Source organism: Pinus tabuliformis, chromosome 4_2 (genome assembly GCF_031772625.1).
Source record: "Pinus tabuliformis cultivar Carrire ecotype Pingquan chromosome 4_2, CPIR1, whole genome shotgun sequence".
Taxonomy (NCBI): domain Eukaryota; kingdom Viridiplantae; phylum Streptophyta; class Pinopsida; order Pinales; family Pinaceae; genus Pinus; species Pinus tabuliformis.
In genome coordinates, this window is record NC_142304.1 from 356,998,772 (window position 1) to 357,070,860 (window position 72,089).

Consider the following 72,089-nt stretch of genomic DNA (forward strand, 5'->3'; position numbering starts at 1 on the left):
GTCGATCCTAGTTTTCCCAAATTAGAAGAAGGAATTTCATGTGCATGTGGAGGCATCATGTATTGCGCTAGGGTAAGTACTAACAAAGGCCAGTGAGGGAGATTTGGATCTCCCTATAGCGTTTGCAAGTAGAAAGTTGTCTAAAGCTGAGAAGAACTATTCAACGACAAAGTGCGAAGGGTTGGCTATGGTGTACGCACTCCAGAAGCTCAGACATTACTTGTTAGGTGGACACTTCAAGATGTATACATACCATTCTGCATTGAAGTACCTGGTTAACAAGCCTATGTTGGGGGGAAGATACGCAGATGGTTGTTTTTGTTTCAAGAATATGATTTTGAAGTCATTGTGAAGCCAGGATGATTGAATGTAGGGCTAGATCATCTGTCGGGCATTGTAATAGGAGAGAAGCCTACTAATTTGGAGGAAGGACTGCATGACGTGTAGCTCTTTACAGTATGTGTCACGGACAATCACTTTGCAGATATCATACACTTCCTGACAACAGGAATGGCTCCAGAGGGATATACTAGTCAACAAAATGAGTTGGTGGTGCACGCGGAAGACTTTTCTGTCATTGCAGGACATTTATATAAAATGGGATCAGATGAAATAATGCAGCGTTATGTACCTGAGTTTGAACAAAACAGCATCCTCATTGAACCTCATGGAGAAGCTGCGGGAGGAAATTATGTAGGAAAAGCAACAGCCCAGAAGATTTTACGCATTGGGCTGTGGTGGCCGACGCTTCATAAGGATTCCAAGGCTTATTGTAAGGCATCTGATGCATGTCATAGGATGAGCAGGCCATCACGGAGGGATGAGCTACCTCTGAATCAGCATCTGTCATTATATCCATTTGAGAAGTAGGCGATTGATTTTGTAGGACCAATTCAGCCTCCAGGAAAGAAAACAGGTGCGTGATAAATCATCACCGCGACTGATTATTTAACCAAATGGTGGAGGTGCACCAGCTTATGAAGGACTGTACAGGCCAGCAACAACAAAATTCCTCTTTGAGTATGTGCTGACAAGGTTCAGCTGCCCGAAGATTCTGATGAGCGACCATGGTAGACATTTCCTTAATGAAATGATCAGCGCATTGACAGAAGAATTCCAGGTTTGTCATTAGAAGAGTATGCCATACCACCCACAGGCTAATGGGACAGTGGAAGCATTTAATAAGATATTGTAAAATGTGCTAACAAAGGTTTGCAATACACAAAGGAATGATTGGGATGTGCGCGTACTCGCGATGTTATGGGCTTATAGAACGACTTGCAAAAAGTTGACTGGACAAACGCCTTTTAGGCTAGTTTATGGCATAGAAGTTGTGATTCCGATGGAGTAAATTGTACCTAGTCTGTGCATAGCGGCATTCACAGGAATGGCAGATCGCGGAGCCCTAGAAGAGAGGCTCGCATAGCTGACAGAGTTGGAAGAGGATAGATTTTTGGTTGGATTCCATTTGCAAGTTCAAAAGGAGCGCGAAAATGCATGGCACGATCAGCACATCAAACTGCACACCTTCAAGGTAAATGATTTAGTATTATTATATGATAGTAAGTTTGATAAATTTCCAGGAAAATTTTAGATGCATTGGCTGGGGCCCTATGTCATCAAGGAGATTACCGATGGTGGAGCAATTCAGTTGGTGAAATTGAATAGAGATCCATTTCCAAGGAAGGTAAATGGCAGCCGATTGAAGCCATACACTAGGGATCCGGCCAGATGACTATATGGTAGAATCATAATCTTAGCGCTCCAGGCAGCTAAAAGGAAGCGCGGGACTATAAACTACACTACCCAGGTTGTAAAGTTGTGCGACTGGGGAACTGCATGCACTGGAGGAATGTCACAGCGTCAGCAAAAGTGCAAGGGGAGCCGCGCTATCAAAGGAGAGACCACGCAAGGCAGCCAAAAAGTGACTGTTACAATCATTGTTCATGATTTGACAGTGAAAAAATGGCTAAGAGGAGCGGGGTGGCAACATTTAAGGCTGAATTTAAGAGTGAGACCTTTGAAAATCTGCCACCAATCTAGAATTTATGAGCAGATTTTGGGGGGAAGGGTTGGATTTGAATTCAAATTTGCCTATAAATTATAGATGGGTGCCCAACAAAAAACACTTTGCATTTTGAGAATAGAGGTGTCAAGCTATCAGTTGTGCATGAACCCTAAGAGTTTTGAGGCTTTGGTGGCCAGTTCAGTGTTTAACAAGTTGCCTAAGGAAACCCAAAAGCTCCTTACTAGCCTCATGTCGGCACCCATGGAAACCACAAGTGCTAGAGGATCGATGGCCTCTGAGGGAGTTGCCCCTGAGGTCGTAAGTGTAGAGGTTCCTGCAGACGTGCCCATGTCGGCGAGGTTGCCCAGGCCGAGGCCTATGCTGACAAAAGAGGGGCCTAAGACAAAGAAAGACAAGTAGAAAGGGACACAGCCAATGTGCGAGTCGCCAATGAAGCACTAGAAGAAAGAGAAGCCCACCGCGTAGGTGAAAGGCAACGTGGTAGACCTATAATTCGATGAGGGCATAGAATAAACTGGTATGGGTGCATAGGATATCAATATTGAGGGGGGTAGAACCTATTTCCAAGTTACCAGAATACATCCCTCCATGCCAAGGCAAGGTGAAGGTCCCGAAGGACCTAGATGAGGGAAAAGTTTTACTTAACACACCATTACTGCCAAACTAGATCACATTCGAAGGTTCACGCTTGGCACGTGTCCCACATCTAAAGTTAGAGGATTGGGACTTGGCAGATACTGAGCGGTTCCCCCACTTGGCGACTGATACATTTATGACCCGCATCTTCTTTAAAGATTCTGGTGTCACCGCGCTGGAGCCGAGGAAGTGGATTGGAGGGGTGGACAAGGCAGGACTATTGAACCTACTATGGGTGCCGCATTACAACCGTGCGCCCATAAATTTGATGGTGATCAAACAATTGTTATGCGTGGTGCACGACAAGTGTCTATGGTTAGGAGAACTGATACCAATCACTGATATGTTGATCCATAGGATCACATTGCTACCGCACTCAGGGTTGAATCTGGCCAAGGCATTTGGTGGAAAGGTGGGTGAACGCGACCTTGCCAAAATAATGAAGGACAAGTTTAAGCTTGTTAAGAAGCTGTGTGGATACTCAATTTACAGCATAACCGACCCAGCGGTTAAGGTAGCCAACCAGATCTTGGCTAGCAAAATCATGAGGAAGTGTCGTGCAAATGAAGTGTCGGCATCAATGGTGTCATTAGCGGCCCATTGCGTGGAGGGCGTACAATTCAATTAGGTGTGCTACCTCTACATTGAGCTCCTCGTGAACTACAGATAAGCACAAGACTAGGGTAAGACCTTCCATTACGCATGGCTTTTGCTATCAATCATACTGGTCATGTGAGAATTACCGAAGGATAGTCAGTTTCCTCTGATTGCATCAGATCTTCTAGAAGCAGCAAAGTTTGCTTCACTCTGGGCCATAAAGGACACCAAGAGGGTCAAGGACAATAAGATATTTTGGGTGCATGTCGTCGCCATCACATAGAGGTTGGCCAAGCTTCAGGTAGCAAAGGGTCTCAAGGAACAGGTGGATGCAGCATAGTGAAGAGAGGCGGTACTGAAGGCTAGATTGGGGCCTTGGCTAGATGAAGCCTATGTGCTCACTACCACCATTGAGGGAAAATTGGCTAGCCTGCAGGCAACACAACAGAAAATCAAGGCAAATAGCATAGGACCAGCAACAGAGTAGTTGGTGGAGCAGGTTAAGCAGGCGGCGACGCAGTGTACCGTCGAAGTTGTAGTGGTGCAAGTGGAGTTGGGAGGTCTTCATGACAAGATCTCCATGCTAGTAGAGTGACTCGGGGGTGAGTCACCATATTTATGTTGGGGGCCTATTGGGAATGGGTCCCCTAGGGTCAATTTTGGGGTTAAAAGCCCAAGTTTTGTGGCAGAAAGCCCAAGCTTTTGTATAAGAAGTCTAAAGTCTCTGCATTTTGTGTTCACGGAGTGCGAAGATGTAAAAGTGTCAAAAAGGGTTTTCGCCCTTCTTTTATGTAACTTGTGTCAGCTTTAGGAGATCTACCCATGGTCTGTGGACCATGGGATTGTATAAAAAGGAGAGTCTTAGAAGAGTCTAAGGTAGTTCTTGGTATGTTTTGAGTCATTGATGAATGTAATGGGTCTGTGAGAGCTAAGAGTGAAGAGTCTTAGCGTAGGAAAGAGGCTCTGCAGCTGTGTGCGCAAAGGCCTAGGGTAGAAGTCTATAGCTGAGTGCGCGGACCCCTGTAGTTTTGTGCGTAGGGCAATTAGAGTCTGTAAAGAAGATCTGAAGCATTAATAAAGATAATTATTCTGGAATTATCTGTGTTTAATCTATTTTACTTCTGTTATAAATGCATGTGATTATGTTATGATGAATACTGGGTTTATGTTTTAATGTTGTATTGATGCGTGAATCCATATGTTTTACTTTGTTATATGAACACAAGTAAGAATATATATTTACGCGAAGATCATCTTAATGCATGTTGAAGTTATCATATACTTAAGATAATTCGGGTAAATACAGAAGTAAGAGTAATTACAGAGGCATTTAAGTGTTTGATTCGCCTATTTAGGGTATGCGAAGAACAGTCATATACATTTGCGAAGATCCAGAGGACAACTAAGAGAAGTATATCAATAAACCCTAAAATGCTTATCGATCTGCGCGAAGGAAGGTTTAGGGTATAAAACGACATCAATACCATCTTTGGGTGCAGAAACTTGGTTCCTGCGTCCCCCCATATTGCTTCGGGTGAGACTTCAGTCTACGAATTGATGTTGAAAGGGCCAGTAGTGTAGGGATTTGCTTGGCTAATTAATGTTGAACCTGGGTTAGGGCCCATCAAGCCAACACTAACCAATTAACCAACCCAAATCCTCTCAACCTCCACCTATTTATAAATGATTATGTGGTCCTGAGTCAACCTCATTACCATGGAAAATATTTACAATGGGAATTTACCATGGGTTACTAGGTAAACTACAAGTAGTATGCTTGACCTAATTAAAATTGGTCCAAAAGACTCAATCAAACTTAACTGCTTTTACATTTGACCACCTTGTGCATCGATTCTTTTTATGTGTTCCTTCCTTTTGCATCATTTTTGTGCACTGATCCTTTTGCCAAATTTCTACGCGTTCATTCTATTGTGACATTTCTATGCACAAATCCACAAAAATTGTCAAAATATCATCAAATTTTCTCCAAGTATTTTTACCCAAAACTGACCCCACTTAGTCAGCCTGTAGCAAGTCAATTTTCTCCTTCACCATCTTCATCAATTCTTTGAGTGCATTTTCACAATGCCAACCTTACAATGCATTTGAGTAGCATGCATAACTAATCTTGTGGATAGCAATGGCAATCCACTACTCCCCTTCTTCTACTACGATCTTGACTTCCTATTGTACTTACCCAACTTTTTTGGTAATATGTAGCACTTCCTCATGATATTTTTTGATTTCCTTGTTCAACTTCATCTTTTCTTCTATGGCAATTTTCTTCTCAACCACAAGCATGCCACTCAACCTAGTGACGATTTTCTGCACCTTCTCTTAAGCAATATGGATTTTTTTAGTAATGTCCTACAACTCATGGTTCTATAATAGGTTGGTCCATAAGTTCAACCCTTTCTCATATGTATTCTAACACTATTTCTCCAAAATATTCATCTGCGCAAAATGGGAAATATCCCTCTCTTCTTCTTTTAAGCACTACTTCTCTTCAAGTGGGGTGGATATCTTTTGTTGCACTTTGAGCTCCTCAACCTATGCTTTCAACCCCTTAAAAACCTCTTTCATCTTGATAACTTGACCTTGTATTAGGGTATCAGCCTCCATAGGCTCCTCAGTAATCAACTATACACTAGCTCAATTGTTGTGTGCAAGCCCATTTTTCTATTTAAGACCTATTGTTTCTCTTATTCTAACTACATCATTTCATGTTGCAATACCTCTTACATTGTATTTACCTATACTAATTCCAATGTTATAGTTGTTGCGCGTGACTGCAACTCCATGGTGACACTATTCTACAATTGATGCAAACTATCCAATGAGAGATGAGAAAAATTAAATCAATATGCATCAAACCTCGAGTGCATTGTTGCCTCTATAGTAGGGAACTCTATAGCTTCTGGCAAGTGAGGGCTACGAAATTTTTCTTTACTATGAAACTACCTTGATTTAATTTTTACCAATCCACCTTTTTTCACCTTAAGTCATCTCCATAACCTTATAAATATATTGTGGCAACCTCAAGCTATGAATTTATATTTGCTAGTTCTCTTACTATTGTTTTTGGATTAGAACTAAGAATATTTAAGAGTAGATTTAATATATATTATGTATGGACTAAAAAGAGGTGCTAACTCAAGTAAGTCTAGGAGTGCAGTCCTTTACCAACAAGTCTCATGTGATTATCAGCATGTTGGAAGTCGTGAGGAAGGAACATATGGCATCTAAATAATTCACTCACATGTCATAAAAAGGGAAACTATCAGAAACAATCCAGAAGCAAGCATCTGTGAGGAATATAGTACATATGGGTGCAACCACCCGTATTTTTTTATAAGGATGTTGCGCACAAAGCCAATTCCAACTATTATGTTATGGGGATTCAATTCGATTCCGAGAAAATCATTCATGTCTGATGATTTATTATGTTTCCAACTGAAGACTATCGAAGATGCCTTAGCACCTAATAGTTATTACAATGTCGAGGCCTAAATAGATATTATTAACTAGGAATCAAATTGTTATGTCCCCTCTCTATTTAAATATTTGATGTTTCATGTGACAAATTGTTTAGTTAGCGACCTCAAGTTGTGAGCAGTCTCTTGCACCATTTTCGAGACTAATATTCCCCTTCATTTGTATAAATATATGCTTTGATATATAGTAGATATAGTAGATTATGTGTGGACTTGTGTTGCAATTTTGATTCTTAATATAAATCTCCTACCCATGGGTGTTTTGGCTTGCTCATTGAAGTTGTGTTGGTGAATTTATAAGCTTTTAGGGGTAGGCCAAACCCCAATTTGGGCCCTCTTGAGGTAACACCTTATGTTGTCTTTATTTCTTGTTCCTTTATCTACTATAATTTTTTATTTCATTTAATTACATAATAGATAGGGTCGACTAAGTTTAATTTATGCAAGTGTGTGTTTGTGTGTGTGTGTGTGTGTGTGTGTGTTAATTTTATTTCTTGCAATGTGTTGAATTTTGTTAAATCTCATTTCATGTATTTATTTAGTTCATATTTTAATTTCGATTTTGAAAGGTAATTATTTCGTAGTAGTGCTACAAAATCCAATGTTGTGAAATCAACAGCAGCCGCTATGAAACCGTAGCCCTGTAGAATTGCTTATCCTTAGTAGGGATGTTGACATTGAGGTAAGTATCGAGATGAGATATTGATACATGAGGCACTATGTAGTTGGACCGAAGTAGAGAGTTGGGCCTTTAAAGGACTTACATTTCATATCACCAACAAGTTTTCCTTGAATCGAGTTTTCCTCATATAGAAGTGGTGGGAAATATAATTCTTGTTTATACAGCACCAAGATCCTGCAAATTTAATAGACACTTAGCTAAAAAATTAAAGGATCGATGAATGCTAACACTACCTTATTTAGAGATTAAGTATTCACACCAGTAGTGAGATTTGGAGTGTGCGGTGATCTATAGATGTAGTGGATGTATCCACTTGTGGTTTTAGTATTCCAAGCACACTTTGAAACTCCTTTTGTACTATCTACTTGGTTATGGTTGGTTTTGTAGCTTCTAACTTACTAGCCTCTATCAATTTTTTCAAATGCTCTAGTGTTCTAGTGTGCATTGTTGATCCTGCTACACCTTGTCAAGTGCCTCTTTTGTCTTCCCATCCACCTACACCACAATCTGCTCAATGTCATCTTCAGATAGTAAGGTAACTTGGGTGTTAGTTACACATGTTTCCTTTTGCTTCTTCCCAACTTGGGATGTGCCCTCTTATGTGCCTTTTGTTTTGGTTCTCTTTATTCGTACGTGCATTGTGTAATCAACCTCCTTTGACTCTATCTCTATGGATTAGGTCTTGTATTTCTCTTGTTCCAACTCCTCTTTTTCATATTCTTGGGTAGTTTTCACTATTTCTCCCTACTGCTGCGACCACGGTTCCTCTTCTTGAATTTGGCTACTTTCTACATTTTCCACATCTGGTTCTCCCTCAACTTATTCCTTCCAACTAGCTTCCCACACATCGACATGTGCCTAAATGTATTTAGTATTCAATTTGAAAGGGAACTTCTCCCATTTTTGGTAGGGATCCTTCTTAGCCTAAATGTATAGAAAGAGAGGATCTTCCTTGAAGCATGCAATCCTCCCATACTTGGAAATAACTTCAACTAGAATGTGTGGTGTCTTCTTTATCACCAGCCTAATAATTTCCCTATAAATATGAAAGGTGATGTTGATGTCTATTTTGTGGTGAGTAATTTTGGATGCCCGTAAGGGTTAAAATCACGCAGCTGCAATAGGCGTGTGTGTCCTCCACTAGTTGTATATCTTTGGGTATTTCCCATTAGATGAATGAAAATATGATAATTAACTAGGCATAGTGGAATTATGCATGGTTATCTTGTGCCTCCAAACAATCCAAAAAACCTAGTTGAGCAAAAATGGTTCCCAAGTCATCTTTATGCCATGTGCGAATTTTTTTGTTGCCACAATTACACCTATGAGCACTTCATCAATCTGACACTTTCTAAATAATTTTCAGGCTATCATCTACATCACAAAGTGAGTGGATTTATCATTTATGTGCGAGACTAAAAATATGTTCCCTCCTCTTCGTGTCCCATATTATGCTTGCACTTGTTCTCTCAAGGCTTTCGCCTACATCTTATCGGTGAATATGGACTTTGGATATTCTCCTACAATTGAAAGGAATGTTATGCATGCTATTTCATGTGGATTAATCTCAATTGCATAGTCCAACCATAGGTAACTATTGTGCACACAATTTAGAAATAATTTTGTCACAATATTATTTTCAGGACTATGCCTGAAATGAGGGATCTCTAATAAATTCAAAATACCATATCACTTTAATCCCAATTCACACCCCTATGACGCGAAATCTAAAACATTTGGCTCCATATTTGGCACACATTGTAGATATGTTAGCTGCGAGAATTTCTTTTTTTGTGATGTCATGATCCATACGCTTGAGCTTCTCCACGTGGCCCAACATGCTACCCTACATTAGAAAACTTAGTGGGATAAATGGAAAGGTCATTATGTACTTATGGTCTTTTGTTAACTTGACCTATCAAGTTGTGGGTTTCTTAAGTGAGATATATTTCCTTCCTGGCCCAAATGTCGTGGACTATAAAAATCCAGCAACCTCTATTGCTTCTGTTTCTTCTGTTACTTCTACCTCCTCTGGTGGTGGCTAGGGTTGTGCAGCAATTGAATGTTTCTTTGTGTGAGGTCTACATGTTTTCGCGGTCTTGGAACCCTCACCATTCTAATGATCTACTGCTCCATGTATGAATACTACAATCAACAGCAATAATTCCTCAAAATTATGTGCAACAACTCCTTAAGAACTTACTCTGCTTCTTACAATTAGCTGGAAATATCTAAGTACAAAATGAACAAATGCTTTCCCTCCATTGCACATTTATATGACTTTATTTCTATGTGTGGTATCCATAGTTATTTTATGGCACAACCTACTGTCATAACTCCTACATGGCATATCTTGCTTTGGTGTGTGTTCCATCCCTATAAATGTATAATTGGTGATCATTTCTGACATATTCTAACACTCTAATAGGATTTTTAAGCTATAAAATATTATATGGTAGTTAATGAAGCATCCTTTCACATCTTATTCAACTAACTACGCTACCAACGTGGTCAAATGTCACCTTTTTCCCAATGCATTCCATCTTTTTGTCACTTTATGCTTCAAAATGGTTTTCCACTTAGCAGTGTTTTCCCCCAACATTATGCATTTCACACATATGTGATAGATATGTATGATACATCTCTTTGTGCATAATATTTCCCAATGTGTAGTGTATTTATTTTTTAGTGACAAACTCTACGACTATTTTTTCTACAACACAAAAAAAAATAGTTAGAGCACACTTCCTCAGTTGTGCGCACAAAAAGAACATTAGTTAGAGCACACTTCATCAATTGTGTGCGCAAGATCGACTATCCTTATACAGTTTTAGTCAACTTCCATTCACAAATCCTTCCATAGGTTCACCATTAAGATTTTCCATTTTTACTTCTCTTGTAGCCATTACACTTATAATCACATATGGTCCAAGCTAATGTATCTAAAACATGCCTAGAAGCTTCAAGAATTCTCTTTCATATAGCAGGACTAAGTCCCCTCATTGAAACTTCTTATATTTTATGCACTTATCATGCCAAGATTTTTCACGCGCTTTCTGAACATTTTGATGAAAACCTACAAGTAACAGTTATGTTCTTCTAAATGCAACAATTATTGAAGTATTTTTTACATTGTACCAGATTCAGTCATTTTTTTGAATGCAACAATGAACAAACTTGGTACAAAAAATTTTATAGGCATTATCGCTTCCTATCCACACACCAGCGTTAAAGTGGTATGTCCTGTCAGCCTCTTGCAAGTGGTTTCATATGCCCATATTATTGTCAGTATCCTCAAATACCAGTCATCCCTATCCACATTGCAAACTTTAGTCAAGGCATTCTCCAAGATCTTATTAAATGCTTCGACAGTTCCATTATCTTGGGGATGATAAGGAGTGCTTGTGAGGATATATTCTAAACTCCTTAGTCAAAGAAGCAATTGTTTTATTTAAAAAGTGGGTACCTTTATCACTCATTAAAATCCTAGAACATATAAACCTATTCAACACATTATCAAATAGAAACTTCGTAGTAGTATTTGCATTGCAATATTTCATGGTTTTTTATTCTACCCACCTTGTTAAGTAGTTTGTTGCAGTGATAGTATACACTTGGCTCCTGATCTTTTTGTTGATGGGTTAATGGGTTAATGGTGCCCACAAAATCTATTGCTCATTTAACGAAGGCCTAAAGTGTAATTTTAGGAACTAAGATCATTTCATCTCATCCGGAAGGTCTTCCTACTCGCTAACAAACATCACAACTCTTGAAAAATTATTTAGCATCATTATGTAAGGTAGGCCACCATAATCTCATGTGCAAAATCTTTTGCATTGTACCCTTTCCTGCATAGTTCCTACATACATTTCCTTCATAAGCTTCAACTAAAATCATTGACCTTCCATGTTGTGATATGCACCTATGCAATATGTCATCAACTCCCAACTTATATAAGTATCTTATATCAACTAGTAATTTACATATTTTTCCACCAACGGTTTTTTCTATGCGATAGCGTACTCTGTTGGAGAAATTTATTTTCTCACAAACTATGTAATCTTAGCAAAATAATCATCCACCATTGTGAATACAAACAAGTGTGCATCTAGAAAATTATCTTCTAGATTCCTAACTTCCTTTCCTGTGGTGATCCTTGACAAATAATATAAACCTACATTCAACTTTCGAGGCTTGACAACTACTTCAAAGTCATACTCTTGAAATAACATCAAACATTTGCATATGTTCCCTCCCAATATTGGATTATTAACTAAATACCTTAACGTGAAATGATACATACATACATATATATATATATATATATATATATATATATATATATATATATAAATTAAACTTGTTTCCCAAAAGATAGTGTCAAAACTTCTGCAGAGCATATACCATTATGATCCCTTCCCTCTCTATGGTTGTGTAGTTATATTCAGCTGTAGAAAAAATTATAGTATCAAAATAAATCATGTGGTCCAAGTCTCCCTCTCATGGATGTGCTAGAAACGCTCCCAAGGCTATGGATGAGGGATCTACATGCACATGGAACTCCTTCGTCCAATCTAGAAAAATTAGAAAGGCGTAATGACCATCTTCTCTTTCAGCATATCTAATTCTTGTTAACATTCTTCTATCCATTGGAATTGTGCATCCTTATTTAATAGCCTCCCCATGGTCATTGTAATGTGTGCATATCCTTTAATGAATTTTCTTTAATATTCAGTGCGGCCCAATATCACGCGTAATTGTCTGATACAGGTGGGGGGAGGCAAGTCTAATATCACTGCAATATTGGCATGTTCCACCAACAAGCTTTGCTTACAAATAATGTTTCCCAAGAAAATACCAAATGGAGAGTAAAATATACATTCCTTTAACCTCAAATATAGTTGTAATTATCTACACTCCAGCATTAGGCACAATACCTCTATATGTTCCTTTAACAAAATGAAAACAATCCAATCATCGAGATATACTTCCAAAACTTGTGTATGAACTCCTTAAATACTGCTATAATAATCCTGCTGAAAATTGTAAGTGCATTTTTTAACCCAAATGGCATTACTATATATTGGAAATAAACCCACTCTATAGAAAAAGCAGTCTTATGTTTGTCTGTCTTTGACTATTTTTATCTTATGGTAACTTGAAAACCCATCAATGAATGAATAAGCTTCTGCACCTCCAAAATTTTCTAAAACCTCATCTATAAAAGGGGTGGGGAAAGGATCATGCACACATGCATCATTAAGCTTCCTCATGTCTACAAAAATTTTGATTTCCCGTGTCTTTTTATTTCGAACTGAAATAGGACTAATCCACTATGATTCCTCCATTGGCTCAATTATTCCTACCTCTAGAATTTTCTCTATATTAGGTTCAACATGTAAGGTCTCTGCTTAACAATTTTGGCATTCTCGTTTTAAGGGGACTTTCATCTCTCCTATTTCTCCTATTGTCCCTGTTATCACTCCAGGAAACTCTCCTATGGTTGCAGCTCGGAGATGCCTGGTAACATATAATCTTCAATATTGTTCTCTGAACTATTGGAATAAATGATGGTTTGGATCAAGTTAGATAACCATTTCATCTCTATTCTCACTCATGACATGCATGAACACCCCCAATAACAAAAGGCTTTAGACCACAAATGCCCAATAGTTTGTAGATTTAATGGATAGATGGAGAATACCGACAGTACCAGAACATTGCATACATGAACATATATGAATGGCTAGCTACAAACAGCAAATGAACTTACTGACTATACTGGCAGATGCATATATAATAACACATATAAATGGCTAGCTACAGGCAGCAAATAGGCTTGCAAATCTAATATATCAAAGCAAAGATAAGATGACAGTTATCTAGCCTTAAACACAAAGAAAACCTGAAAAAATTGTTCAAGTGCAAGCATAGAACAAAAGAGGAATGGACATTGAACATATAACAGCAAAAGAAGCTTGTATTACTAAAGAATGCATATGAGAAGCTTGAAGGAACAGAGGAGGAATAATCTCCAAAAGTTGAACCCTTGTTACATCAAGTTTTCTGTCTTATATAAGCCCTTTACAATGGTCCTGAGCCTTTTGAGGCTTCAGGTCTCTTAATCTATCCCTCTGTCTTGTTTAACCATTTGATTCCCTCAACGGGTAGCATGACTGAGTGGCTTTTCTCTTCTGACAGAGGAATAACCATATTCAGATATTTTGGGCAGCCTGCTGTGATGCCTGGGAGCTCTCTCGTGCCAGAGATGCCCCATCATATTTGTTATGACGGCTGTTATGCTGGCAGGACCATTGATGCTCCATGATCTCGTTTGATTCGGGTTGCAATGTGTTGTAGCCCCTCTCTTTCCCTTTCCGGGATCTGTCCGCCGGCCTTTGTATCCCGGCCGAATCCCTCTTCTGGCATGTAAACATTTCTGCACAACACTTTTAAGGATGGTTGGCCACCTAATATTGCAAATGGAGTGGCTATCAGGCCTATGAAATCCCTGTAACAGTCCCTCTCAAATGATAACCATAAATTTTTTCTATTTCATACATAAAATGTTGCAACTGTATAAATCCCTCCCTCTAGGTCACTGTCGTCTATCACAACCAGCCTGGTCCCTTTGTTCCCCTTGTATTTTGAAATACTTAAAAACCCAGGAAATACGTGAAAATTGGCCTTCCTCCATACTTCAAATCTTATGGATTTCATTCCCGAACCCTTGCGGGTTCGGGACACATTGCAATCGGCTTTACCACCTATATAGAGGCCCTGCTCCTTCGCAATATTCCGATGTGATATTGCGATGCGATCTGATCGCAATCGCATATCACTCCAGCCAATGGTCTTCATATAACATGGTGTATGTTCCTGCCGATTTCGAACCTGCGATGTGATGTGGGCCCCCCAACCCTTGGTAATGTTCTGTTGCGATGTAGCGATGCAATCCGATCGCAATCGCTAATCGGTCAACGTCGGGGCTTTATAGATTATGCTCTCCACCGTTGCGACTGCCGATGTGACTTGTTGATTAACTGTCCCTTCAGCTTGGCCAATCGCAATTCAGCCAATTAGATCTGGGTCATCGATCAGCCAGATCTAACAGTAGTTGTGCATTGCTCTTTTTGCGCTTGCAATATTCTGTTTTTTCACTGTTTTAGAGTATTTTAGCCTCCCGATAGCGTATTTTCGCCCTTCTAAGGGATTTTGGAATATGATTGTTTCAATCTTGGGAGGATCTTAATTAACTCTTGAAGACTTCGGGAGTGTTTTGGATCCATTTTTTGGGCCAAATGCCAACAAGGCTAACATTGGCTCCTTCTGGGGATGAAAATCCTCCCTGTGAGGTTTCAAGAATCACAGAGCAATGCCTTTCCTGTAAAACAAAATTAAATCTTCCCCCTAGTATTCCATTGGGCATGGAGACTTTTTAGAATAAACATATAAACTGAAAGAAAAACATATGTACAATAATAAGGTTTTAAGGCCTTAAATGAAATAGAGCTTCAGGAACCGCCCATTTACCAAGCTACCAAAAGTGTCTCCTCCTTCTAGATTGTGCAGGATGAATGTATTGTTGTGTTGAACTTGAGCGATGACAAAAGGACCTGTCCATAAGGAGTCAAACTTGCCATGATTACCTTTCTTTTCCTTCAATGCATCCCATTTGAGCACCCAATCACCAACTTGGAAATTGTCCACTTTTGCCTTCCTATCAAAGGTTTCTTTGATTTTCTTCTGATGGACTTGTGACTTCTCAACTAGCTGCTCTCTGATCTACTGTAATTCAACTAGGTTATTCATTCTTCTTACCATGTCATTTTCTTCATCTTGTTCTTCTTGCAAGAACTTAGCCACAGGGAGGATCAGCTGGATAGGGAAAACAACATCAATGCCATAAACCAGTTTAAATGGAGAGTTCCCTATGGACTTTTTTATGGAAACTCTGTCAGCCCATAGTGAAAACTTCAACTTGGAATCCCATCTCTTTTTATTGTCTTCTAACAGTTTTTTGATTATCCTTACCAAACTCTTGTTAGATGATTCTGCCAGGCCATTGTCTTGAGGATAATATGAGGGAGAATGCACCACTTGAATGCCCATGGACTCAGCCATATCCATCAATTCTTTTGCCTTGAACGCTGCTGCATTATCAATGACTAGTTTGGTTGGGCAACCAAATCTAGTGAAAACATTCTCATTCAAGAACCTTATGACAACTTGATGATTGGCATTCTTAGTGGGTATAGCCTCAATCCACTTGGTAAAATAATCAGTGGCTACTAAGATCCATTTGTGTTGGCCACTGGAATGTGGTTGATCTCACCTATAGAGTCCAAGCCCCACTGTTGGAAGGGACCATTGACATGTATTGGTTTTAAGGGCAAAGATTTTAGCTGTTGTCTTCCTGCAAATCTCTGACAATAGTCACATGCTTTTACAAGAGAAAACACATCAAAGAACAAACTAGGCCAATAATATCCCACCCTCAAGATTTTGTGAGTTGTGGTTTTCCAATAATGATGCCCACCACAGATGCTAGAATGGAACTGGTCTATGACCTCTACAGATTGTTCTTTATCTAGACACCTCAAGGGATCCTTGATGGATCTTTCCAGTAAAGTAGATTTTTGTCAATGTAGAATTTGGTTGATCTGAGTCTAGTGGTACGAGCTTGACTTGAACTAAGCCCTAGAGGAACTTCCAAATTCTGCAAGAAATGAACTATGCTGGAATACCATTCGCATGTGGCTAGATTTTCAGCCAAGGATTGATTCTGCTTTTGCTCTTCTGATGCTCCCTCTGCCTGCTCATAATCTGAATTTAGACCCATGGAATTTATATCTAACAAGCTGCAATTTTCTTCAGCCATAAGCATAGCCAATCCCTGGCCTTTGACAAGCTTAGTGGGCTTCACCTCTATCTCGAACTCTATGAATTTTGCAATCCATTCTGCCCTCTTTCCATCAATATCTGGCTGAGTTAAGACATCTTTCACTAAGGCTGAGGGCACATATGCAATTACTTTGGAATGCAGAATATAAATCATGAATGCTTTCAAAGATTTTATGAGAGCATAAGCTTGCTTCTCAATAAGGTCATACCTTAGTTCAGCATCCCTTAGAGTTTTGCTAAAAAAGGCCACGGGGTGCTCTATGCCTTCATCATTTTTCTACAATAAAACTACTGCCAGAGTATCATAAGAGGCAAAAGAAAAGATACAAAACTCCTTAGTGTAATATGGGCTGATTAGAGTGAGAGCTTCCATGATAGCTTGCTTGATGGCTTCAAAAGAGCTTCTTGAAGTGGCTGTCCATTTTATCTCCAATCCTTTCTTCAGCATGGAAGTGATGTGCTTTACTAACTCTGCAAAGTTTGGAATGAACCTCCTTACAAATTTGATCTTACCCAGGAAGGATTGGATGCCCCTTTTTGACCTTGGGATGGGCAATGTCTGAATGGCTTGAACCCTTGCTAGATCAATCTTCACACCTTTAGCGGAAACAATATGTCCCAAAAGTTTTCCTTCTTCTAGAGCAAATTGTGACTTCTTTGGGTTGACTAAAATTCCAAACTGTCTACACTTCATAAATACTTTCTTCAAATGTTGTAAATGATCTTTGTGGCTTCTGGAGAAGACTATTATGTCATCAAGATAAATAAGGACAAACTTGTCCTTCTCTCCCACAAAAGCTATGTCCATGGCCCTCTGAAACGTGGCCCCAGCATTCATCAGTCCGAAAGGCATCTTGGAGTACATGAAAGTACCCCAAGGAGTAGTGAAGGCGGTCTTTTCCTGATCTTCAGGATGTACAACAATCTGATTGTAACCTGAAAATCCATCTAAGAAAGACATGACTCTAGCCCCTGAAACCTTTTGCAGCAAGTGTTCCATCTTGGGCAGGGGATAGTTATCTTTTTTAGAGCACTTGTTCAGATTTCTGAAATCGACGCAAAGCCTGATTTCTCCATTTTTCTTCCTTACCACCACAAGGTTGGCTATCCATTTCGAATACCTTAGGGGAATTATGATTTTGGCATCCAACAGCTTCTTGATTTCTTTCTCGATCAAAGGCAGTAAGAGAGGGCTGACAGGTCTTAATTTCTGCTTAAAAGGGGTCGTGTTCTTTTCCAGTGGGATCCTATGCTGAATAATGTCTGGGTCATAGGTTTTAAGATCGTTGTATTCCTAGGCAAAAATATCAGTGAATTGCTTCATGAGGGTGCAATACTCGGAATTCTGGGCAGAAGACAAATGAGTAGACAGATTGATGAATTTTGGATGGGCTGGGCTCCCTATATTATGTTGTAAAACAACAGACTCCTTCTCTATTTTGGCCGGCTTGTAGGGCACGTCATTATGATCAAAAAGCTTCTCTAGAGGCACCAATCCCTTTGGTATGTGATTATTGGGCAGCTGGACGATGCTTTCTCGGCCAATTTCACTTTTTAGCTTGGACTGGCCGAATTCTTCCATGTTTTCATTTTCTTGGTCGATGTGCGTTTCAACAAATTCCTCAACGACTTGTAAAAACCTGTTGATTTCCTCATCGTCTTCAAAAACTCTCCAATATTTGACATTGTCTGGTAGGGACGGTCTGTATTTTACCTGAACTTCATATGTCAATTTAGGAGGCAAAGGAGGAACAAACGTGCTAGCAGAGACAGCAAGGGAGTCGGCAAGTTGGTTCTTCATTCTTGGAATATAAGAAATGCTGAAATCTTTGAAAGAATCTTTGAGCCTCCATACCTCATCCCGGTATGCTTTCAGCCTTGGATGCTTTGCTTGGAACGTTTTATTTACCTACTGAATGATGAGGTCTGCATCTCCAAACACTTGCAGGCCTTTGATACCCATTTCTTTAGCGGCGCTTAAGCCCAGAATCAAAGCTTCATACTTTGCTATGTTGTTTGTGACCTGAAAGGTTAATTTGAAAGAAAAATGAATGTATTCCTGTGTTGGGGACACAAGGACCACACCTGCCCCTGCAGCTTCTTTAGAGCAAGCCCCATCAAAAAACATATCCCAAATCTATGGGTTTTCTTCCTCAATGATCTGGTAAACTGGTTTCCTGAGCTGCGTGGAGGCCAACTAAGATTCTTCAATGTGAAGGAAAAAAGCTCCAAAATTAGTGTCGATGGCATATATGGGATGATTGGTGGGATTCCTTTCATCGCTGATTATATAAGCCAACTATGCCTCTATGTATAATCTCTTACTCTCACCTCCGAAAACTAGGATAGTAGCATAGGAAAGATCATTTTGTAATGATCCACCTAGTCTCTTGATCCATCCTCTGGAAAGTAACATGCAAAAATTGGGTGGTACATCTGCTACCACAATATCCATCATCATGCTTTTCATGGGCAGCTCAGACAAAGTGATGGCTAGGTCCTTGATTAATCCTAGACATTTCACTTTTCTAGAGTCAAAAGAGAACAAGTCATGATAAGGCTTGGTAATGTCTAGACCCAGCTCATCCATAACAGCCTTGGGCATTAGTTTATGGCTGGCTCCAGTGTCTAAAAGGCAGTTGTGAAGGATTTTATCATGAATAGTCAAAGAGACATAGAATGATGGGGAGCTGTCTTCACAGTTTTCAATCATTGGGCTGAGGACAATAACTAGCTTGTCATCTTGCATATTTACAAAATCATTAGAGGCTTGGAAGGCTTTAGGCTTGAGAGCCTCGAGGATGGATCTTTTGAAGGACTCATTTTTCACTAATTCAATCAGAGGCATAGGTATTCTTAGCTTCTGAATTTCTGATTGAAAACTGAAAGGGGAAGGAGACTTGTCAAGGCCTCTTACCTCATGAGCTGGAGCTTTGAGGGTGATGGGATCAACTATTGGTTGTTTCTGCTTATTAGCTTGTTGTAATGCAGGGGCAGCAGTTCTTTGAACAGGAGTTTCCTTGGCATTATTCATCTTTGACCACAGATTATATCTACGATGATCTTGAATTTGAAGGATAGCTTCATCATCCCATTCCTGGCTGATTTGGTCATTGCATAATGACTTTTCATATGTAGCTGAGGTCAAAAAGGAAGCATTGCCTTTGTCTTCTAGACAATGAATCTCATCATCTTCTTCGAACTACTCTTCTTCCATGACTGCATTCTGAAAAGGAGCCTTCACCCTTTGGTCTTCATTTGCATTTTTGTTTCTTTGCAAAATTTGCAACTGCTCATTCGTTCTTCTATATGGATTTGGATTTGGGTTTCTTGGGGCAAAGGTATTAGGCATTCTTCCTTTCCCTGGTTGCTGCTCAACCTTCAATTTAGAGATTTCAGAGGCTAATGACTCGATCATTTTGGTCATTTTCTCTATCTTAGGATCGGAGGATGATGAAGACTCGCCCCTCTGTCTTCTTCTATCAACATTTCCCTTGAGCTTCTCTGCCACCGTGATGTTTGATTCTACTTCCAAGGCTACATCCTACATGTCATCCAAAGTAGCACATCGCCTCTCTCTCAACAGTAGGCAGAAGTTAAAATCCAAAGCATTAGCATAGGTGAGTTTAGCAGAGGTAGTAGTGGGTTTTACTTCAGCTCGAATCTTGTTGTACATACAGTTAAACCTTTTATTGAAATCAAACAGAAACTCACCATTTTCTCTCTTTAAGTTGCCAAACTCAGTGTGGTAGTAGAGGAGGTCCTTTTTATGTCCCCAATGATTTAGGAATGCGTCATCTAAAGCTTCAATATGTTCTGTAGATCTGGGGGTTAGCTCTCTGAACCATTTTCTAGCCTCTCCATCTAGGCTTTGGACAAAGACTCTCATCCACACATCATCTTCACTAATGTCCAGATTATTAGCATAGTTATATAATGACTCAATATGTTCTTCAGCAGTAACTCCTTCAGTCCCAGTGAAATTAGGCCTATATTATGATATTCTCCAGTAGGCATGGCATTCAAAGGAGTGGGTAGTATTAGGGGTCCATACCTAGCAGCTATGATTCTTTCCATTTTGGTAGGTTCTTGTGGACCAGCCATAGCTATGGTAGCTGAAAGAGTATTGGCAGTCTGAATGATAGAGGGCTAAGGAGTGACTGACAGGACTAAAGGAGTGTGATGGATAGGAGGTGAGGTTTCCTTTGGGCTTAAAGAAAAAGGAGAACCTAAAGAACAAGGAGCTTTATGAATCTCTGAAAGTTTTTCTTCACTGCTAGTGTTAGATGCTATACTCTCAACATGTATTTGTTCTATTACAAGCCTTTCTTGATGAGATATAGGAGATTGTTTAGGTTTACCTGAACCTGATGCTCCTTTCTGCAATAACTTTCTTTCTTTGATGATCTTTTCAGGATCAGGCGCTGGGTCAGCTTGTAGTTTTTGAGGATTTCTCTGAGTATGCCTCACAAACTGAGCCAGAACTATGAAGTGGAGTCACCAAGAGGTTCGGCCTCTAGTAGAGTCGCCAGATAGATTATTACAACCAAAAATGTGCCTAGACTTTGTCTATCATCAAAGCTGGATCTGTCATTTCCCAGGGAAGCTGAGCTTCAGTTTCCTCTCCCTGGCAACAGTTCCAATTATGTTATCACTCCAGGAAACTCTCCTATGGTTGCAGCTCAGAGATGCCTGGTAGCATATAATATTCAATATTTTTCTCTGAACTATTGGAATAAATTATGGTTTGGATCAAGTTAGATAACCATTTCAGCTCTATTCTCACTCAAGACATGCATGAACACCCCCAATAACACAAGGCTTTAGACCACAAATTCCCAATAGTTTGTAGATTTAATGGATAGATGGAGAATACCGACAATACCAGCAGATTGCATACATGAACATATATGAATGGCTAGCTACATGCAGCAAATGAACTTACCGACTATACTGGTAGATGCATATATAATAACACATATAAATGGCTAGCTACAGGAAGCAACGAGGCTTGCAAATCTAATATATCAAAGCAGAGATAAGATGACAGTTATCTGGCCCATAACACAAAGAAAACCTGAACAAATCGTTCAAGTGAAAGCATAGAACAAAAGAGGAATGGACATTGAACATATAACAGCAAAAGAAGCTTGTATTACTAAAGAATGTAGATGAGAAGCTTGAAAGAATGGAGGAGGAATAATATCCAAAAGTTGAACCCTTGTTACATCTAGTTTTCTGCCTTTTATAGGCCCTTTACAATGGTCCTGAGCCTTTTGAGGCTTCAGGTGTCTTAATCTATCCCTCTATCTTGTTTAACCATTTGATTCCCTCAATGGGCAGCATGACTCGGTGGTTTTCCTCTTCTGACAGAGGAATAACCATATTTAGATATTTTGGGTAGCCTGTTGTGATGCCTGGGAGCTCTCTTGTGCCAGATATGCCCCATCATGTTTGTTATGATGGCTGCTACACTGGTAGGACCGTCGATGCTCCATGATCTCGTTTGATTCGGGTTGCAGCGTGTTGTAGCCCCTCTCTTTCCCTTTCCGGGATCTGTCCGCCGGCTACTGTATCCCGGCCGAATCCCTCTTCTGGCATGTAAATATTTCTGCACAACGCTTCTAAGGATGGTTGGCCACCTGATCTTGCAAATGGAGTGGCTATCAGGCCTATGAAATCCCTACAACAGTCCCTCTCAAATGATAACCATAAATGTTTTCTATTTCATACATAAAATACTACAACTGTGTAAATTCCGCCCTCTAGGTCGCTATCGTCTATCGTAGCCGGCCTAGTCCCTTTGTTCCCCTTTTATTTTGAAATACTTAAAAACACAGGAAATATGTGAAAATTGGCCTCCCTCCAGACTTCAAATCTTATGGATTTCATTCCCGAACCCTTTCAGGTCCGGGACTCATCGCAATCGGATTTACCACCTGTATAGAGGCCCTGCTCCTTCGCAATATTCCGATGTGATCTAATTGCAATCACATATCACTCCAGCCAACGGTCTTTATATAACATGGCGTATGTTCCTACCGATTTCAAACCTACGATGCGATGTGGGCCCCCCGACCCTTGGTAATGTTCCACTGCGATGTAGCGATGCGATTTGATCACAATCGCTGGTCGGTCAATGCCGGGGCTTTACAGATTATGCTCTCCATCGCCACGACTGCTGATGTGACTTGTCGATTAACTGTCCCTTCAGCTTGGCCGATCGTGATTTAGCCAGTTAGAGTTGGGCCGTTGATCAGCCAAATCTAACAGTAGTTGTGTGCTGCTCTGTTCGCACCTATAATACTCTATTTTTTTCACTATTTTGGAGTATTTTAGCCTCCCTATAGCATATTTCTGCCCTTCTAAGGGCTTTAGGCATATGATTGTTTCGATCTTGGGAGGATCTTAATCAACTCTTGAAGACTTCAGGAGTGTTTTGGATCCATTTTTTGGGCGAAATGCCAACAAGGCTAACAGTCCCCTTCATTTCTACAAAGGTGTTTGGGAATAAATCTTAGTATTCTCTTACTAAATCATCCACTTTTCCATTGTCGTGTCATTCCAATAAACTCCTATAATGGCCAATTTTAGATTCTACATAGTGCTAATATTCACTTTCTTTGTCTTAATGGGCTTATAATAGTTTTATTTCTCCAACTTGGGTCCTAATATTGTTCCTTCCCCTTATATTTCTTGAATTTTCATATTTCTTTGGTTTTCATCATCATCAAATCTTTCTTCAATATTATAGCACTCCATAAATGCTTTCACATTCTGTGAACTTCTATGCGCTAGACATGAGGGCACTAACCTGCGCATCGTCTAAAGTTTCAGCACAAAGAATTTTCCTTTAAATAACTTTAGGACATTTTCAAGTGAACCATCCTCATCTACAAAATTGAATGTAGACTTGAAACTCTATGTAGTATCTTCACATTCCACTATAATTTTGTGCACTTCTAGCTCAACATACCCAACTCTTAGGAATAATATTTAAAGTATACACAAACTTGTGTACCCATTCCTCCTATGGTGTCCTTCTTCTATTCCAGGAAGCAACAAAACTCTTTAAATGGGTTATGGACAATCCAACCCTATGTATTTCACCCGTATGACATTTAATTATGAACCAAAGTGAATACACAATAAATTCTTACATTTCTGTCACGATTCTATATTATTCTTACACGTAATCAACCAATAGGTCGGAGTGGCTCTCAAAGTAACATCCAAATCTAATAATCTTAAATCATTTGGTATATGTAATTCAAACTTTTGGAAAAATATAAAACATCAAATAAACCATCATAACTTGGACGGTCCTACACATCATTCCCGATCTAGCCCACTACACGAGTAATGTGTGCCCACCTTCTAATCGATACCTCACGCAATTTATTCTAGTAGTTATCCAAAGCCTCTTTAGAATCTAACAAGAAAGAAATGATATTGGGACAACTTGGCATGTCATCTATTAGGGTCCTATAATTTATAGGATCTCAAGATGATTGAGTGTTTCACAGTCAGCAAATTTCAAATTGTTCATAGATTCCAATATTCAATTGATTTCACAAAAAAAATTGAAAAGAGGGTATATAAAAAGAAGAAAAAGAACAAAAGAGAAAAAATAAGAAGAAAAAGAAAACCCCAAATGTTGTTCAAATCATACAGTCTAAGCATGATTGAAAAAATTTCAATTTTTGTTGATAGGGTAGAAAATAAAGATCTGCCAAACAATTTAATCTTGGCAAATCAGTAGCTAGTTAGAAATAAAATTGGTTCAACTGTTTAATTTGGACCAATGGGAGAAATAAGTGATAGAGTAGGTTAGAAATAAAAGGAAAAATGAGAAAGGGTCTGCAAGTCCAAGTGCACCCTGCAAATGAAAAAGAAAAAATGCTAGACTAGAAAATAAGGGTAGGTAGACTGAAGATTCAAAGAAAAAAAGACATGATAAGTTCTTTAGGTTGGAAAAAATATCAATGTTTTCCCAAGGTCAGGAAAAGAAATTAAAACGGGAAGGGGTTCAATATTAAGTTTCATAACCTTATGCTATACTCTCTATCCCTATAGTCTTCCACCCCTCATTTATTTCCCTACCCCACCACGCACTCATCTGTCACATCCTATCTTATCTACCCCCCATCTCTCACCAAATCCCCACTCACCCCTCATGATCCGATGGCTCGTGTCCTTTTCTGGGCCCCCCACCCTCTGAAAGTTAATCCCAGGGGGGGTCTGAAATCAGTGGTTTCCAACCACTGATGTGTCATGCCCTCGTAATTTCACACCCCCCTCCATACTGCTTACCACTCCCCAGGCCCCCCGAAAAGTGGTTTATATCATTACTTAAACTACTCCGCCCTTGTGACTGTTTGATTTCCCTCATGTTAACGGGAAAAGTTTCTACTCAGAACGACCCTATCCCACTAAGGTGTGACAGTGACCTTAGAAACAAACAGAGAAAACTACTTTCGTATTCTTCTTTATGAACTATAAACGAAGAGGAATAGGATGAACCAACCTGTGTCTTGCGCTAGTCCTTTGATCCAATCTCTCTCCTCTTTGACAGCTTCCAGCTACCTGCTCCCTTACTTGCCCAGCTTCACCAAGTTCCTGTAAGATCACAGAAGAAGAAAACTACACAAAGACATGGATTTATATTCATAAATAGCTTAGGATCAGATTTAAGCTAAACATACAAATGTAACAAACATCAATGATACACAAGCATGTAGGAGAAACTCAAATAGTTTTATTGATATAACAAGAAGATCCAGGAGGAGTTACAACCGATGATTCCTGATCCAGCATCAACCTCCCAGCAAAGGAGTCCCCTCTTCACCTCCAACAAAGCATAAATCACCCAATACTCTGATATCTATCTCAAAACCAACAGCAATTCTCTGCAATGTACAAAATTCCAGCCTCCGGATCTCTGGGATGAGGGATCCATATATAGATGTATGCAAAGAGGATGAGTCAGCTTATGATTTGACTAGTGGCCTCTCTCTGTCAGTTCTTGTTTCCACTTGGAGACTGAGAGCCTCTTACTCATCCTTGGTCGAACTCAGTGAGGCAAGTGTCATTGGGGAAGATTCTGGAAGCTTCCATTGTCTGTCCACCTCACAGAATGGCACTGCCATTTGTCATTTCCCGCTCAACGCACCCTAGTAGTGCATTAGGTGCGTTGCAACGCACCTAACTAGTGTACTTGGGTGCTATGCAACGCAGCTAGCTAGTGGAGCAGCTGAAATGATCCTGATTTGACTGATTCTGAGCAGTTTCTGGTGGAGAACTTCTGGGAGAAGCTGTAATTTGTTGACCTTGTTCCTTTAGGGGTTGGAACAACACTTTTAGGGACTTAGGATCCCTTGGTTTATGGACATTTCATGCTTAGAGCTGTAAGGCACAAAAATGTCTATAACAGTTGCTCCCTAAAGTATGAGGCCGTTTATCGGGTGAAATGCTTTATTAGGAGGATCCGAAGTTCTTTCAATGCTGGGAGGAGACCTGTAATAAGATACAATACAATACATTATCTTCATACTGTTTTCATGATCTAGCTGAGGCGGGCATTCCAATGCTCAGCTTTATAAATTCATTTTCATGTACATAGGACAGACAATCGTCTGATGGTAGACTGATGATTCTGATGGAGCCATCATCCTTTTGGTAGGATGATTATCTGTGCTGCAATGCTGTACATTTCAATGTCTTTATTTTCCTGAATATATATCGCAGCCCAGATGGATGAAACTAGATCCGGGGTCTTCAATCTCGTCTGATCTTCACTCGAAGTACAAGTCGATCCATGTGAGAAATGTTTTGAAGTCAAACATGGAAAGGCATCGCTTGATTACCAGTCAATGATGTAAACTGTTAACAAGCGCGAGAGGAATCACCGATAATGATGATGACCCTCAAGGTACTGTAGTACAATTTACGTGGTGTGAATAAAGGACTTGGCGTCGAACACCACGCAAAATCTTTCGGTCGAAGGTCATTGATGTATACCTGTCACCGGAAGTGAGAAACTTGCCATTGAGGCATGCAAGCTTCAAAGTACTGAAGGGGGTGTTCCTAGATCAACTTCTTGGATAATGAGTTGATGTCGACAAGAAGTGACCCGTCAAAGGAGGGCCTTAATGAATCCCACATCAATGACACGGAACGGAGCAAATGATTTTTATGGAGGTGAAAATGATCTGATGATATATGGTTCAGGATGGCGGTCATGAAAGAATGAAGTATAATGTATGGTAGTGGATGGGACACGGGCGACTTCTCTGAATGACTTCTCTTGAACATGTTGGCGACACTTATGTGATGGATTGGTAGCATTTACCCCGAATGTGGATGGTATGGTGTGACCATGGTGATGTGACCGGTGAATGAAACAACCCAACCCGACTCAGGCACGGAGTGGAAGTGTCATGTTCAAGAGCGACTTGCTACCAATAAAGATTCTTTGAGTTTTCTTCCCAATTTTTCCCCAGTCATTGCTGACCAGTACCTCTTTATTTTTGTCAAGCTTGAGGAGGATAACATATGCTTGTTCTATAATTTTCCCTTCGGGCAAACCCATCGCTATGTTTTAACGAGCCTAGCGATAGTGAAACTCGTTCTCGTATAAAGACAAGTTTGTCGCTTTTAATCTTTTTAACGAGTTTAACGACAAAGATAACTCGGTCCTTTTCATTTCTAGAGAGTCTGAAAAGGTACGTAAAGGTAACTCCAAAATTCCTTTTTCGTCATCTAATCCCTTAAGTCCGAAAAAGTATAAAACAATACAGAAGGGATGAATTTTCGATAGTTTTAACGAGCCGAACAAAACAAGCGCTCGATCTTTTTGTGCAATAATCCCTCAGGTCCAAAAAGATTAAAATCTAGAGGAGGGATAGCACTTCCGGTCGCTTTAACGAGCTGGAAGGCCAAAACTCGGCAATCTTTTCATATTTTACGAGTCAGTTGAAAAGAGCTTAAAGAAGACTCGTCTTTTGAGGAACGAGTGATAAAATGGGTAGCAGCTGATTCCAGGTAAGGTTTGGAATTTTCCAATCACGGCAGTGTCACAAGGATGGCTAGTGAAATCACTCTTCGCAGCTGTTCCTCAAAATGGGTAAACAATCAAATGGAGGTGAATGATCGGCCAATGAAAAAGTGGAGGTGATGGTGCAAACATGACCAAGGCTTTAATGGCTGAAATGTTACATTCACGGTGGTTATTTACCGGGGAATAGTTCATTTTTTAACGAGCTTAAACGCGGGTGGAAACATTTGCTCATGTCTTATGTTTATTTTTTAACGAGCTTGAACTATGTGCTAAAACTGCTCGATTAGATGGTCTTTTTTTTATTTTTTACCATAAATAGCTTTGTCCTTCCAAAGATAGTACTGTATTTTTCAACTGCTTCATCAAACTAGTCAGAAATGAACAATATTTGCTTGAAAATGAGATTAAAACGCTAATATTTTACTTTGAACTACGTAAAAGCAATCAAAATTTTTTTTTACCTCTCATTTTACCATTTCTATTGAACTTGGTTTGTTGGAGCTTTGGAGGTGCTTTTCCCCCTCGATTTTCATTAGTTGATTTTGGGAGATTCTGTGGACGATTCTCGGCGCCGTCTGGACCAAGTAGGAGCTAAACCCGAGCTCTTTCATTTCATGGTTTCCATTTTGCTTTTTGACCCTGATTCCCTGCTTTTCTGAGCCCCTGGGGTTTGAGGGATTCGTTCTGGCATCAACGCACCCCCAGTGTATCGAAACCTGCGTTGAATGTTGGCTTGTATGAAGGCATTTTAACATTCAACGCACCTAGAACACTGCTGCAGGTGTGTTGGGCGCAGAAAGGGAATTTGTTGCACAATTTTTGATGGAATTTTTGCCTATTTCTCACCAAAATCAGGATCTAACTCCTCTCTTGTTTGTTTTTTCAGAGATTTGGGAGCAAGATGACCCTTACATGGTGAGAACGTGAGCATGAAGAGGAGGACATGATTGCCCTACATGATCCAGTTACAGTGAACGTGCTGCGGAATTGTGGCTTGCTGAAGTTCTTCCGCATTTCTAGCATGAGACAGCAGATCAACCTACTGCAGTATTTGCTCGATGCTTGGGATCCTATCAATCAAGTTTTCCAGATTAGGGGCAAATCTATCCCCTTGACTGCAGTAGACATCTATTTCTTGACTGGCTTGTCGAGGCGGGGTGCCCCCATCTCTTTGTTAGGTTCGGCCCGAGGAGGCGATTCTGTGAGAGATTATGTCCGCCGGTATTGCAGGGAAGGATCTCAGCCGAGTAAAGACGGCAAGATCATTATCCGTGATGTCACTGACAGGTCCCTTAGGACTATCCTGTTTATTTTTGGTAGGATGGCCGGTAGTGCGTCTCTTCATGTAGCCAACAGATCCTATATGCAACATGCCTTGGAATGCCTTCAACTGAAGGTGTTCAACTGGTGCGACGTAGTACTTCTTGTGATGAAAGAACAGTTGACCAAGATAAAGAATGGGAGGTTGAAGAACTTTGGGTTCGGTTCTATTTTGACCGCCTTTGCCTTGGAGAAGATACCACTGATGCAGCCGCAGTACATTGCACTCGATTTACCTTCTCCTACTGAACCACATATGCAGAGATGGGTTGACCATATGTCTAGGCATGCTGGCCAATCTCAGATTTCATTTTCTGATACCTTCTTCAGGTGGTTTGATCGTCAGGAGATGGTTTATTCCGAGTATCCATATGCTGGCATGGACTTCTGGGGTGATCCAGATTTAGTACTGCCGGATGGCGAGCAGTGGGGTGCTATTGGTAAAATCTCTGACCATATTGTTGTTTACTGTTTTTGTTTATAATGTCCTTGTGCTTTATTCTATCAAGACTTTAATCAAACTCATGTGTACATGCAGATGTTGGTCCTGTTCGTCCAGTAGTTCGCCTGAGAGTACCAGCTGTTGCCCCAGCAGGAGAGGCCGCTGGAAGAGCTATTCTTCGCGACCTCGATGTGGCCGAGACTCTCTCAGCTTTACAGGAGCAGATTGAGGGCCTCACTCTCAGTATACTAGATGTGAGGACTGACGAGCTACCTTTGCAGTTATAGCGGCATACTACTGGTGTGCCTAGACGATGGACTCATCTCTTACGCATGATCGCACAGGCTGTGACTTGCTATCACGAGCATCATTAGGCTAGGGTGCCCCCTAGCATTTTGAGTTTTTTGGGTCATGTGACCGATTTTGTCTTGGTTACAGAACATTATATGTAAACCATAAACAGCTATATATTTTTTTTATTTTCGGGGTTTTATTTTGGTTGAGCTATATGATCCACATGTAAAACATTGATGATGTGTTTCTTTTTACAAATGTTGCAAATGTCTATCTAACACATAGTTTGCTAATGAGTCGGTTAATGTGTTTAAGTTTCTGGAAATATGTTGGTATTGAATAAGATCAAATTGTCTTTCCAAAATCTTAACCCTTAGGAACATGCGATAAATAGCTGGGTTTCGGACTGAATATATACCATTGAGTTGTAGTATTACGAGTTGTGAGTCTAGCCTGACAATTAGTCGGCGTATACCATGGGTGATGGCATCAGAGAGAAGTTCTATCAACGCGCTATACTCAGCGATGTTATTCGTTTATTGACCAATACATACACCTCTGAAACTTACTAACTCGCCGCTTGGATAAAAAATGGCCCAGGCTGCGGAGGACAGGTTCCGCGAACTACGACTCGCTCCGTCGGCATATCCAACACATGGCTCCAATAGGTTTGACATCTGCAATAAGTGTAAAAAGTGGATTACGCGACCGAAACAAACACTTTAGTGAAAACAAAAATATAACAAAAGCATATTGGTTACTATTTATGCATAGTAACGCTTGAGGTACAACCCATTACGAGGTTGCGCCAGTGGAATTCCGTCATAATCCATTAACTCATAGGCTCCTTTTGCTAACACTCGTTTAACAATATAGGGACCCATCCATAAAGACTTAAATTTACCTGCTCCCAATTTATCGGATTCTTGGTCGTAAAGCAGGACCAAGTCACCTTCCGAGAAGACACGGGGTTTGACATTTTTGTCGAACTGCGCCTTGACTCGTTTCTTATGGGCTTCGTTAGCCAAAGCGGCGTCACGACGGGTTTCATCCAATTGGATTAATTCCAAGAAACGAGCCTCTTCTTCTGAAGTTCTGAGGAGGAGATCAATTGCAAGTTTGAGAGACGAGATTTCACACTGGACTGGTAAGACTGCTTCCAGGCCATATACCAGTTGGAAGGGTGTGAACTCGGTTGCATTCCTCACCAATGTTCGGTAAGCCCACAAGGCTGAGTACAGGATTAGGTGCCGCCTTCTTTTGTGAACTCCGATCATCCTTTGCAACATGCGCTTCAGGACCTTATTGATCGCTTCAACTTGTCAGTTGGCTTGCGGATAATACGGAGTAGAGCTGTCGTGAGACAACCCTAGTTTGGCAGCTAATTCGACCATCATGTGATTGCGAAAATTTGATCCATGATCTATGACTATGGCCTGTGGTACGCCGAATCTGGCGACTACATGATTGAAAAAGAAAAGGGCAGCTGTTTCACCAGTATTATCTAATGCAGGCATCGCCTCGGCCCATTTGGTAAAATAGTCAACTGCGACTATGATATACCCATGCCCCCCGGTCGAGGTGGGGTTACATGTCATGAAATCGATGCCCCATTTGGTGAACGGCCCAACAGAAACTATTGGCTGTAGAGGTGCGGGTGGTCTTCTGGTTTTGCTATCAAAAATTTGACAAGCATGGCAACTTCTGACTGCGGTTATGCAATCTTTGAACATTGTTGGCCAGAAGTATCCTACTCGTAAGATTTTTTGTGCTGTAGCATATCTAAATTGATGCCCCCCACAGGCGCCTGAATGACACTCATTCAGGGCTTTTTCGGCCTCCTCATGGGTGAGGCACCTTCTCATAATTGTATCGATACCACGACGGTAAAGTGTATCACCGACGATCATGTAGTCTTTTGCTTGGTATCGAATACATTTTTGTTCAGAGTGTGAGGTGTTTGGCCTAAATTTTTGGGTTTGGAGATAAATTATTATATCTCCATACCACTCATTGCTTGTAGATATCAGAAACAAATTCTCATCCACGATTGATTCTTCGGATGTTTCATCGTTGGACGACGATGGGAGATCGCATAATAATTCTGCAAAAACTAGAGCTTTCTTTGACTTGGATTTTACAAATTCCAGATCAAACTCTTGAAGGATCGCTATCCATTTTGAATATTTTCCCCCCAGCAACTGTCGCGACAATATATAAGTCATGGGGTTGCAATCTGATAGAATGGTAGTTTTCCGAAAGAGGACATAGTGTCGAAATCTTTGTATCGCTTGAACAGCTGCAAGCGCTAGTTTTTCAACATAAGAATATTTGCTTTCTATATCATTTAAGTTCTTACTTAAATAATATATAGGATGTTCAATTCCATCGACTTCTTGAACTAAGACCATTGCGATGGTCGTATCTGCTGCAGCAGGATACAGGTTAAAATCTCTTTGATAATCGGGGGCGTACATTAATGATGCTTTCATTAGGGAATATTTTAAAGCATCAAAGGAAGCTTGCGCAACCTGATCCCAGACAAAGGTTACCTCCTTTTTCAAAAGATGTGTATAACCTTTAGCAAGTTCGGCGTAATTTGGAATGAACCTTCTCAGAAAGTTTGCTTTTCCCTGGAGTTTCTAAATCTGAAGCAAATTTGAAGGTGGAGGCAAATTTATGATTGCCTGGACCTTACACGGGTCGAGACGTATCCCATCCTTGGAGACTACAAAGCCAAGTAAACGACCAGAACTGATGCAAAATACACATTTGTGTGGATTGAATCGTATCTTGTAGTGTCGGCAACGTAGAAATATCGCTCTTAAATGCTGCGGATGATCAGTCCGCTTTCCCGAATGAGCCGGAAGGTCGTCGAGGTATGGTTGAACGATGTTTTTGATTTCATGGAAGGCATAATTCATTGCCCTCTGAAACGTCGCCCCTGCGTTCTTTAAGCCAAAGGGTAATTTTCGATATGCGAATGTGCCCCACGGACAAATGAATGCAGTCTTTGACTGGTCCTGTGGGCGGATATTTATTTGATTATACCCAGAGAATCCATCCATGAATGAAAATATTTCGCATCCGGCGCATTCATCAATTATCTAGTCGATGAAGGGTGTAGGGTAGTTGTCTTTTGGACAAGTGTTGGGCAATTTATTGGGCTTAAATTGCTGCATTAAATTATCTACCAGGGAAACTCATAAGCTTGTGATGGTGCCAGCAATATATATGCAAGAGTAGGCAACTAACTCTATGTCTAGCTAAATTATTTACGATTCAATATAATATGCAAGGGAAGAGGCTCCTAACTAAGGAGGTCCTGGTTGTCCTTCCCTACAATATCATAGAGAAATCATTCATAAAACCAGAAACTTGAAATAAAGACAAGAGAATGAACTTTAATTGTTGTTCAGATTCAAAGAGAGAGAAAGACTAACTTAGTCTCTTGATTGTCCTCTCATGTACTAATCCAAACTAAACTAAGATTCATCCATAAACATAAGAAATGAAATAACTTGAAACTTAAAATCATGAAAGAATGAATTTCAATTACCATATAAATCAATGGAGAGAGAGCCTAACTTAGACTCTTGGTATCTCCTCATATGATACTTGAAACATAAAAGCAAAAGAATGAATTTTAATTATCATGCAAATCAAATGGAGAGAGAGCCTAACTTAGACCCTTGGTTGTTCTCTCATATGCTGATAAGATTCTAATTTAAAACTCATTCATCAATCTCAAACAAATCCTCAAACATCAAACATCTAAGCAATTAAATGAAATAAGATCTAATATGAAATAAAATGTTTCTCTCATCCTTTTAGAGTGAGCTCAATTCTCTTAAGAACAAGACAAATTATTCCATATACTACATTAAGGAAAATTAAATCTAAAACTACATAATGGAAATATATGAAAAATTTATATCTAAAACTACATAATGAATATATATGTAAAATGAAGCTTTATTCTATTCCATCATAAATTGGATACAATGCTCTAAGAGTCCTCCTTTTGGAATGGAGGAGGTACTCCTATTTATACAATAGGATGAGATAACAAACTCATAATAATGATCCACTAATCTCCCTTTTAGTTCCATACATTTCTCAACCATCTAGACACATAACCCTATCCTCCATGATCTCCTCCATGAGGTCCATGATTTTCTCCATGATATTTTCCATGAGGCTTATCTTATCAAATTCGAATTTGATCATTCAAGGCCACATAAAGATGCCCTGGAAGCTTCCTTTGTACCTACACATGTCAACAAACTCATTCTAATTGTTAGGTATAAGTATAAGCATATTATTTTCTAAAGTTTAGCCATAAATTCACTTAAAAATGTTAAGAATTAATAAACTTTGGAAAAGCATAGTTATAACCCAATAATGAGGTAAATGGAATGATGTGGAGGTGGAATGGAGGTGACATGAAGGTAAAATGTGAAGATATTGGCGAATAATGGAGTGAAAATAGGGACCATTGTGAGGCCCAACATCTGCCCCAAACTGAAGGTATTGCATGTCCTCATGCAATCTATTACATTACTTTTTGGTACTTGAGCTTTGGCTTAAACTCTGCATGATATCATTTACATAACTTTTGCAAAGCGTTATTTTGATGAATTACAACTTGGTTGGTTCTTGTGTTTCAACCATATTTTGTTTGTTGCATTCAATGTATGATCTTTGCATATTGATAATGTGATTTTTGTTGCAGAGTATTTTTGTAGGAATGCATCATGGTTGGTTCTTGTGTAACAACCATGATTGTATTGGCATCCAATTATCTTTTAAATACTTTTGTCAAAGCCATTTGTATGCTCATGTAATAGTGAATACATTTTGAAGGTAAGTGGGGTTTAGAATGTAATATATGACTGTGGATATGAATGTGACAAAGCATGTATGTAAATGTATCCTTCCCCTTAAACGGATTGTTTGGGTAGTTATGTGAAATGGGGAAAAGAAGGGGAAAGGAAGTGAAGTTTTTCCAAAAATTATTATTCTAACTTTTCAAGGAATTTAATGGTTAAAAGTTAGAAAATATCATACCTTAACTTACCCTTCCAAAAATGGATAAGAGTTGTGCATATGTGGCTGCAAAAACTATTGTTCGGAGTCTTCTTTACTTGGTTGGGAAAATGGTGGATAAATCATGCATGTTCAGCTGCCACAATTCTGCTCTGAAGCTTCTTCTTCAAGTTGTGGATGAAAGATGGATCTGTATTGTCGTATCGGCTGCTGGATCCTCTGCTACTAGATGATGAATCTGATGAGTCTGCTAAATATGGCTGAAAATCTATAAGGCTTGGAAGGTATACAAAATATATAAGTGACATTTCCCTCCCAGCCTTATTGATTGACTTGTCCTCAAGTGATGACAAACTGATGAAAGGAAATTGGCTTCATCTGCTACAAAATATGGGTCTTCAAGTCTTCAACGCTCGATGGCACAAATCTTACTATGTGATTAAATGTGTCGATGTCGAACATAGCAAGAAGTTGTTGACTTAGTGGCCGTTAATGAATGCCCCTAGCCAACACAAGATCTCCCACCATTGATTCCAATGGGAGTCAGGATGCCTAACACATCTTTGTAGGTACGAATAAATTTGTCGTGGTCGAGTCACCTACAAGATCCAACGAACAAGGGATATTAATGTACTCCCATTTTTCATTGGCAAGAGTACTTGCCATTAAGGCATGCAAGCCTCTAGGTGTTTTTTTCAATGATACTTTAGACTCTAGGACTTTGACTCAAGCAGGGTTTTATTGGCAGAAATGAAGGGGAATGGTAATGACATGGGAAATGACAATATGCTTGTAAGGAATGGATGTAAGGAAATGCATGGTGTATGAAATAAGAACTCTTGCTGTGAAAAATGGATATGGAAATGTCATGCTTTATGGATGTACGATTGGTGGAATTCAAAATCTTTTTCAGAAAGGGAGGTGGAAGGTAGTGGTTGTGGAGATGGATGTGTCTTCAGAATTTTTCATGAATTTAGTCTTTGGAAGACTAATTGTCGGCACAATGTAATCTCCTGAATGATCACTTTGTCATCCTGTAACCTGTAAAAACCTTGGCAGAAAGAAAACATAAGTTTGTTCAAGAAGAATTGCGCATTTTCTTCATGATTCTTACGCAAAAAATTTCATACCAAATAAAACAGATTTAAGAGAAATCAAAGTGGGGAAAGTAACTCAATTCATGATATAAGTTTCAATCCATTTTAAAAGTAACCATGAAAAATAATACTCCCTGTCAGATAACTTCTGAAATGTGCTCGGTAAAATGAGTGACATGAGAAATATCTGTTCTGTTCTGCATATTAGTGCATTATAAAGCATACAACAGAAAGATGTTAAATGCCACCTTAAAGCTATCAGAAATAATTATTGTCTTTAGAATCCTCCAATCGATTTTCGAAATGTGTTTCCAAGTATCCTATTTTTTATTTTCAAATCTGTGTGAATTTTGTGAATTTTTTTTTTATTATTTTTTTGTTAAATTTTTTTTTTTTTTTTTTTAAACAAATTTAAAAAGAAAAGAAAATTTTTTATTTTTTTATGTTGATTTTATTTAGATTTTTTTCTTTAAACAATAAATTAAAAACATAAAATTTTTAATTTATTATTTAAGTTGAAATTTTTTAAAAATCAACAAAATTTTATTTATCAAATCCTAATAAAGAAAATTTCTAAAAGAAGTTAGTTTTTTTTTTTTTTTAAATACAATAATAATTTTTTTTTTTTTTTAAACAAAACGATGAAACAATTTTATAACCACCAGGTTGGGAGGCCAATAAAGAAACGCACCAAATTCGATGAATATCTAAATGAGAAGAAATAAAATTATGCTGAAAATATTTGCGGTTGCATTGCGACACTATTTTACAGGTGTCCATTAACAGCCCGACCGCTATTAAAATGACCCAGATCTGGATGTGAAATTACGCCCCATCGACTGGCATGTCATCACAACGAATCCAAGCCAGATATCGTTCATCGCGGGATTGCTCATGACTTCTTCAGTTGGACTGGTGTCGCAATCCATCTGAGAGCATGTGGCCATTTTACCGATGCGACTGAGTTTGCTATCAGCCGCTTTTGAAGGAAATCATAACCGGAGGTTCCCGATTTCCGTGTTTGCTTCCGACGAGAAGTTTGAAGGGCACAATACTTCTCGTAGAATGCAGTGGCCTTGTCTGCATAGATGGCGGCAAACGCGGCTTAGTGGACGCCGATTGATTCTGCAAATTAGCTCTGTGAAGACGGCATCGGAAAGATCCCACGTGAGTCGTCGGTGCACATAGGCATCTGTACTCGCTTGGCTCAGAAGTAGTACTAGTCTTTGGAAGAGCCGATGGAGGAATGTACAGATTCTCGCTGTTTAGTTGCGTCAGCACTTCGTCGCAGCTCTTAGGCCGTTTTCGGAACGATTTGTTGTTCTTGATCGCGGATCGATCCGGAAAATTGGAAATCAGGAAGGCAGAGTACGACATGACTATCACTGTGGGAATTTGTCAATGCGAGGAGGAACCTGAATGATCCTTGTGTAACTGCTTAGTATTTTAAAGATTGGCCATGGACCGATTAAAGATCGGCCATGAACCGCTGCATATAGATACACCAAACCACACCAGTGCCGCAAGTTTCATTCAAACCCTGACATATCTGCGAAGCTCGGCAATCCGGACTTTTGCTGAAGCGACAACCATCAAAATTTAAGACAGAGCGCGCCAAGTCTTGCAAACTGCTACTTTCATTTTCTTTAATCGATCAACCAAAAAATCTTGGATCTTGATGCATGCGACTGAAAAAGGCTTGACAGTTTAGCAACAGGTCGCTATATGGATTTTTTTGTTTTTTTTTTTTAAATCTAAAATTAAAAACTAAATTTTTTATTTTTTAAAAATCTAAAACTAAAAAACTAAATTTCATCTAAAAAAAATTTAAAGATGTTTTTTTATTCACAAAATTCCTTATTGTTTTTTTGCAAATTAGTTCTCCAGCAAGAGTATGTTTATTTGAACAAAATCAATAGACTTTTTGATCTTCCTGATCGCACGAAGCGCAGGAAGAGAGCATACTAATTGATTGATTCGTTTTTATTCATGCAGGGGGGGTGTTTTTGAAAAGACGAAATTTAAAACTAGCTAAATACTAAACCATCAGAAAACTCAAACTTAAACTTCTTTGTGAAGATCCTGCTGTCACCAGGTCTCACAAGTTATTTTGTCTAAAGAAAAATAAATACTGAATTAAATTCTAATGCCTAATCCCTTAGCACCATCCCCGGCAACGGCGCCAAAATGTTGGGCAACATTGCTGCTTTAAATTATCAACCAGGGAAACTCGTAAGCTTGTGATGGTGCCAACAATATATATGCAAGAGTAGGCAACTAACTCTATGTCTAGCTAAATTATTTACGATTCAATATAATATGCAAGGGAAGAGGCTCCTAACTAAGGAGGTCCTGGTTGTCCTTCCCTACAGTATCATAGAGAAATCATTCATAAAACCAGAAACTTGAAATAAAGACAAGAGAATGAACTTTAGTTGTTGTTCAGATTCAAAGAGAGAGAAAGACTAACTTATTCTCTTGATTGTCCTCTCATGTACTAATCCAAACTAAACTAAGATTCATCCATAAACATAAGAAATGAAATAACTTGAAACTTAAAAGCATAAAAGGATGAATTTCAATTACCATATAAATCAATGGAGAGAGAGCCTAACTTAGACTCTTGGTATCTCCTCATATGATACTTGAAACATAAAAGCAAAAGAATGAATTTTAATTATCATGCAAATCAAATGGAGAGAGAGCCTAACTTAGACCCTTGGTTGTTCTCTCATATGCTGATAAGATTCTAATTTAAAACTCATTCATCAATCTCAAACAAATCCTCAAACATCAAACATCTAAGCAATTAAATGAAATAAGATCTAATATGAAATAAAATGTTTCTCTCATCCTTTTAGAGTGATCTCAATTCTCTTAAGAACAAGACAAATTATTCCATATACTACATTAAGGAAAATTAAATCTAAAACTACATAATGGAAATATATGAAAAATTTATATCTAAAACTACATAATGAAAATATATGTAAAATGAAGCTTTATTCTATTCCATCATAAATTGGATACAATGCTCTAAGAGTCCTCCTTTTGGAATGGAGGAGGTACTCCTATTTATACAATAGGATGAGATAACAAACTCATAATAATGATCCACTAATCTCTCTTTTAGTTCCATACATTTCTCAACCATCTAGACACATAACCCTATCCTCCATGATCTCCTCCATGAGGTCCATGATTTTCTCCATGATGTTTTCCATGAGGCTTATCTTATCAAATTCGAATTTGATCATTCAAGGCCACATAAAGATGCCCTGGAAGCTTCCTTTGTACCTACACATGTCAACAAACTCATTCTAATTGTTAGGTATAAGTATAAGCATATTATTTTCTAAAGTTTAGCCATAAATTCACTTAAAAATGTTAAGAATTAATAAACTTTGGAAAATCATAGTTATAACCCAATAATGAGGTAGATGGAATGATGTGGAGGTGGAATGGAGGTGACATGAAGGTAAAATGTGAAGATATTGGTGAATAATGGAGTGAAAATAGGGACCATTGTGAGGCCCAACAACAAGCTTGATTTACATCCCTATAATCGACACACACTCTAATTGTCCCCTGTTTCTTCATAACAGGGACAATATTCGATACCCAATCGGTTAGAGGAACCGGGTAGATGAAACCAGCATGGAGAATTTTTTTAACTTCTGCCTTAATGGCAACGGCTTTCTTGGGGTTCACCTGCCTTAGTTGTTGTCGTACTGGTTTGACATCTGGATACATCTTAATTTCATGTTCAACGATACTTGAGTCGATGCCTGGCATTTCACTGTATGACCAAGCAAAGACATCTCTGAATTCACAAAAAAGAGCGTTATATATTTCCAGTTCTGAAGGAGAACAACATTTGCTAACATAAATATTCTCTACAACATCTGTTTTAGTCGAGATATTTATGGCTATAGCCTCTTCAATGTTGGATAAGTTTCACTCTGAATCCACCGTATTTACAGTATTTGATAGAAAATCAAAGACTGAAGGATGATAAAGGTCATTTTGAGTCTCTTCTTCACAATCCGGAAGAAGGGAACGATGGTGGGAATCATTCCATGGTGCTCCTTCAATTACCATAGCTTGGAGAATTCCTTCGTCGGTGACATGCACTTGCGACCAAGGATCTGAAGGAGTACCATATTCTCTAGACCTATCTATCCAAACGCTTGATGAGCGTTGATTTGGGTTTGCCTCCCATGCTGGAAACATTGATTGCTATAATATTTCCATTGGGCTTGGGGGCAAAACCATTGCATGATCCATGTTGATATCGTTTTCTGAGATCTTTGTAGAAGATATCATGTTGCAGGTTCCTATTGACGCTACTTCCGCTAGATTGATTGGAGGTGGAAGAGCGAAAGTTCCAATTAGTATAGGATCTTTTAGTAGGCCTACTCCGATATTTGGTGGGCTCCAGTATTGTAGCAATAATGCTACAACTCCTGGAGCTTCCTATCTCTAATTTTATCAACCCGGTAGTTCGTAACAAACTTGGAAGCGACTGTGTTGTATGCACAAGTACTAGCTCTTGTCGCAGCTGTCACTTGGTCAGCTGGCACAAGTCCGCTAGGGCTCAAGCCAACTTCTATATGTTCTCATAAGAAGCTTTCTAAATGATGGATGAAGGCTATCTCAAAGGAAATTGACCTACTTTGCAATAATGAACTGAAAGCCAACAAAACAGGGAAACCCTAGTAAACCCTAATCTGACTAGTCTAATCTCTATGATGCAATGGTGGGAGTGCAAACTTCTAGAAATGATGCCATTACTTCTAGTGATATGAGATGCATGAATTTAAGCTACTTCTACTGAAAAGAACATTGTTTTTGTATTTTTTCTTAAGTGGTTGGAGTTATTATGATTTTGTTTCTTATTAGGGTTTGACTGTGTAGGGGTAGTTCGAAGGGAAAGAAAGCTTGGGAAAGGTCAGGAGGGCTAGGAGAGGTTCCAGGGGATCCCTAACGTCATTCCACAGAAGTCCACAACGTTCAGGTGCTCGGCAACCAAGTTTGCAGGCTTCTACAGGATGTCTGCAGGGGATCCTACAGGAAGCTCGGGATTTCTACAGGAAGTCTGCTAACTTCTACAGGATGTTCTATGGTTGGAGTTTTGGGTGATGGAGGAGTGGAGGAGTTGTATGGGTGGATAGGTAGGATGGAAAGGGAGCTTATGATGGCTTAGGGACAGAGATATGAGATGAGGAAAGAGTGCTTGCAGCTGGTTGGTGAATGGAAGGGTGGAAGCAATGAAAAGTCCAAAAAGATGGAGCTACGTGAACAGTAGAAGTGTTGGAAGGCAAAAGATCTGAACAGAGGTTGGGTAGGTGGCTTTAGGCGCAGTTGAAAGAAGAAGAAGATAATAGAGTGATGCAACGCAGTGTAAAGGAAACAAATCTGCACAAAACCGAGAATTCACCAACCTATCCTAACTGTGTTATTAAATCAACGAACAGCAATGTATACTTCAGAGAAAAATTGTGCATGGAGTTGGAATGAAGAAGTACTGCTCAAGATCAGAATGCATGGATGGATCTACAATTGAAATGACTGTGTTGTAGCTTGAATGAAAGTATAAGACTGTGTTTTTCGGTGGTTGGTACGGTCTTCACCCCCAATCTCTAAACAGAGATGGCAGTGAGTGCACTGTCAACCTTTTCTTGGAGCTCTAATGAATGATGATCCTCCTACTCTAATCTAAGCAGTTAAAAGCACTTGAACCGTAAAATAATCCTACTCAATCACATAAAAGAAATCAAATCAGCAGACTGTAATTTCTAAATGCATGTCAAAACAGAGGAATAAAGTGCTGAAAGGAAAGACAAGTAACAATACAAGGAAGAGGAGGTCTATTGCTCTCAGGTTGGGCCCTAACCTGAGAGCTATAGCTCCCTTAAAAACTCAGAATTGAATCCAAAGCTGCCTGCCTTTATTGAATAATCATGAATCTAACATCATGCCAAAACTGGCTTACAAAAAGCAAAAACCGAGCTGTAGCTCGTGCTTAGAAATTGCAACAGTAGTTCAAAAGTTCAAAAAGCTCTTATCAAAGGCTACGGCCTTAATATTTATACATGATGAGGATCCAGCTAGCTTCCTCAATACGTGGAGCTTGGCTGTCCAACTGAAAGTTAAACTGCTGTAAACTGTTGTTCCTTTAGAATCCGTTGGCTGCCTTTAAGCTCGGTGGGGAGAGCTGTTGGAGCTCGGAGTTAGGGTGGAGATCAGGAGGGAGGTCATTTAAGGCTGTAGACAACCTCCCTATAAACCTGCAATGCCACCTTTGTTGTCTCCTTGTCTCCTTCTGCGTGGTCTTTGCTCCCTTTAATGACAAAAAACCTGAAATCATCATGTATTAGCCACATAGATATAATGCCTGCCCTTCTTCCTACAAATAACACGAATATACCAAGAAATGAATGCATAAGTGATAAAATATGAAGGGTTGAGCAAGGTAAGTAGGCCAAATGAGCCCAAATTGTTACCAAAAATTGGGGCTCATCATCACCCCCCAGCTAAAATATTTGCTCATCCTTGAGCAACTTAGTCCAACTCTTCATCCTTCATTGCTTTTACTGCTACCCTTACATCCCAAGCCTCTGTGGTAGTGTCCTCCTTGTTGATATGAAACCCAGCTTTCCTGTTCACCTCTTCCCATTGTTCACTGTCATCCTCCTCTGTGCTGCCTTCAGTCAATCCTAGCAGCAGTGGTGGGCTGAGTTTAAGGCCAATCCAGCTGGCCTGGAGGCTTTGCATGGATTTCTTGTAAAGGTCTACCCTTACCAAAGCTTCCCTCATCCGAGTTGGGGTATGGTACTCTCGGATTTTCAAACTGTGTGCCAATGTATTCCATCTGCGTGTGCATGCTTGGGCAGCATTTTCTCCTAACAGTCTTTCCATGTCTTCAAAATGAGCTATGGCTTGGGCCTGTTGATCCATATATCTCAAGGAAGCTGTGGGATCAGTAGACAAGTGTTGGTGTGCTAAGATGAGTGCAACTGGATCCTCTGGTTCTGCTCGAATGAATAATGGCTCGTTCAATTCTCGGTTCATGACCGATTTTGCTTCAGCTGCTCTTTGATCCTCATGGTTCAACCATGAAGCGAACGCCATCAATTGCATATCACCCAAGGCAGTATTGGGATCCCAGGAAACTTCATTAGGCAAGGCCAAATTGTGGAGGTAGAACTCTGCTAATTTGGCTTTATCTTCTGACGAACTAGTACTGCACAACTCAGAAAATTGCTGTGGGTCTTGGATCTGAGAAATACCTCTTTGTGCCAAGGTATTTATTTGGAACTGTAGCCATTGGTCCTTCAAGTACAACCCATAGGATTTGGCAGGTTGTCTGCACTGTATTGCCTCCATGGCCCAACTGGCCATGCAGGCCAATTGTGCTTCCTTTTGCTGCAGTTGTTCTTTTAGAGCTTGCACTTCAATTTGTGCTTGCTGTTCTGCTTCCTGTAGAAGTGTCATTGGCTCCTCAAGACCGGTGGTCAGCTCCTTTTTGCCTCGTTTTTCTTCTGTGGTGTCTTTGGAGGATGTACCTGCCCCTTCCCTCAGCTCCTGTAGCTGCAATCTTAGCTTCTGGTTTTCTTCCTGTAGGTACACTCTTTGGCAATTAGCCACATGTTTAGCCATGGCTAATTCACTCCTGACCTCCTTGAGTTACTCTTGTAAGGGACCTATGTCCGCCACACCCTTTGACTTGGCGATCTTCATCCACGTGTGTGTACGGACTCTTTCTTCCTCTAATGCAAAAAACAGGGGTACAGTAAATTTCTGCGGTATGATTTTGCCCGCCTCTAAAAAGGTGTAGTATGAACTCAGACTAGGCTGAGGGCTGGGCTCTGGCATATGTTCTTTTTCTGCCTCTTTAGGTGGCTCTACCTCACCCTCCCTTGGTGGTGATTGTTATAGACAATTTTGTGCCTTGCAGCATCAGGCATGAATTGTCAATAATCCAAGGGATCCAAAGTCCCTAAACATGATGTTCCTACCCCTAGAGGAACAAGGTCAGCAAACCAACAGCTCTCAGATCAGTTCTCCACCTGAAAACACTCAAAAACAAGCAATCCTGAAATCAAAGCAGGTGCTCCACTAGGTTTCTGCGCTGAAACTCAACTCCTCCATGGTGTACCTGCGTTGCAAAGAAGGTAGAACAAAGGCCACCTGCGCTGAGCGAGATGGGACAAGTGGCACACTGAGTCATTGCTCTGGAATCTTCCAAAAATGACACTTGGATCAGGGATTTCGCCTTGTGATGAGTCAGAGGCTCTGTTTCTCCAAGTGGAAGCAAGGTTCTCCAAGTGGACTCAAGAACTGAAGATCAACTGAAGAGAGAGAGGACACAAGGCAGCTACACATCAGTTGCAAGCTGGCTCATCCTTTCTCAATTCATCTATATATTGAGCTCTCTCCTATGAGCTCAGGAGGCTGGAATTTTGTGCAAAGTAATGATATGATGTTGGTTTCACTATAGAACTATTGGGTGATTGCTTGAAGGAGGTGAAGAGGAGAAATTCTTTCTACTGGGAGGTGTTGCTGGATTGGGACCTTCAATGGTTGTAACACTCTCAGAACTTTACTTCTTCCATTAATAAAAGCTATTGAGGTTCTTCTATATGCACTTGTTTCAATGACGTATTGTGATAATTGTATATTTGATTTATGCTAATCCTTGAATCAGTTATGATTGCATGCTTCTTGTAGTTTCCTTCTTTGTTATTTTGCAGGATCTCATTGTAGCTGGGCCAGCAAAAGAGCAAGGAGCTGGGAGCAAGCAGCAAAGAGAAGAGTTTGGATTCGACATTAAGCGCAAGGCAACGGTTAGTGCATTTCTTCATTCTCTCTTGCTTTCATAAAGAAGTAAACCTTAAGTAGTTTTCTTTACAGTTGTTGCTGAGGTACTATCACCCTTAGAGTAGGATAGGGTCATCCGAGTCGGATACTTTTCCCTACAACAAAACTGGCGACTCCGCTGGGGATCGTATCTGTTTGATTGTTTGTAGTATTTTGCTATTCATTTCCTGAACAAAAGAGTACCAAATCGAAAAGCTTTTGACTATATCAAAAGCGAAGTAGAGGGCAGCTACTCTAGCTCATTTCTGAGCATGTTCATGATTTGAAGAGCTGATCTACAAGGATCCTTGTAAGCTCTTAGTGATAGCTTTTCATCTTCCTTGTCATCCCTTAGTGTGTGCTTGACTGATAGCTTCTGATTTGAGCAAAAACTGTGAATTTTTGAGAAAATTGTGACCCGGAAACTGAGAAAACGCAACTTTTGTTTTCCAAAGCAGGTAGTACACAGGCTACCTGCTTTGCAACGCAGGTCCCGAAGGGGCTACCTGCGCTGAGAGCCAGACTGGCTGTGCAGCACCTGCGTTGGCCCAATTTTGCCTTGTGCATTTGGGGTTTCCTCCCTTTTTCTTGCCTGTTTTCACTATAGATTTTGCAGCCAGTTATCAGTCTTGTACCTGTTCTGAAACCAACCTTACTTGCCATCATTCCTCCTCTGTTATATAACGAAATTGTACTTGTTCTTTTGTATTTCTTACATCATTTACAATCTCCCATAACGAAAGTGAACTAGTCTTGCTTTGGCCTCTTAGATCTGAACCTGTGTTAGGCATTTTGCTGGTCTAAAGAGTTAGCTTGTTTGCTGTCCATAGCTGATTAGTCTTTTTACTTTCATCATTATGGTTTGATTTCATGTATTTCCAGTGATTAAACAAGTAAATCTTAAGGTGTCTTTTGATTTTGGACAAGCTTGTTTGTTTTCGCTTTAAATCGAAATCAAAGTTATATAACAACTTTCTTTTTGTAATACATCAACATTAAGAAAGGGAAAAGAAAATACATGCATTGTGCATTTTGCATTTGAAAAAGGTTTGCATGATGATTTAGGAGAAAGTGCATTAGTGTGTGCTCTATGATCTGTGTGAAAAGATTTGCCTTTCTTCTCCTCAGTAGTTAAGATTTTCAAAGTTGAAAGATTGAAAAGTTTGCTTCTCATCTTAGACTGCATTCAGGAATTTGTTACATACATCTCGTGGTGATCCTTAAAGGCAAACTGCTAAGCAAGATCAACATTAAAATAAATCCAATTTACTTAACAACGCTTTGAAACATAACGCAAACACATAGAGGTCTAGGTAGAGATGTGTTCCGGCGTCGTTAAACGTAGTGACTGTCGATCTCTACGAAGGTGGGTGATTCCTCCTGAGAGTCGGTGGCACTAATACGGACTTGTGCTCCCACGTACCGTCGCGTATATATTGGGAGACCCCTATAGGAACAAAGCCTTTATCCATAGGAAGCCGTGTCGGCCGCCCTACTGATCGCGATGCAGTGAACACAGCATTCACGAAGATCGACCACCCGTACCGTAAAACGTATTCTGTGGTTTCGCGAAAAGTTTGGCACACCCTCTGCCTAGAACTCCAGAGTAGTTTCTTTTGGCCTTTTTCAAACTCTATAACTAAAAAAGTCCATCCGAGCATTTGTCACTTCGGGCTCGTTAAAACATCGAAGGAGACTAGAGTCATCTTTAGCTTTTTCTCGACTCTTAAAACATGAAAAAGCAAAGTTGTGTCTAAAGCGTCGTTAATAAAATTTATTTTAAACGGAACATAATCACCTATTATTCCCGCGTTGATCTTTCAGTTGAAAAGTATGGAGCCCACCAACCAAGGAAGTCACCTTGGCGGAAGTCCCAGTCCCTTCTCCTCTTGGGGAGATGTTGGTGCGCCCCATATGGCCACATTGTCACTCCCAGGATTGACAATTGGCCTACCTGTATGGCTCTTTTCAACTAATGTAGTTCAGACCACCACAAATCCTTAGCAGTCGAATCAACAGTCAGACCAGTCTAGAGCTACCCACTAGCCTTCCACTTCTTACAATTCTTCCTCTGATCCTTCATCTTCGCAAGGTAGAGCCGGCAAAAGTCAGCCTCCCATGGAGAAGAAGGAAAAGAAGAAGAAAGAAAAGAAGCAGAAGGGGCCTATGGCGAAGGTGACTGGGGGCAAGCAAAAGACATCTGACAAAAATCCACACACTGCACCGACCGGGCCTAAATCGCCATGTGTCATTTGCAAAGGGACCCACTTCCACCGTGATTGTCCTTGTATTCCCCGGATACTAAGGGACTAGTCCCCCAGGTTGCACAATCCGGTAGCATCAACCTCTGATAGACATGTTGATTGCATTCCGTCAACTAGCGAGAGTGAGGGACAAAGAGGGAGACCGAGATCACCCTGCAGACTGTGTGAAGGCGGTCATGCCATCCACCGTTGTCCATTCTTAGATGAGGCGAAGAGAGTTTTGGAAGATCGTCCGGTTTCACCGTTACGACTTCCTCCTGGATACCAAAAACTCGTGCCAAGTCCCTCGATAGTTGAAAATCCAGCTGGCCCGATCAAGTGGTCAGCTGAAGTGTCGGTCATTGAGAATGAACCTACTGAATCCAGACCAGACGAAAGTCTAAAGGTCGAAACGGCAGTTGATCCGGTTCTTCCTTCAGAGGTTTCATCCTCAAATGACACCATCGTTGAAGATTCATCTTTGAATGACACCCTCACTGAAGAGAATAAGGATGACACCATCCAGATTCTTTTCATCAACACAGACTCTGATGAGCATCAGGGAAACGCGCCCATTCCTTTATCGCAGGAAGGAACATCGTCAGGGTCGTATCCGGCTGTGTATTCGGTCCCACCACCAAGCAACCTGGTTGTGTCCTTTGATTGGAATCAACTAGGCAGACCCCGGTTACCAGCCAGTATCCCATTCAGAATCATCGTCCAAATCTACAGAATGGTGATGGCTGGAACTATCATTGATGAAGGGGCATCTGTGAGTATCCTTTCCTCTATTGCTTGGAAAGCACTGGGTTCCCCGGCGCTTTTACCTGAGATGAGAAATCTATCAGGTTTTGATAAAGGAACCAGTCGCCCGTTAGGGATTCTCCCCAATGTTCCCGTTACATTGAAGGGGAAGACAGTTCATATGAACGTCATGGTCGTCCAAGGACCCTTGGTGTATAACTTACTCCTTGGACGAGACTATATATATTACATGGAGGCGATAGTGTCCTCATTCTTCAGAGTTATGTGTTTTCCGCACGAAGGAAGAATGGTCAAGCTCGTAGACCAATTTTCATTTCCAGGATCACGCATCGCAAATAGTCAAATACCATCCCTTAACGGTTTATTCACTCAAGGAATGCCTCCACCCCCGGTTCTACTTCCCGATGAATGTGAGTGATTCGGAAAGATGTAACTGGGACCCAGGGGGCATGCACCCTGGCCTGCCTTGGGCAGAGGAAACCTTAGGTATAAAGTTAATTTCCGCAGAAGAATGGGACTAGTCCGTACCCCTTCCGAAAGAAGGAAGAGAGAGTTGTTCTAGGATAAAGTTCTTTTGTCAAAGTTATATGAGTGAGATAATCAGCTTCTCGCTCCCTTTGTCTAAAAAGTAGGCTCTCCTAAGGGAGGAGATCCATTTGTGGCGGCAAGTAGCCACCATCTTTGAAGGCAAGCCTCACCCATTAAAACATATGTTTTGAAGGATAAGTAGGGGCAGCCTCCAAAGAAAGAGATGAAATTGCTGCAACAAGTAGTCACCATCCTTAGCAACCTAATGATAGACATCGCCGGGAAAAAGAGTTTAGTTTGCGGCAGTGAACAGAACCATTTTTCGGATAGTAAGAAAGAGGCAGCGCCTTGAAATTATACTTTATACCTGGGGGCATGCGAACCTTTTGGAGTGCAAGCACGGGACGACTATTTATTTTTTAAATTTTTAGGTCCTCCCTTTAAACCTGTAGGTCTAACCCGTTAAACTCGTAGTATTAGCCGTTTCCAGCTTGCATAAAGAAAGGATGTGGGGCAAAAGTCAAAACTTGCCAAATAGGAGCATAGCTTCGTGAGATAAAGCTCCTTAAAAAATAGCTATCTCACCTGAGGCGTTTCTTGTATTATGACTGGTATATTCGAGCAGTTTTAGCACACAGTTCATGCTCGTTAAAAAATAAACGCAAGATCCGAGCAGTTTTCGCACATAGTTCATGCTCGTTAAAAAATAAACATAAGTTGTGAGCAATCTTCCCCTAGAGTTCAAGCTCACCCAGAAAAAATGAACCGGTAAATAACCTTGGCAAATGTAACCTTTGACAGCCATATTAAAGCCCTTGGTCGTGTTCTTGCAGTCTCACCTCCATCCGTTCATTTGGCCAATCGTTCATCTCCATATGTTTGTTTACCCATTTTGAGGAACAGCTGCGAAGAGTGATTTCACTTAGCCATCCTTGTGACACTGCCGTGATTGGAATATTCCAACCTGTACCTGGAATCTGCTGCTATCCCTGTTTATCACTCGTTCCTCAAAAGACGAGTCTTCTTTGAGCTCTTTTCTCCTGACTCGTAAAATATGAAAAGTTTGCCGAGTTTTGGCCTTCCAGCTCGTTAAACAACCGGAAGAGCTATCCCTCCTCTAGATTTTAATCTTTTTGGACCTGAGGGATTATTGCACAAAAAGATCGAGCGCTTGTTTTGTTCGGCTCGTTAAAGCAATCGAAAATTCATCCCTTCTGTATGGTTTTATACTTTTTCGGACTTAAGGGATTAGATGACGAAAAAGGAATTCTAGAGTTGACTTTATGTACCTTTTCAGACTCTCTAAAAATGAAAAGGACCGAGTTATCCTTGTCGTTAGACTCGTTAAATTCATTAAATAGCGACAAACTTGTCTTTAGACGAGAACGAGTTTCCCTATCGCTAGGCTCGTTAAAACATAGCGATGGGCTTGCCCGAAGGGCAGGTTATAGAACAAGCATATGTTATCCTCCTCAAGCTTGATAAAAATAAAGAGGTACTGGTCAGCAATGACTGGGGAAAAATTGGGAGAACCTCACAGCTTTAATGGTAGCAAGTCGCTCTTGAACATGACACTTTGTCCTCCGTATCACATCGGGTTGGGTTGTTTCATTCACCGGTCTCATCACCATGGTCCTCGCCACACCATCCACATTTGGGGTAATGCTACCAATCCATCACATCAGTGTCGTTATATGTTCAAGAGATGTTGTTCTGCAAAGAGTCAACCGTGTCCCATCCACTGCCATACATTGTTCTTCATCCATTTCATGACCGCCACCCTGAATCATACATCACAGTTTGTTTTTCACCTCATCACAATCACTAGCTCCGTTCCGTGTCACTGATGTGGGATTCATTAAGGCCCTCCTTTGACAGATCGCTCCTTGTCGACATCAGCTCATTATCCAAGGAGTTGATCTAGGAACAACCCCTTCAGTACTTTGAAGCTTGCATGCCTCAATGGCAAGTTTCTCACTTCCGGCGACAGGTATACATCAATGACCTTCGACCAGAAGATTTTGCATGGTGGTCGACGCCAAGTCCTTTATTCCCACCATGTGAATTGTACTGCTGTACCTTGAGGGTCATCATCCTTATCGGTGATTCCTCTCGCGCTTGTTAACGGTTTACATCATTGACCGGTAATCAAGCGATGTCTTTCCATGTTCGACTTCAAGAAATTCTCACATGGATCGACTTGTACATCGAGTGAAGATCGGAAGAGATTGAAGACCCCGGATCTAGTTTCATCCATCCGGGCTGCGATATATATTCAGGATATAAAGACATTTGATATGTACATCATTGCAGCAGATGATCATCCTTCTCAAAGGATGATAATTTCAGCAGAGAATTATCAGTCTATCATCAGACGATCGTCTGTGCTATGTACCAAAATGAATTTATAAAGCTGAGCATGGGAATGCCCGCCTCAGCTAGATCATGAAAAAGAATGAAAAATAATGTATTGTATCTTATTACAGGACACTTCTCTGCAGATTGAATGAACTTCGGATCCTCCTAATAAAGCATTTCACCCGATAAACGACCTCATACTTTAGGGGGCATCTGTTATAGACAATTTTGTGCCTTGCAGCATCAGGCATGAATTGTCAATAATCCAAGGGATCCAAAGTCCCTAAACATGATGTTCCTACCCCTAGAGGAACAAGGTCAGCAAACCAACAGCTCTCAGATCAGTTCTCCACCTGAAAACACTCAAAAACAAGCAATCCTGAAATCAAAGCAGGTGCTCCACTAGGCTTCTGCGCTAAAACTCAACTCCTCCATGGTGTACCTGCGTTGCAAAGCAGGTAGAACAAAGGCCACCTGCGCTGAGCGAGATGGGACAAGTGGCACACTGAGTCATTGCTCTGGAATCTTCCAAAAATGACACTTGGATCAGGGATTTCGCCTTGTGATGAGTCAGAGGCTCTGTTTCTCCAAGTGGAAGCAAGGTTCTCCAAGTGGACTCAAGAACTGAAGATCAACTGAAGAGAGAGAGGACACAAGGCAGCTACACATCAGTTGCAAGCTGGCTCATCCTTTCTCAATTCATCTATATATTGAGCTCTCTCCTATGAGCTCAGGAGGCTGGAATTTTGTGCAAAGTAATGATATGTTGTTGGTTTCACTATAGAACTATTGGGTGATTGCTTGAAGGAGGTGAAGAGGAGAAATTCTTTCTGCTGGGAGGTGTTGCTGGATTGGGGCCTTCAATGGTTGTAACACTCTCAGAACTTTACTTCTTCCATTAATAAAAGCTATTGAGGTTCTTCTATATGCACTTGTTTCAATGACGTATTGTGATAATTGTATATTTGATTTATGCTAATCCTTGAATCAATTATGATTGCATGCTTCTTGTAGTTTCCTTCTTTGTTATTTTGTAGGATCTCATTGTAGCTGGGCCAGCAAAAGAGCAAGGAGCTGGGAGCAAGCAGCAAAGAGAAGAGTTTGGATTCGACATTAAGCGCAAGGCAACGATTAGTGCATTTCTTCATTCTCTCTTGCTTTCATAAAGAAGTAAACCTTAAGTAGTTTTCTTTACAGTTGTTGCTGAGGTACTATCACCCTTAGAGTGGGATAGGGTCATCCGAGTCAGATACTTTATCCTACAACAGTGATGAGGGTCCTTCTCCTTCCCTCTTCTCTGTTTCCTGTAGCCGGGCTAGAGTGTCCTGTAGAACATTTTCAGCCTCCTGTAGCCGAGCATTTTCAGTCAACAGGTCTAGCCTTTCTTGCCATGTATTTTTCTTTTAGCTCCCCCTCTCATAGGTGACTGATATCCTCGAGGGGGACGTTTCCTTGGGCGATGTAGGGGCATCTTCAATAATAATCAGGCTGCTGGACGGGGGCTGTGGCTTGCCCGTCTTTATCCTAACACTCCTTCGAGCTTTAAAGTATAGAGGGGTCTCCCTCTTCCTTTTCTCTTTTGGCTTAGGTGGTGTGCTGAGGGCGGCCAGCACAGCTGTTGCCTCCCTTTCACGAATATCAGCTTTCTTCTCCTTGGGTTTCACCTTTTCAGGGCTTCCTGTAGAAGACCCTTTCTCAATAATTTTCGGGCTTCCTATAGAAGCCTGTTTCTGCTTTCCTGTAGACACAGGTGTCACCACCTTGGCTTGCTTTGCTGCATGGATTTTGCTTTTTGGTTTGGTTGCGGGTGCTGAGGAGGTACTTGTGCTGATGTGGACCTTCTCAGCTTTGTCCGTTCTGCTCTGCAACCTTTTCTCTCTTGCTGACAAGATGGGTGTGTCACCTTTTTCCTTAGCATCCTTTTTCTTTTGTTTCTTCTCTTGCTTTTTCTTCTGCACTGTGGTCGGGGTCTTCTGGCTTGTTTCTTTCTTTCCCGCGGCCACTGTTTCTTTCTCCTCACTGCTGGAGGAACCACTTTCCTTGGTCAACATCCTTATGTCTCCATCTCTTGTCAAATTTCTGAATGCTTCCCATGAGAGGGGAACCTTATATGAATGAAGCGCATCCTCCACGAGAAGTTTGATCAATCCATGGTGGGCTACCTGATCTGGTATGCCTTCTTTTAACTTTGTGGCACACTCAATTAGAGACTGTAGCAGGAAATAAGGAATGCTCAGTTTGTTTTCTACAGGAAGATCAATCTGGTGTCTCAATTCAGTGAGCAACCTGAAGTGATACCCGTACACAATGCTGAAACGGCCTTCACAGGTTATATACTTCATGATTTGCAGGCTAACTTCATTCCATGGTGGCAGCAAACTGGTTCTACGCACCCCATTTTTGTCCTCCGAGAATTCCTCCTCAGGTGGAAAGAATTTTTTCTTTGCCTGCTGGCTCAACTTCCTTTCTTCCTTATCCCATGGCAAACCCATTGGAAGTTCAGTAATTCGACTGATATATTGCGGGGTGAGCTTGAGGCTTAGGCCCCTGAAGTTGGTGGCCAGTGTTTTGGATTTCGGCCTCAAGGCTTGTAAAAATTCTTCTGCCACTTCGTCGTCATAACCCTGCAACTTGTCACAAAAGGATATCCATTGTGCCCGTGTGAAGAGCTCCACCACCTCCTGGTTTTCTCTTAACTTTGATGAATCAATGGGTTCCCGTCTAATAAACCCACCCGGCATGATAACAACTGTTGCTAGAGGTGGCGAATGCGGAAGAAATTTAGCTTATTGGGACAGAGCGTAGAATTACGCTTCCGTTGTGCAAATAATCCAAAAAACTTATCCCTGAGGACCTTAACACAGTTTAATTACACTATCATCCTGTAGAATGACAGTCTATGCACAGCAGACAACACTTGCAACCACTTTCTACGACCAGACTGTAGACGACGATTCTGCCACCTTTAAAAACCAATTGCATGGAGAGTTCAGGGTTACCTTTTTATTTGCCACCTTTTTACGTGAGGAACTCGCCTTCCTGTAGAAACAGCTTTCCTGTAGGAGCAACTTTCCTATAGGAGCAGCGCGCGATTCCTGGGGAAGACTGCAATTGGTCTGCGCTCTCGGTGCTGCTTCACAGCCGTTCTGATAGCCAAAGGCTCGGAGTTTCGAACTGCAGAGGGATCCGAATGTTCACTCGAGGTTCAAACGGTGAATGATAAATGCATGCGGGCAATCTAGCCGATTAGATTTGAATCGGCGGAATCCGTGGCGCGGGGGTGAGCTGTCCCCGCCGGACCATTGGATGACGTCGTTCCATCATTTTTCTGCGAGTTCACTTACCACCGCATCATCCCTCCAGCAGATCCGTCACCGTTTCTTCTGCTAAATCCGTTTTTCCCGACAGGGATTGTTCTCACGTGTGTGCTGCCCATTCCTTTTGTCACGGCCGCCACCCAAACATCCGACTGGACCATTAACCGGTCGACGTTGCCAGTCAACTGGCCATACAGCCACTCAACCCATTCACTTCACACTTTGCAAACAATTCAAAGTAAAATTCATGCAATCTGACGGAAGAAAGGGTCGAGACACTTACCTGCGCGGCTGCAACAAGATTTTTCAGGTTTTGGACGATGATGAATGGATCCATCTGCTGCTGGTGAATTTGCACAGGCCCGGAGGTTCACGTTTACAGGTTGCCAATGATGGAGTTGATGCTTGGCTGCATGCGTCCGCGTTTCCATTGCATATGGCCAGCGCTGTGAATAGTATCCACTCTAGCGGGCTTAACTGTTACAGGACTCCCGCGGGATGTCTTGTAACAGTTCTTCCTCCTTGGGTGCATGCTGCACGACGAAGGATCTGGCCTCCCGATCACGCTCCCAGGGCTTCTGGATGACTGGGATGGATATGGTATGAGATCTCAGCGTTGTTTTCATTTAAAAATTGCTTTTTCTTGATAACTCATCGATCTGCTTTGCTGGTGCAGGTAACTTCGTTGCATGTCGACAAGGATGGCAGGACGAGGTGACAACAATGTGTAAGGGAGATAACAATAGCTTGCATGCGTCCAAACCGATCCTTAGTCGTTAGATCTACTCATAAAATGGATTATGGGCCGTCCTGAACTTCTACAGGAAGTTTCCTGTAGAAATACAAAGCTTCCTGTAGAAAGGTTGCATTTCCTGTAGAGAGTCTGCACCTTCCTGTAGAAAATCTGCATCTTCCTGTAGAAAATCTGCGTCTTCCTGTAGAAGACTCAAGCCGTGATAAAATTGCACATACCTTGGAGAAAATGAGTATTCTTGGAGGAGGTGCTGGTGAGGTCTCCTGACAGCATGATAAGGATCCTTAGCTTTGAGTTGAGAGGCTTCCTCTCCTCCATAGTACACCTGCAACCTGCATGCAACTTTCAAATTATGAACTTGTTGTCCTTGTCTTCTTTGCTTATTGCTTTTTCTTTTTTCTTTTTTCTCTTTTTTCTTTTTTTTTTTGAAAGATAATAGGGGCGCCTCAATGAGGTTTTCACCCTTGCCATCTGCCTTAAGCGCCTCAGAAAGGTTTTCACTCAAGGATCTTTTTTCAAATCTCTTTTCTTTTCTTTTTCTTTTTTTGAAAGACAATAGGGGCGCCTCAATGAGGTTTTCACCCCTACCACCTGCCTTGGGCGCCTCAGAAAGGTTTTCACCCAAGGATCTTTATTATTATTATCTTTTTTTAGATCTTTCAGGGTATGCCCAAAGGAGAGGCAAAACCCTTCTCTATGACCAACACTGATTTCTCCATAGTTTTGATGAACTCTTGTCTTGAGAGAGGTTTCCTGTAGATCTTCAATTGATGCTCATTGACAAGCATGGGGATGGCTTCCTCATCAATGGTCCGAATAAGAACAGATCCATTGTCATGACATTTTTCCACTGCATATGGCCCTAGCCATCTGGTTCTCAGCTTCCCCTTGAAATCTTTGTATCTAGAGTCATGCAACAAAGCCCAATCTCCCGGCTGGAATTGCTTGTCATGGAGATGTTGGTCATGCCACACCTTTCTCTGAAGTTGAACCACTTCTGAGTGCAGGAGGGCCTGCATCCGTTGCTCGTCCAGTCCATTCAGCTGCAATAACCTTTCTTGTTGTGCATGGCTGAGATCTAGATCTAGCTGAGCTGCCATCCTCAAAGTGTTGTACTTGAACTCAATGGACAGCAAAGCTTTCTTCCCATAGACCAGCTCATAAGGTGTGAAGCCGGTGGTGGTCTTCCAGGTTGTGTTGTAAGCCCATGTGGCCTCAACCAGGCGATCTGCCCAGTCCTTTCTGCTGCTGCTCACCACCTTAGTCAAGATCCCTTCTAATGCTCTATTGGTGACTTCCACCTGCCCATTTGCTTGAGGGTGATAGGGGGTGGAAGTCCTATGCTTGATCTTGTGATGAGCTAGTATATCTTCAACTAGGTTGGATGTGAACTGGCTTCCTTGATCGGTGACTAGCTCTCTTGGGTAGCCAAACTTGTAGAAGATGTTTTCTCTTAAGAACTCGGCCACCTTTTCTTCTGTTGCTGCTTTGATTGCTTTAGTCTCTACCCACTTTGTCAGGTAGTCAGTACACACAATGATGTAGGACCTTTGCCTCGAAGGAGGGTTGATTGGACCCACAAAGTCCATACCCCACTTCTCAAATGGCTCAAGAGTCACTTGAGGTTGGAGAGGCATCTCATCCCTTTGAGTTGGTTTCCCCATTCTTTGGCATTGGTCACATTGGCTAATATATCTTCTGACATCTTGATGAAGTGTGGGCCAATAGTAGCCTGCCTGTAGGATTTTGAAGGCAGTCCTCTTTGCTGCAAAATGTCCTCCACAAGGCCCATCATGACAGGTGAGGAGGATATCAAAGACTTCCTCCTCCCTTACACAAGGCCTTAAGATCTGATCAGGGCCAAGCTTGAACAGATTGCCCCCGATCCAAGTAAATGAGGCACTTTTTCTGATGATTCTGCTCTTCTCTCTTGAAGATAGGTGCGGAGGGAACTGTGCTGAAACAAGGTAGTTTGCTATATTAGCAAACCATGGAGAGAGTGCTGAGATAGCAAACAGATGTTCATCGGGCATATGGTCATCCACTGTTCCATCCTCATCTGTAGACAAATCCAATCTAGATAAAAAGTCAGCAATGACATTTTCTTTACCTGGTTTGTCCATAATGGTCAAATCAAACTGCTGCAACAAAAGTAACCATCTAATAATACGAGCATTCACAACTGGTTTATTCATTAAATATCTAATTGCAGCATGGTCAGTATGTACAAATGTTTGATAGCCAGTGATATAATGTCGGAACTTGTTCAGTGCATGGACCACAGCCAAAAACTCTTTCTCAGTTACAGTGTAATTCAGCTCAGCTTTGGACAAGTTTTTGCTAACAAAGTAAATGGCATATGGAAGTTTTTGTTCGACTTGTCCTAAAGCTGCACCTATGGCTTTGTTCGAGGCATCAGTGTGGATGTGGAAAGGTAGGGCCCAGTTTGGACCTCTCAGGATTGGGGCTGACACCAACTTGTCCTTTAATTCATTCAAAGCCCTCTGACAATCATCAGTCCACTTAAACTCCACATCTTTTGCCAACAGGCCAAACAATGGCGAGGCTAGCTTGCTGAAGTCCTTAATGAATCTCCTGTAATACCCTGCTAATCCTAAGAAACTCCGAACATCCCTTACCTTTTGAGGAGGTGGAACCTTCTTGATGAGAGCAATTTTGTTAGGATCCACCTGTAACCCTTGGCAAGAAATGGTATGGCCTAGCACGGTCCCTTCAGTCATCAGGAATTCACATTTTTCAGGACTAAGGGACAGGTTCATCTCAATGCATTTGGTTAGGACTTTTCCCAGATTGGACAATGCTTCCTGGAAATTGGCCCCATAAGGAGTGAAGTCATCCATATAGATTTCCACTGCATCATGGACCAGCTCCGAGAAGATGCTCAAGACAGCTCTCTGGAAGGTAGCAGGAGCATTGCATAGCCCAAAGGGAAGAACTCGGTAGGAAAAGGTACCCCAAGGGAAAGTGAAGGTGGTCTTATCTTGGTTTTTTTGGGCTGATTTGAATCTGGTTGTACCCGCTAAACCCATCCAGGAAAGAGAAGAACTTCTTTCCTGCCAGTCCATCCAACACTTGATCTATGAAAGGTAGAGGGAAATGGTCTTTCTTGGTAGCTTTGTTCAGTTCTCGGTAGTCCACACAGATTCTCCATTTCCCATTCTTCTTGGGAGCCAACACCAGAGGGGACACCCATTCACTATCTGAGATGGGGTAAATAAATCCGGCATCCAACAGTTTTTGCAATTCTTCCTTGACAATGTCCTTAAGGGCTGGATTCATTCTCCTCTGAGGTTGCCTAACCGGTTTACAACCCTCTTTGATGTATATGTGATGGGTGCAGACCGAGGGATGGACTCCTTTCATCTCCTTATAGCTCCAAGCAAAAGCATCTAGGTGACTGACCAACAGGCTACACAGCTCCTTTTCCTGGGAAGGAGATAGGGAGGAGCTGATCTTTAACATTCTCTCAGGGCCGAACTCCACATTCTTGACTCTGGGAGTGACCGGGTTGGTCGTACAAAGATCCACTAAGGTGCTGGCTTGGGCATCCTCCACCAATTTTTCTAAGGATAGTGCACTGGAAGGTGGATTCTGGATCAAGGTCTCAATCAAGTCATCCTCGGTTGGGGGGTCTCTTCTAGTGGTATCTAGGGTGCACAAAGGTGCTGAGTGCACTTCATCCTCTTCTCCTTCCTCCAACCAAAGTGGTAAGTCATGCTCTAAGGAAGGTTGGGCAGGAGGGTATAGGACTAGCTGCTTGGACATAGGACCATTTTTGATGGTCATATTTCCTGCACGACAACTTATGTAAGCATCTGCAGTGGCTAACCAAGGCCTTCCCAAAATAAGAGGATATCCAGTAAGCTTTGCCTTGGGTTGCAGAACCAAGAAATCTGCAGGGTATTCCCAAGAGTCGACAGAGACCAAGACATCCTCCACAATCCCTTCGGGAGTCACAGTGGAGCGATCTGCTAGTTGCAGAACTGTCGAGGTCTTCCTCAAGGAACCCTGAAGATTGAGTTTGAGCATGGTATCCCTGGTCATCACATTAATGGCGGCCCCCAAATAAATCAAAGTGTGAGGTATGATGATGCCATTGATGTGGACATCTACTACAGGACTCCCAGGATCTAGATACTTTGGGCAGATGACTTGTCCTAACATAAGGTCAGACAGTTGTCCTAAGACATTGATGGTTGAAGCATCTCTCTTTCGCCTGCCTGGGTGTTTAAAACACTTTTCCTTAACCAGTTTTTTGTATATTGGCACATCGTTGATAGCTTGGAGAAGTGGTATTTTCACACACAACTGCTTGAGCTCACCCAGGAGCTCATCCTCCTCTGGGTTGGGTTGTGTGGTGGCTGTTAGTCTCTCAGGAAAGGGTGGAATAGCCTTTGGTTCACTTTCCTGTTTATCTTCCTCATCCTCTGGGGGAGGAGGTTGGCGATCCGGAAGAGTCTTTCCAGATCGAAGATTGATCTCCTGGATCTCCACAGCATAAGTAGGGCATGATGTTTCCCCAGTGTATACCTGCTGGGCCTGTCTATTGTTGGGGTTCGGGTTCGGTTGAGCAGGTATTTGAGGTTGCCTTGGAGGAGTAGGAGGTAATGGTTGAGGTTGAACTGGTGATGGAGGCAAAATGGCAAGAGGAGTGTTGTATTGGGGCCTCCACCCTGATTGAGGTGCATTCCACTGAGGCTGTGGCTGGGTATGTGAATGATAAGAATGAGTAGTGGGTTGAGTAGGGTACTGAGGTGGATAATACCATGGAGGAGGCATAGACCAGGAAGGATGAGCAGGGGGACCCCAGGAAGGCATAGGAGTCGATTGGTTGGGGCTGTAATAAGCTTGAGGTGCCCCTTGCATCCCCTACTGGTAAGGTCTAGGTCCTTGTGGCCTCCTTTGGTTGAGGTAATAGAGGGGTTCAGTGGGAGCTTTTGTCCCTTGGTACATGGCTTTAAATCCAGGTAAGGTTGGACATTGGTTTGTGGGATGGTCCTCCTCACAAACGAAACACACTTCAACCGAATGCAATGGACATTCGTTCTTAGGGTGTCTCCTGGTACATCTAGGGCAGAAGATAGCCAAGGCTCTCTCAGCTTCTTCCTTCTTCTGCTGGTACCTGAATGTGTCCAGCTGCATGGCAATGGTCTGTCTCACCTCACTCTTAAGATCTTCCAATTGATTTGCAAACTCATGTTTGGAGAAAGGGACACCAGTTGAGAGGAGGTTTCCTCTACCTCGTTTCCGAGCTGCCCTGGAGTGGTTTCTAAACACAGTCTTGATGTCCTAGTAAGGCAGTTGGTAAATGTCCCCCCTAGCTAACATGTGAAGGGTATCTAAGAGGTCTTCAGGGACTCCTCGGAGCAGGACCAACTTGAGGGATTCAGGGTCAAGTGTGCACCTAGCCCGCTTATAGCTAAGTTGGAACCTCTCCTCATAATCCTCTAAGGTCTCATCACTTCCCATGGTCATCCGAAAGATTTCTCCCTTGGTTTCCTTGGACCTACAGTAATCCCGGTACTTGGTATTGAAAGCTTGCTGCATCTGAGCCCAAGTGGTGATACTATTCCCAAGTAAGCCCATGAACCAGCGTAATGCTGCATCCTTAAGAGTTGAAGGGAAAAGTTTCAGCTTCTGCTCATCTTCAGTATAGTCATAGGTTCTACAAAGGACAGCAAACTCAAACAAGAAGGTATCAGGATCTTCAGTAGTCAGTCCATGGAAGTGAGGTAAAGCGGAGGGGCTAATGTTCTTCATTTTCATCTCTCCATTGGTCTCTCGGATGGGGAAGGCACCTTCTATTCTCTCATCTTCTCTTCTATTGTCAGCCATAGCTTCAGACGGGATGGTCTCTAATTCTTCTTCTGCTATAGGCTCTTCGTATATCTCAGGAGGTTCACCTATAGGTTCTTCTGGATCACTGTCACCGAAGAAGAGAGAAGGGTGACTCAGTGATGTGGTGGGGGTGTTGGGTAAGAATTTGCCTGTTCTATCTCGATTCCTACGAGGCATGAAATGGAAAGACTTTTTTGATTGCTTTTGTTTTTTTTCTTTGGTACCTGCAAAACTGAAACAGATTGATCTACAACTAACTATCTTACTGAAATAAAGATGCAGAATTAAATTGAAAGCATGAAAGAACTAATCTACTTTGCTCAAATGAAATTGCAGGAATGGAAATGCTAGTCTACGCTTGCAGAATTGAAAGGCTAATCTACGCTTGCAGGAATGAAATTGCAGAATTGAAATGCTAATCTATGAAAGCAGGAAATGCTAATCTATGAAAGCAGGAAATGCTAATCTATGAAAGCAGGAAATGTCTATGCTACTTTTGCAGAATGGAAATGAAATAAACTACTTAGCAGAAGGCAAGAGTAAGAAAATAGAAGAAAAGCAACAATTACTAATACTCTGACGCTTCCCCGGCAACGGCGCCAAAAAGATGGTGGGCTCCAGTATTGTAGCAATAATGCTACAACTCCTGGAGCTTCCTATCTCTAATTTTATCAACCCGGTAGTTCGTAACAAACTTGGAAGCGACGGTGCTGTATGCACAAGTACTAGCTCTTGTCGTAGCTGTCACTTGGTCAGCTGGCACAAGTCCGCTAGGGCTCAAGCCAACTTCTATATGTTCTCAGAAGAAGCTTTCTAAATGATGGACGAAGGCTATCTCAAAGGAAATTGACCTACTTTGCAATAATGAACTGAAAGCCAACAAAACAGGGAAACCCTAGTAAACCCTAATCTGACTAGTCTAATCTCTATGATGCAATGGTGGGAGTGAAAACTTCTAGAAATGATGCCATTACTTCTAGTGATATGAGATGCATGAATTTAAGCTACTTCTATTGAAAAGAACATTGTTTTTGTATTTTTGCTTAAGTGGTTGGAGTTATTATGATTTTGTTTCTTATTAGGGTCTGACTGTGCAGGGGTATTTCGAAGGGAAAGAAAGCTTGGGAAAGGTCAGGAGGGCTAGGAGAGGTTCCAGGGGATCCCTAACGTCATTCCACAGAAGTCCACAACGTTCAGGTGCTCGGCAACCGAGTTTGCAGGCTTCTACAGGATGTCTGCAGGGGATCCTACAGGAAGCTCGGGATTTCTACAGGAAGTCTGCTAACTTCTACAGGATGTTCTGTGGTTGGAGTTTTGGGTGATGGAGGAGTGGAAGAGTTGTATGGGTGGATAGGTAGGATGGAAAGGGAGCTTATGATGGATCAGGGAAAGAGATATGAGATGAGGAAAGAGTGCTTGCAGCTGGTTGGTGAATGGAAGGGTGGAAGCAATGAAAAGTCCAAAAAGATGGAGCTACGTGAACAGTAGAAGTGTTGGAAGGCAAACGATCTGAATAGAGGTTGGGTAGGTGGCTTTAGGCGTGGTTGAGAAGAAGAAGAAGATAACAGAGTGATGCAACGCAGTGTAAAGGAAACAAATCTGCACAAAACCGAGAATTCACCAACCTATCCTAACTGTGTTATTAAATCAACGAACAACAATGTATACTTCAGAGAAAAATCGTGCATGGAGTTGGAATGAAGAAGTACTGCTCAAGATCAGAATGCATGGATGGATCTACAATTGAAATGACTGTGTTGCAGCTTGAATGAAAGTATAAGACTGCGTTTTTTGGTGGTTGGTACGGTCTTCACCCCCAATCTCTAAACAGAGATGGCAGTGAGTGCACTATCAACCTTTTCTTGGAGCTCTAATGAATGTTGATCCTCCTACTCTAATCTAAGCAGTTAAAAGCACTTGAACCGTAAACTAATCCTACTCAATCACATAAAAGAAATCAAATCAGCAGACTGTAATTTCTAAATGCATGTCAAAACAGAGGAATAAAGTGCTGAAAGGAAAGACAAGTAACAATACAAGGAAGAGGAGGTCTATTTCTCTCAGGTTGGGCCCTAACCTGAGAGCTATAGCTCCCTTAAAAACTCAGAATTGAATCCAAAGCTGCCTGCCTTTATTGAATAATCATGAATCTAACATCATGCCAAAACTAGCTTACAAAAAGCAAAAACCGAGCTGTAGCTCATGCTTAGAAATTGCAACAGTAGTTCAAAAGTTCAAAAAGCTCTTATCAAAGGCTACGGCCTTAATATTTATACATGATGAGGATCCAGCTGGCTTCCTCAATACATGGAGCTTGGCTGTCCAACTAAAAGTTAAACTGCTGTAAACTATTGTTCCTATAGAATCCGTTGGCTGCCTTTAAGCTCGGTGGGGAGAGCTGTTGGAGCTCGGAGTTAGGGTGGAGATCACGAGGGAGGTCATTTAAGGCTGTAGACAACCTCCCTATAAACCTGCAATGCCACCTTTGCTGTCTCCTTGTCTCCTTCTCCGTGGTCTTTGCTCCCTTTAATGCCAAAAAACCTGAAATCATCATGTATTAGCCACATAGATATAATGCCTGCCCTTCTTCCTACAAATAACACGAATATACCAAGAAATGAATGCATAAGTGATAAAAGATGAAGGGTTGAGCAAGGTAAGTAGGCCAAATGAGCCCAAATTGTTACCAAAAATTGGGGCTCATCAATATTTTGAAGCGAATGGGTGCTTCCATGGATCATGGGAATGCTTCCTATAACTTGAGAACCATTGGGGAGGAAGTTTTGTTGATCGACGATTGTAATTCCTCCTTGAAAGGGGAATGCAATCTTTCTAAAATAGGTCGACACAACAGCTGCCATGGCATATATCCATGGTCTTCCTAGTAGGATGTTGTAATCAAGATTCCCATCGATGACTTCAACATCTATTTCTACCGTTTTTCCCCCTAGTTCAACTTTCAAGTTATTTAGGATACCATATGGGGTATATGTCCTTCCGTCGAATGCTTTTAATGTCGTTGCTGACCGCGACAAGGTTGGAGATCCTAAAGTTTTCCAGCAACTCATAGACATGATACATGTAGATGCCCCCTCATCAATAATTGTTCGATGAACAGTTTTGTTGAGGGCTTTCACTTGAACAAGGAAAGCTAGTTGAGCCGGTAACTGAGGATCGTATCCTTTGTGCTCAAAGGATACAAGATTGGAATCCTTTGGATCAATCCCATCAATGGCCGATAACAAAGCCTGCCTTTTGGATGGGCAATTTTGTAGTACTTCAAGAGTCGACATAGCGGATGGCGATTGGGCCAAATCTTCCACTATGTTATAATGCTACGCTGCTCTAGCACGGGGATTAAATGTCGACTTGTGTACTACTCCCTTCGGCGGTTTTATTGTCAATTCAGGAATGGTGGGTGGTACAACTTCTGTCGAAGTTGTTGTCGAACTACTTGGTTGATCTTTATCCTTGTTGTTCGACAGCTGCGGATTCCCGTAATCTTTGTTCCTTGTCGAAATCAAAGCATCATTCTGCTGTTTTGAAATCGACAACATCAGCACTTGAGACGGGGAAGCATTTCCACTTTCAACCAGATTTGTTCCTGGATTTGGAAACGGATCAGTTAACACTGCTGAGGTTTTCGAACTTTTAAAGAATCTCTTAAGCTCAGCTTTGTATGGACATTCTTTCGTCCAATGATCCTCATCGCATATATGACACCCTGCAGGGGGTTTCCTATTTCTAGGAGGGTTTGAAGAAGATTTTTCAGGAGATGACTCATCCTGTTTCTTCTTCTTCCCTTTGCCTTTCTTCTTGCTTCCTGGTTGTTTGGTTTCTTTGCCCTTATCTGTCGATACGGCATTTACTTTCGAAGCAAGAAGTTCGTCTTTTGCATTTTGACCTGAAATCTTACGGGCCTTCTTGGACGTAGCCTTTATCGATTTCGTGTCTGTTGTGCCAATCACGCCATCGCCGGCGTGAGAGTCATTGTTTGATTTAGGAGGAGGAGGAATTGAGAATTCCGATCTAGGGGCGTCAGGTATTTTGTCGTAGAGCGTGCCGGACTGAGTATAGATCAAGTCCAGATATTGTGCACGAGTGATAACTTGCTCTTCCGTTACGACTCCTCCCTTTGCCACATCTTCCGTGATGGCAGGTAGTAATGACTTGATAAACCATTCATCTAATAGTTGATCGGGAACGTACGTTTTTACCATCCTACGACGACGTCGCCACTCATGTATATGATCAGATATGTGAGTGGTTGTTGTCTGTTTGAAGTTGGTAAGAAGTTCTGTTTTCATTTCATACCTTATTGGTAATTGAAAATGGGTTAAAAAGGTTGTGGCTAAGGTACTGAAGTTGTCGAACGAAGCTCTAGGCAATTCGATGTACCATTTCTCCGCTGAGCCCGTTAATGTCCTCTGAAAGAGGCGAAGCCTTATCGAATCATCATTTAGGGTGTTTGATGAACACCATAGATGAAATGTCATCACATGATTCGATGGATCTTCACCAGGATTTCCATTAAATTTAGGAATATCTTATCGAAGTTTATGTGGAATCGCTGGCCACCAAGGGGCGTAAGAAATTGGATCGTTTGTTAACCGGTTTAAATCAGGTAACTCTAAAGTTGCCACGAATGGTAACTGCTGATTCAGATTAGGTGAAGCATACCCAGGGTAAGATGGGATTGCCTGAGCAGTTGGTCTTTGCATGCCAACATAATGCATTTGATGCTGGTATGACTGATAAGGTTGGTGGACATGACCATTGTAAAATGGTTGATTTTGACCGTTTTGACTGTACGGCTGTCCACCGTTCGCAAAGATTTTCTGCTCAGAACCTTGGTATGCTTGTTGGAATTGTGGTTGTTTGTATTGCACCAACCATGGTTGTGAAGCCATGTGTTGTTGTGCTATACTAACCGTTGGACCAAGCTGTGGGGTAATTGTACCCGTCTGGACCTGTGTCGTCCCACTAGTTGGCGATTGTGGTTTGAGTCGCAGGGTCAAGGGGCTGTTGCATTACAACCTGAGAAATCTGAGGTTGGCATACAACAGGCAGCGTTTGAACTTGTGACACCGTCACAATAGCTGGTGTAGTCGGGATATTCGACATAGGTACACATTGTTGCATCGAATACACAACTCTTGGTTGTTGAGGTAGTATAGGTACCCAACCACTTGAGGTAATTACAATATAACCTGAATATTGTTGTGAAATCCCGTATGGATATCCTCCCGGAGGGGATAATGAAAGGGCATACTGCCCCCCATACGGTGGTAATCTAGAACTCAAGGGAATTATTTGCCATTGGGGACCGGACTACCCAAATTGACCTCCAAACGGATCAATTTGTTGAGACTCAACATAAGAGTTTCCGGATATTATTCTGGATGAACAAACAGGAATGGACCAGACTGTCGAAATAGCCCCTGAGTGGGCTCCTTCTAGCGGTTGAGAGCTAGTCGGGACAGATGGTATGCCGGCGAACATTGTCGAAGTGACAGCAGGGAGTTCTGCTATCGCTGTGTCAGATGACACAATCCTAGATGTTGACGGTTGTTCAGACATTTGTAGTCTATCCAAAAGATTACCTAGCGATTCTACAGGAGCTTCCACTTGTGGTAGACTAACTTCTGATGAAGAAGGATATAGAGTGATTCCGACTCCAAAGTGTGTTGGAGTACTTGTTTGAGGATCTTCTACAATTTCTTCAATTGCAATCAGACCAGGTGGAAGAGGAAGACCGTCAGGTCCGTATGGTCGCCATTTTGTTAACGAGAAAAGTGTCTACTCAGAACGACCCAATCCCACTAAGGTGTGATAGTGACCTTAGAAACAAACAGAGAAAACTACTTTCGTATTCTTCTTTATGAACTATAAATGAAGAGGAATAGGATGAACCAACCTGTGTCTTGCGCTAGTCCTTTGATCCAATCTCTCTCCTCTTTGACAGCTTCCAGCTACCTGCTCCCTTACTTGCCCAGCTTCACCAAGTTCCTGTAAGATCACAGAAGAAGAAAACTACACAAAGACATGGATTTATATTCATAAATAGCTTAGGATCGGATTTAAGCTAAACATACAAATGTAACAAACATCAATGATACACAAGCATGTAGGAGAAACTCAAATAGTTTTATTGATATAACAAGAAGATCCAGGAGGAGTTACAACCGATGATTCCTAATCCAGCATCAACCTCCCAGCAAAGGAGTCCCCTCTTCACCTCCAACAAAGCATAAATCACCCAATACTCTGATATCTATCTCAAAACCAACAGCAATTCTCTGCAATGTACAAAATTCCAGCCTCCGGATCTTTGGGATGAGGGATCCATATATAGATGTATGAAAAGAGGATGAGTCAGCTTATGATTTGACTAGTGGCCTCTCTCTGTCAGTTCTTGTTTCCACTTGGAGACTGAGAGCCTCTTACTCATCCTTGGTCGAACTCAGTGAGGCAAGTATCATTGGGGAAGATTCTGGAAGCTTCCATTGTCTATCCACCTCGAGGAATGGCACTGCCATTTGTCATTTCCCGCTCAACGCACCCTGGTAGTGCATTTAGGTGCGTTGCAACGCACCTAGCTAGTGTACTTGGGTGCTATGCAACGCAGCTAGCTAGTGGAGCAGCTGAAATGATCATGATTTGACTGATTTTGAGCAGTTTCTGGTGGAGAACTTCTGGGAGAAGCTGTAATTTGTTGACCTTGTTCCTTTAGGGGTTGGAACAACACTTTTAGGGACTTAGGATCCCTTGTTTTATGGACATTTCATGCTTAGAGCTGTAAGGCACAAAAATGTCTATAACACCTCACCACCTCACGATGCCAACCCGTCCCATCCACCCTATCACCTCTGTTCTCGCCATTATGCCTGCGTCGAGTAAGGCCAATCCAACGACATCACTCCAAATCCATAAAAGCACCATGTCACGCCATTTTCAAATTTTAACTGCTATTTCTACTATTAGGTGCATTTCATTTCCCTCCAGACATACACAGAGAGTGCACAGTGCATACAAAAGCAACAGTGCAATCACAGAAAGATCCATTTTTCTACATTGGTCGAATGTTCCCATTCTCAAATCCCACTTTTGGTTAATCCCTTTTCTTCCTCCCTCACTGAATTCCCATTTATTTCTATTCCCTTTCTGTTATAAATTCAACCCAGAAAAGTTTCAGAGGTTTTCAGAGAAGACGACCATGGCACCAAAGAAAAAGGAAAAAGAAATATTTAATCCAATGGTGCATTGACCATTGGATTTGGAACACATGCCACTTGCAAGCAGGGATTTTAAGATACATGAAACACTCTCATAGTTTGATTTTTGTGACATATACAGCTGGTGGGAGGACAAATTTGTAGAGGGGATAGATGACATAGGTCTCTGGGACACTAATCTACCTTTTTATATTTTTCCTAAAACACACAATTGCCCAGAACTGATTAGGAAATTCCACTCATGCTACAATCCACAGCAAAGGGTAGTGATGGCCCCAACAGGACATATTTTGTTTACCATTGATGCCAAGTCCATTATGCAGATGATGCAGGCCCCTATTATTGAAGGAACTACTCCCTTTTCCCATGAGATTCTCACTGAAATGTATCAGAAGCTTGATTTTTCTAAAAGAGCTAAAACCTTAGAACTCTTCATGACTGAGCACACACCTCTGCCAAGAAAGAATCCTCCTTATTCCTCCTTTGTTTTCCCTGACAGAACTAGACACATTGTCATTATTCTCTCTTATTTACTTGGCTATTATTCAGATCAATGGCTTGATGAAGCTATCATATCTTTCTTGTCTATTCTGTCAATGGGATCCAAGCCCTCTGTTCTCTTCAATTTCAGCCAATTTTTAGCAGATGTCATTCATGAGTAGCTTGTCAATTTCTTCACATAGGAAGTGTTTCATTACTCCTAAATTTTGGTTTATACATTTGTTTATTTTCAGGCAGACAGGTTCTAGTTTACTATGAGCAAGATGAATGAAGAAGTTGAACCTCAATCTGTTATTTTATGAACAATATTAGTGATGAAGGAATCAAAAGACTTCAGCTACAAAACATTTGTAGAAATTTTTGTTCACCCAGCAATGAGCCTCCTCAATGGGACTGCAAAACCCAGGATTAGTGAAGAAATAAGAAGAATTATGCAGTTGACAGACCAAGCAAGAACAAGTGATTGGTACTTGTACCAAAATTACACTGAATTAAGAGTATATGGTTGTGAGTTGGCCCCTTATAAGCTGCCAAAGTTCCTCCCCATGAGGATCTTTTCACTTGAATACATCAGGAAAATGATTAATGCAGATGAAGTGCATTTTGTAGCAGCTAAGAAAAAGTCCCAGTTCAGGATCAAATCTCAGATTGGTCCCTTCATTTGTAACAGCAAAGCGGTAGGGAAGGAGGAAGATAAAAGACTGAAAGAAATGAATTTCACCCATAGTTTTACATGGTCCTATGACCCATGGGGTATCATCTCCAAGAAGAGGGTGGAGAATAATTCAACAGCCTATATTTACATTCAAAGGCCTAAAATTGAAAAATACATGAACCAGATTGAGTGGATTCCTGATACATTCTAGGAGGCTGAGGAACAAGTGATTTCTTCTTCCAATGCACAGACTCCAAGACAGTAGGAAAATAAAACCATTGAAGACACAATAGAAAATGGAAAAGAACAAGAACAGGGAGTGATAGGGAAAAGACCTAGAGAAGATCAGTCACTAGGGATTGATACTTCTATGAGGAAATTCAAGTTGAAATACCAAAAGAAGCCTAGAAAGCACATGGACATAGACAAAGGATCACCGCAGCAAACAGTCACCAATATCATTGATATTCCAGATTCATCCCCAACTGGGGGGAAATCCTTTCCTGCCACTCCAATTTCAGAAAGGTAGCAATCTCTTCAAGTGTCCTCATCTACAAATGTGACTGAAGAAAAGGAAGAGATAGCCTTTGACACATTCCGGGAGATTAAAATCAGGGATGAAATATTGAAAAATAGCACTTATGCTCAATTTTGGAAATAGAGTGCAACTACACAGGGTAGATGTATCTCTGCTTTTGATTTAGAAAAGGGAAAAATGCATATGGTATTTTTAGAAGCATAGATAGCAGAGCCCAAAACTCCAGCAGATTATAAGAAAACTTCTTTTAAGTTTGATGCAAGAAGTGTTCATCCAATTGATTAGCTGGAAATGCACAAGCAAATAGGTGAAATGATTTCATCTACTCTAACCAACACTTCCATGAATTTGTTTAAAATGCAGGTAGCTCTGTCAAATGCTCAATATCAGTTAAAGATGGAAAGGATTGCATCACAATACAAGGACAATAAAATTAAGTCTTTAGAAGACCTAGTAGTGAAGATTGGATATGATCCCTCAGATATAAAAGCAGCTAAAGAAATAATAAAAAAGAAAGAGATGGATATAGAATCTTTGAATAAGCAGCTCAAGATGCCTACTACACATGACCCACTGACCAAGGAGACAAAGGAAACAGAGAACCAAAAGGCTGATATGGTGAAATTAATAGTGGAGCAGTCTCTCCAGAAAAAAAATAAAAAATAAAAAAGGAAGTAGAAATGGAAAGACGGTGCAAGAGAAATAAAAGGAAGCACAGATGGCTAGCACGATAATGGAGGACCTTCCTCTAATAGCCCCTCCCATAACCACCCCAGCAAGTGCTACCACAGGAGCAGGAAACAACACAGAACAACTGGTTAGATCAATGGAAGGCATGAACCTACAGATTGAGGAAATTAAAAGACTAGAAACTCAAGCTAATTTGCTGCAAGATCAAATCAAAAGGGTCGAAAGTAACCATTTGGTGGAGATGCAAAGGGCAAAAACATTGATTGAATCACTACAAAAATCAGAGAAAGAATCATCTATTGGGAACACTCTAGGAAGAGTGAAGGAGATTATTTGGAATAATATAATAGATGGAATGAATGAAATTTGGCCCAACACCCAAATTATCTTTGAGCAGAAAGAATTAATTGAAAAATCCAGAGAAGTTATTTCAGCTACTAATGAAGAGCTGGGAGACATGCCAGCAACAACCAACAAGATAATAAAATTTTTAAATTCAAGAAACAGGTATGAGCTGGAAGATTTGGGAGTAGCAGATAGAACAAAGACTATACTTCAAGTGAAGAAGGTGCTGACTAAGAAGAGCTTGAATGTATAGCTAGAAGAGAAATGTCAAAATCTGGAGCTGACAGTCAACAGGTTCTTCAACAGAATGCAACCTTTACATCAGAAAGGTCTCCCCTCTCTATTTGTCATAAATGACAAACTCATGGCCAGAGAGGATTATGCCAAGAGACTCCAGGGCATAGCCACAGATGCTGCAAATCTTTCCAACATCAAAGGCAGCATAACAGGAAAGGCATTGCTGGAAGCTATCAGCAATCAAATTTACATCGAGCATGAACTGAAGCATGTGTTTCAGGTCAAACCGAATTTTGCTAAATACACTGAAGCTGATGAAATATACAGAAGATTAATTAAGGTCAAAGTTCCAGATGAGGAAGCATGGAGTGATCTGTGTGACTATCAAGAGGAATGAGACAAGGATGATTAAAGTGACAGCACAGACCTGAGTCAGCACTAGCCACATCAGCAAAACCACTACAGTTAAATTAATGTATCAAGCAACAACATCCCTAAAAAAGAGGACCACATGTCCCAGTTTTCTCAGCGTGGCCACTTCGTGGTTACATTAGTCATTTTTCCTTTCATTGTAATTAATAATAGATTTCCAAGTGTATAAGGCAAATCGTTGTAGGTTTTTGTTAAATACTTCATGCATTGGAAGTATTAAGGGTTGGACCCAAGTCATTTGAACTATCTTTTCTGTTTGGAGCATTGTAATTTCGAGCTGGAGCATCAATAAAAGGATAGTTTGCAAGATACTTGACCTGTTTTGGCCTAGTGATGTTTTCCTTTCTGTAATGAATGTATCTTTTTTTATTCATTTATGCATATTTGAGTCTTATTGCAAAGCATAAATTCTAGTTTAAGATATGCTATTGGAGCACCTTATTACTATCTGTATTTGAAATCTAAATGTTTTCCTCTGAGGTATGATTAAAAAATACTTAACTGCTTTTTAATCATTACTAATATCACTTTTCTGTCATTTCACTTTCCACTCTACTTTTAGATCCAGTAAATACAATTAGCTCGCCTTGTAAATTCTCTAGAAAATTGATGCTACCACCCAGCCTTAGACTCCATAGCCCAATGGAAAGGATTCAAATATGATCTACCCCAACCAAACAAACAAACAACCAAGCAATTAAGTATTAAATTTCCTTCATTTTTATATCTAGCCTAACACATTAGAACACAGAAAACAAAGTCAAATCCTAAAAATATAGAGAGAGCCCTCTCTGAGTCTAGGAGGACTAGATCCTAGACTCCTAAGCGGTTTGATGTATCTTTTGTGAATTTTGTCTTGCCAATCTTCAAAGTCATAGGACGATAACATCATCTATAGTAGGATTGACATAGTCCTCCCTCTATGTAGTTATATTATAAATGTTATCCAAAGCTTCTGCATCTAGCTCATCCCATACATTTTCCACCTATTTATCCCCTTCCCTGGGATCCAATGGTGCAATTACTCTACCATTTCCCAAAAAACATATCATCTACCTCTTTTTCAAATTGATGATGACCTAATTATCAAATGCTTAGTCAATTTCTAACAGCACAGTATATGGATTTGAATCATCCATTATTTCTATGACTTCAAACTATGCAAAA

At 41.0% G+C, this 72,089-nt stretch overlaps 1 pseudogene; it reads right to left on the bottom strand.

The window, feature by feature from the left end:
• Positions 1-36,400: 36,400 nt before the first annotated feature.
• LOC149169392 (uncharacterized) lies at positions 36,401-36,980 on the bottom strand (annotated as a pseudogene).
• Between the last annotated feature and the right edge of the window lie 35,109 nt (positions 36,981-72,089).